This window comes from Pinus tabuliformis, chromosome 5_2 (genome assembly GCF_031772625.1).
Source record: "Pinus tabuliformis cultivar Carrire ecotype Pingquan chromosome 5_2, CPIR1, whole genome shotgun sequence".
NCBI classification, from domain to species: Eukaryota; Viridiplantae; Streptophyta; class Pinopsida; order Pinales; family Pinaceae; genus Pinus; species Pinus tabuliformis.
In genome coordinates, this window is record NC_142306.1 from 670,922,900 (window position 1) to 670,994,988 (window position 72,089).

Here is a 72,089-nt window from a genome sequence, read left to right on the forward strand (position 1 = left end):
ATTAGTATTTCAGGCATAAATTTCTCATATGATAATCTAAATGGAGTGATTCAAATTTCTTTTAAAATATATTCATAAGATAATATACCCTAAAAATAGGTTTTAAAACTATATCTATTTAGGCATCCAAAAATTGATTGTCCCAACAATTCCATAGTTTACTGTTTCACAATAAATGAGTGTTTTAACCATAAATTTTTCATTTGATATCTAAATTTAAAGAATAAAATTGGAATATAAACTATATTCCAAGAGTTATTTCAAGTATAGGGAAAAATTTTAGGGTGGAAATTCACCTTAAAGTTTAGAAACCTTGGTGAATCTTATTAATCCCTAATATGCAAATTGAAAATGTTTGGTGATATTTTTGTAAGAGTATTGAATTTTCTAATGATTATATAAAATATTGGTGATTTTAAGGTAAAATAATTTTATACTATAAAATTTGGGTGAGTCATTTTTAGAAAAAATGGAATTTTGCTAAATTTTTTTTAAACATGGAAACCTAGCCCACCTGCGAACATTAGCCCATAAATTTTTCCATGTTCAAGTATTGACATACTTTAAGAATATTCCCATGTGGCCTCTCAAAATAGGATTTTCCCAACCTTGTTTTGGTAAGTTTGTCAAGCCAACATGCTAGAAAAGTTATTCTTTTTTTTTGTTCAAAAATATGGTATGGTATTAATGAGAAGGTAGAGTTGAGATGGTAACAATGGGATCCTAACATAATCATTGTGGGAGTCCAAAATTCCCCATTACTTGGGATATGATGTTGTTGAACTTTGTTTTTACAGAATTTGAAAAAAAAAAACAATGTTATAGAAAAGAATTGGCTTAACTTTTCATGTAAGTGCATAATTTGTTTTGGAATGATGATTCCATTACAATTTACTTGTAATATTGCAATTTATCATTTACTTGTAATATTGCAATTTGAAGAAATATACTAGGTGGGGTCCAAGTGTACCTTTGGTTCAAGCTCTAGAATAAGTTGATTGGGAACCAATTGTACTCCAGGGCCAAACATCAACCACGATTGAACTAAAGGTCACCCTATGAGCACATTCCCATTTACCGGGACACCTAGGTACTCAATGATGATGCTTACCAGTTCTTAGGAGAATGGTATGGATATAAGATGTATCAATGTTAATCTTACATTCTTCATAAAGTACTAGCCATTAACCAAGAAACAATTAGGAAAAATGAAACACGAAAATCTATGGAGAGAGCTTGGATTAAATCTATCAAATCATAATACTCTTATGCTCACTTGAAGGTTATGATTAAGAGTAATATACAAGCTAAGAACCAACCATTCATTAGGGAAAAAAAACTGGCATATTGATATAGGTTAATTGGTAACCTATTGTACTTTAGGGCCAAACATCAACCTTGAGACAACTAGGTACCCAACCATGGTGCTCGCTAGTTCTATAGGAGAATGGTCTAGATATGGGAGGTACCATTATTAATCCTACAATAATATTTTATCAAGAAAATGGAGGAGATGATAAATGTAACCACTATTTACCAAGTAGCCTAAAGTACTCTTTCCAACCTCTAATTTATTAACCATTCCTTCATTAATTTAGCATACATTTTCCCAAATACAAAGAGGACAATTCTATTGGAAAAGAGAATCATAGGTTAGTGGATGGAAAAGGAACAATGGAGGAAGGAGAGAGAGAAAAAAACATAATATTTTTTCAACGTCAAAGTTGCATGTGCAAAGCTGCAAAATCCATGAAATCGAGAATACATTACATACCTTGATAATTGATGCAGGAGAATCACTGTAGGGAATTTATTTTGTTTCAAACCAAAAAAAAGGTGGTCATGTAAAATTGTAAGAAGGGAATTTTAATTTCCTCATTTTAGTTTGTATACATTATAAAATGGAGGAATTTGGATGTAGTGCCATATGCATTGATTCTAGAAATTATGTAGAATATTAGGTTGTTAGGATATTATGATGAGATTATGTTTTGGCCAAATGGGCCTTTGTAAATATTGACAAGTGTTTAGCTTAGGTGTTAGGTATTTTTGGATAGGTGTTCAATTTCTTTGTTTTGGAGAGGTATTTTACCCCACCAATACAAATTGTATATATGTAGATGTACAATTAGATAAGGGGAATATTTTGGTAGATGAGAGGCTTAGAGAAGGATAAATATTGAGGAGTTAGGAGGGAAAGGGAGAGTGATACTGCCGAAAAAATAGGAGCTTGTGAGAATATTCAAGTGGAGAGCTCGATTGTAGAAGCTCTGTAAATATTTCCTTTAAAGTTAATGGTATTTATGCTTTCTCAGTGTTTTTTTGGTCCATTGTTAGAAGTTGTGTTAAGCCCTATCATAACAACATATGTCTTTGGTTCGAGTCAAATGAATTATATGTGGGAGGAGTATGTGTGAGAGTTTGGAGATTTTCAATCACTGTAAGATCAATGATCTTAATCTATCATTGGTAAGGTTGATTGAGAGGACATTGTTGTGTCCAGCCACAAGGAGTTGTGATCGATCGTACATAATTGTGTTGGGCTATAAAGAGTTGCATTGGCACAAAACCACAAAAATATTGTGGAGATACAAAACACTCGTGGTAAAGTGCAACAAGAGGTGATTAGATCTCAAAGGATCGACACATGATAAGAGGGCCTAGAGTTATAGATAGGTTGGAGAAATTTTGTGCCTGGTCTTCATGTGTCCCTGAGAATAACAAAGGTGGTAATTGACTTAGAAGCCAAATTCTTTCGAGAAGAAGCGCACAACTTGAAAGTCTCCAATGCAAGAAACATTAGAAGCCACTGTTAGTTGTCCCTATAGTACTCGGAAAGTGGACCCCATAGTCATTTTGGAAAAATAAAGAGGTGTGTCGCCGACTCCTGATCAAGCGTGAGACCATCCACAATGAAGTCAAATTCGACGTAGTCAAATCCGATCTCCGTTGGTTGGTTGGGTATAAAGTCTAGAATGTCTAATCAGTTTGAAAAATAAGTCAGGCATGTGGGGAAAATGCAAGGGGAAGCAGACTACAAACCTGATTTGAAGTCAAGATGATTCCCCCTCGACCTTTTTTGGTGGGAACCCATGGTTATGTGTGTGTTCTATCATGTTTTATGAAAGAACATTTATATCGGGTTATGGTTTATAAAATAGATCTAATGGTTAAAGAGTAAATATGTGAGCGCATGTGCCATTTCACGAAAAAGAACAAAAATGAGACGAGGATCTTGCCTAAATGGAAATTGCTCCACCCTAAAGGAAAAAAAATTAGTGGCTTGGAAATATCAAGGGTGCATGAGGAGATTTAAAGTTACATTAGAGTCATGGGTTTGGCAGGAATCTGCCACTCCTGTTGCGTGAAGTGGTATCAGAGCCCGTAGTAGTGGTTCTCTTAGAATCGAGAAGGTGCAAAAGTGAGGAAAGACATGCATAGCCAGTGAACGTGAAAGGAAATCAAGGGGAAAAAAATAATGCAGAGGCACAAAATGATTGGAGATAAAGGACAAGTTAAGGAGAAGAAGAAGATTCCCATGAAGGAATATGACTTAAAACAAAGTACAAAGGAACAAACATTCTAGCAAGGAGCTGAGATAGTGAGAATCCATAATTCAAGAAACTAATAGCAAACTAGTCTTGAATTATATTTTAAATTTGTCAAGTTAGCTAAAGAATGCAGAGGCAACAACAACAGAAGATGTGGACTACAATAGTAGAGGTTGCAACAAAGAACTGGTAGTGTTCTCAAAGCACTTGGAAAAGTCTTGAGAAATTAATGCTTATAGTAATTATGGGTTTGATTTATCTTTCTTGATAATTACTTGTGAGTTATGTAAATAATTTGTTTTACATGATACAAAAGCCCAAGGAGGGTCTAATAAAAGTGACAATTATTCTATTGACTCAATACACAACCTAGAAGCCTTCAATGGAGGATTTGACTGAGAAACCAATAACCCAAGCATGTCCCCCATTCTGTAATAAGCCATTTTATTTAATAATAAAATTTCTTTCGACAAATGCAATATGAAGACCAACACTAGTTACATTATTCAACACTTCCTCTTAGCCAGGGAGGTATTCATAATCAAATACACATAAAAGTACATGGAAGATCTCAAAATGATATGAACTATGAAGAGTTCTAGCAAATGTAGTGCTACAAATTAGATATCTGACTAGGGTACTCAAATTAGGTGGGACTAAGGTGAAATCAAGCTTTAGCCTCTCTAGGTACCATTAGGCTTTTAAGCTCTATCACCATCCCAAGGATTTGGGTGTGTATCCAAGGTCATAGCTCCATGACCAAGGCCACCCTCCCTACTTCGAGATATAGACATCAACACATAGCCCGTCTAGATGTCATCCCAAGCATCTTGTTGCCACAAGATGCTTCATCTCTCCCTATAAACTAAATATGTAACATCAACCAATCCAGGCATGCTTTTGAAATATTTATACTTTTTATTCAGAAGAGATTTCGTTAACACATCAGCTACCTGTTCATTTGTTGGAATATACTGTAGCTTCATGACCCCATCTTGTACCAAACTTCTAATATAGTGGTACTTGTTATTGATATGCTTCGTCTTGGTATGGAATACAATGTCTTTAAACATCTTGATGTTGCTTTGATTATCACAATTTATCATGTATGATCTAGAGGCTTTTCAAACAAATTTGTCAAGGGTTTCCTTAACGAAACAACTTGTTTTCCTACTTCACATGCAACAACATATTCCGCTTCAACACTACTTAACACAATAGCATCTTGTTTTCTCCTCATCCATGAAATCATTGTAGATCCAAAACTGAAATAACCACCGGTAGTGCTCATTTCATTAGTCTCAGTACCACCCCAATCAGAATCAGTGAAACTTGTTAACTTAACTTCTTCTCCATAATTTACTTTAGGTAGTGATGGATTGTTCCCAGTAGGTTCCTCAAGATATGCTTGGCATCTATCTAATGGTCATGAAAAGGCTCCAACTGAAATTGACTAAGAATATTTACAACAAAGCTTATATTAGGTCTCGTATTCACGAAGTACATCAAAGAGCACCAAATTACAATAGTTTGTAGGATCAATGAGCCTAGAGTCGAAGCTTCTCAATTTCTTGAGATTAATGATCATGGGATTTGTCATAGGCTTGGAATCCATCATATCAAACTTTTGTAACATATTGATTATGTACTTCCCTTGACAAAGATATATCTCACTGGGTTTATTCCAAAATTCCAAGCCCAAGTAATAATTCACGAGTCCCAAATCTTTCATTTCAAATTATGATAGATGCATTTTCTTGCATTCTAGTATTTTGTGCTCCACACCCGTAGAAACAAATTATCCACATATAGTAGTATAATAACTGGTTCATCCTTCACTATATTGATGTAAATGTTTTCATCAATAGAACTTTTGACAAACCCAATCCGTAAGAGATATGCATCCATCCTTGTATACTAATCCCTAGGAGCTTGTTTCAAGCCATAAATAGCTTTCTTGTGTATGTAAAAATGTGTATCCCTGCTATTTATCTCAAATTCTTATGGTTGTTAAATATGTACTTCTTCATTAATAGTTCCATTTAGAAATGTTGTTTTGACATCCATTTGATGGATATTCCATCCCATAATAACAGCCAACGAAACCAAAGATCTAATAGTAGTATACCTGGAAGTAGGGGCAAAGGTTTCTTCATAATCTATTCCTTCCTTTTATGAGAAACCCCTTGCAACAAATTTGGCTTTATATTTGTCTATTGTTCCATCAACAACATGTTTTATTTTGTAAATCCATTTGGAAGTTACAACCGATTTGTCACTAGGTCTAGGAACAATCTCCCAAACCCCATTATTCATGATTGATTGATATTCTTCTTGCGTCATTTTCTTCCATTCTTCTTGATGATCATCTTCTTCAAAGGTAGTTGGTTCTACTTCGAACAACTTCATCATGTATGTTGCATATCTTGAGTATCTCTTTGGTCTATTGCTTTCTCTGAAATTTCCTTTGGTTGCTCTATGTCCTTCGACATCTTCAAGTATTTCTTTTAACCAATTTAGCCTCTTCTTTGTTTCGAGAATGACTATAGGTTGAATAGGCTCACTTGGTCCTTCTTCTTATTCTTCTTGGTTTGTAGGTGCCTTATCATGTTTCTCTTCTTCTTCAAATAGCATGAAATCTTCTTCATCAGATTCGATTGGTATATCTTTGGATCTTTTGTAGGGATGGTTTTAATCAAATATAACATCCCTTCTATCTTCAATTTATCTTCCTTCCTTGATGTAGATTCTATACACCTTTAAAGAAAGGTCATAACCAACGAAGATAACTTTTGATACTTGTAGATTCTAACTTCTTTTCCTTGTCTTTTGGAACATGGATGCATGAAGGACACCCAAATATTCATAGATGGTCGACACATGGCTTCTTCCTTGTGCATGCTTCTTCCGGTGTCATATTATCTAGGATTCTATGAGGACTTCCATTTTGTATGTATACTACTATCTTGGTTGCTTCTCCCCATATAAATTTTGGTAGATCTTGATCAAATATCATAGTCCTTATGAATTCTTCAATGGTTCTATTTTTCCTTTATGCTACTGCATTCTACTCGGGATTGTAGGGAAGAATGAGCTCCCTCTTAATAACTGTTTCTTTACAATATGCAATAATCTCTTTTGAAGTGTATTCTCATCCATTGTCGGATAGCAGAGTATTTATCTTTCTTTCAGTTAAGGTCTCAACATCAGATCTAAATTCCTTGAACTTTTCAAATACTTCCTCCTTTGTCTTGAGAAGCTAGATCCATGTCTTTCTAGAGTAATCATCAATGAAGGTCACATAGTAAAGATGGCCTCCAAGATATTTGTTAGACATTGGCCCACACACATTGGAATGAATGAGGTCTAATATCTCCTTAGACCTTGTATCACTGCTTGTAAATGGTTTCCTTTTATTCTTTCCCAAAGCACATCCCTTGCATACTCCTTCATGATCTTCCTTGATGTTGGGGATGCCTTTTACAATTTGACTAAGAGAGAGTATTATATTATAATGAATATGCCCATATATTCTATGCCAAAGTTTGATAAGGTTGATCTCCAACTGAAATAGGGCATGAGGAGATGGTGTTATAACTCTATATAGTATTCCTTCTCTAACTCCAATAGCAGTTTCCTTTTCAATACTTGAATCCTTTCCCAAAACCAAAAAATTTCCATCTACAAAAGCAACCCTGTCATCTCTATCTTCTAAAAAAGAAATGGAAAGTAAATTCTTTTTAAAATCTAGGACATAAAGGATGTTGTTGAGGTGTATCTTTGCTCCACTTTCCATCTTTGATGATGTATATCCAAGGCCCTTGACTACATAGTTGTTGTTGTCTCCTAGCTCCACTACATATGATGATGATTCCCTTGATAGAGTATGAATTTGTCCACTTTCTACCAACATATTCCTAGATGCTCAACTATCAATGATCCATGTGTTGTCATCATCAAGTGTACCTATAAGTGCAACCAAGAATCCTTCACTCTCGACTCTCCTAGATAGATTGTAGATGATTCTTCCATTCTAGCTTCCTGCAATTCTCACAATATTGAGTCCCATCTTCAAGTAATTTGCCATAGAGGGAGTAACATTTTCTTCCAATACTGATTTTCCCTTCTTTAAATGATATACAACAAAGTGATATTCAACCTTCTTCCACCTTAGCTACGATACCATGTTGCGAAATCAATGCTTATAATAATTAGGGTTTTATTCCTCTTTCTTGATAATTAGTTGTAAGTTATGTTGGATTCTTTTACTTCTTTATTACATTATCTTCCATCAAGAAATTACCAAATTAAATGTACATGAAAATCACAAGAACAAGAAACACAAGCTCCTGCAAGGGGAAACTCAATCCAATTGTTCCACTAGTAGATTCAAATCAAGATAAGAGAATCACGGACTCTTTAGACCTAGACAAAGAACTCCTCTAATCACAATTTTAACCCTTCCTCCTTGTAGATAACTTCTGCCAAGGTTTTCCAAGTTTCAACTTCCATTGACCACAATGATGAACAGTGCATTGCAAAAGGGTGGTATTGTTTTTGAGGAAGTATAACAAGGGGATATAGTAAATCATATTTTCTATGTCACTAATAAACTCCAACCACATGTAACACAAAAACCAATATGATGTCGATGAGAATCGAAAACTTCCTTTCACCCTTCCATGTTGTTTGCTTGCGCAGAACATCATTTGATTTGATCATCACTGCAACGATCCAAAATGTAACAAAGAAACCTTGCAAATGTTGTTGAACGAACACTACCAAAAACAATAAGGAGAAAGGAAAAATTTGCTCAATCCATCTCGCAAGCTGTTGAAAGTTATGTCGTCGAGAACCAAAGAATGCCATTGCTGGCTCGTGCACCCAAGTTTTGCCATATTTTTGGCATTGAACCACTCAACCAACACACTCGTGATTTTGACAATCACACACTAGATTATGATCAAACATCATTCACGCCCACATGACCATCTATGATCAAACATCATTCACGCCCACATGACCATCTCATTAGTGCTACATGAATGAAAAAAACATTATCATAATACGACATGCAAGTATTGTTACATCGGGTTGAGCACATGACGTTTTATGAACTAAAAATATTTTCAATGACATCCTTCAGTTATTGTATTTGAGATTTCAACTGGCTCCCGGTTTTCCTCCACCCACACCTGCTTTCGCGTATCTTTTACCTATCTGTAGGCCAACTGAAATTGTCTAAAAGCCATTCCATCGCTCTCACAAGTACGAATAAAATATTCTCCTTAAACGCATGTTGGCTTCATTTGTAAAATTGTTAATCGCTCCCGAGAATTCTAAAGAGCGTCCCTAAGGAAATGAATGGCTTGATTTATAGTTCCAGTCATACATGCAAAGACATAACAATACTTCATGCATATCGAATATATACGCACATTCATTACAGTTTCTGAGACCATAACCATAAGCTTTCATTGAGCATTAATCACTCTTCATATTAACTCTTCTTCCAAAATGTTGTTGAACCACAACAAAATTACTAGTGGCATGTTGAACTGTAGCCATGAATTCTCTAAAAAGTGGTTTCACCTATTGCTGCAACAGTCTCTTCCCGTATTTTTTTTTCATGCTTGGATAGGAGAAAGCTTCGTCGCTTCACAAGGCCGAAGTGCACCACTTTTATCCTCAGTTTTATACATATCCCGATCTTACTTCAGATTATGCGCAATTTTTCAACTTATATCAGAGATACGCATAACATATTTACTATTCCTCCCAGCCTTTGATACAATGGATCAAATCGCTCACCAATCCCACAACTCGCTCTTCACTGCCTCATTAAGACTTGATCCAATTATTAATTGCTTGACCAGATCAACTCATTATTTATTCAAATCATTCAATTTCCACTTATCCACTTGCACCATAATGCATTCAAATACCACCATGACAATCCTCGCTTCTGCAAAATGACCAAATCAACTCGATTCACATTCTCTAGTGCATGTCCCCTCAAGGATATATATATGAATGAAAAGGAAGCACATTATATCCATTTTATTTGTTTTCATTTTGTTTTCAATATAATGGTCAAATATTTCCCATTTTAAATTGCATGCATCTATTTTGAGAGTGAAAGATTTGTTTTGCAGAATAATAGAAGAGCTACATTGTTGATCTCAACTCATGAAATCAGAATTAATTCCAATTAAAATACACAAAGATAATTTAAAAATTTACACCGGTTGTTGATGGGATATTTATTGGAGGAGCTCCCACTGAATTTCTACATTCCTACTTCAAGCTCCCCTTGAGGCCGAGATGGCCTCAATTTTCTTTTTTCTCTCTCTTTCTCCAAACCTTGATGTACTGCTTCCTACTTAAAAATACTTTGGCTCATTTTTCCTCCTCATTTGTTAATTAGATCGCTCAAGGGCTATAGGTAACAAGCCGTATTTCGCTCTATGGCCAATATTATTGTAGATAAAACATGTAATGTGTCCAAGAAATGGCAGAAATGACAACTTTTTACAATGAATATTTTTATGCCCAAATTCATTGCATAAAAAACAGTTCCCATAAAAAGCATTTTTATATTTGGAGAACGATGGGGTTACATTCCCTTGACTAACTGCTCAATAGATCTCCACATTCGACTGCTTCTTTGGCTAGGAAAGCTTTGTCATTTTGCTTCTACAATTTGCAGCAATGTGTCCGAACTTCTGACAACAAAAACACCTTACATTTCTCATGTTTTTCTTTGGCATATGCTTCGGCTTTTGATTTTGATGCTAGTTTCCTTTATTTCTACTGCTTGAACATTCTACTTTGGGTTGTTTAGCAACTACCTCATTTTCTTTCTTTAGACTAGATTTGATTTCTTCTAATTCTGCTTCTAGTTTCTCACAATGTATGACTTGATCTTTTAGCTAATTTCCGGTCTTCGCTTTAGTTAACCTTGCCTTCTCTAACCTCCTTTTTTTTTTCTTTCTTCATATATGAACTTTCTTCCTTGAAATCACATTCTTTTTCCTCAAGAACCTGTCGTAATTTCTTCAGATCTTTATTCTCTAAAGTTAGCTTCTCAATTAGCCTTTCTTGAGTTTTGTTTTCAGCCTCAAGGGTTACTAATATTTTAAATTCACCATCCTCAAATTCCTGCAATTGAAACACACCTTCCTCACTTCTTGAGGAATCAACTTCAAAACTTTGATCATTAACTTCTTCAAAAACCCCAAAATCATCATCACTAGAATGGAAAGGAAAATGTCAATGACTTAAAATGCTGTTGGCCATACCTTTTACCAGTGGAATAGATTCTCCAGGTTTTTCAACATTCTTGGATTGTTTGCAGCTATTTTTTTTTAGTTTTCTTCTTCGTGTTCTTATCCACAATCCCACAATATTCTCCCAAGCGATCAAGCTTCACTGAGCGAACACCACTCTCATACCAATGGTTAGAAACGAGCTCACTACTTGGGGGAGGAGTGAATCAGTGGTGTGAGGGTTAATTAACTTTTTAAATCTTTTTACCAAGAACCAGTAGCCATCCCCTAACATATAAATAATTAGAAAATAAACATGTAAATACACCATGAACAATATGAGAAGCAAGCATAACAATGGACACAAGTTTTTCTGGTGGAAAACCCTCTCTAGAGAAAAACCACTCACTGCTCTTCTTCTCAAATTATCTATTATTCTGAATAAATTTGTTTACATAGAGGAGCTACCACCCAACAGCTAGAAGAATTGACTATTAAGACAGTCTTCTAGCAACATCAGACAAAAGTACTCTTGTCACATGAGTCTACGAATGCACATTCTCTAGAAGCCACCACGACCAACGAGCCTCACCCATCACTACTGGACTCTAGAGAAATATGCTTCTTGTTCTGATTTATATGCTAGAAGGAACCCACCTTATCTACACCTTGTCTACTATGAGTCTCAATGCCATCAAAACCTCCATGTGAACCACGTTTCATGCATTTTCAAACTGGCCTCTCAAACCTGATCAACATGAACAACCCAACAACCTATCTCTGATATGAATCTAAAAATAATAAATTGATGTACACATACAACTCAACACCACTACAAATTTATAATTATCTAGGAAAATGTATTGTATCACTCACTCACTCCATCCATACACTCGCATGTCCAATCCACACCATCACATAAAATACTTACAAGAATATATGTCAAAATATCCTTAATAATCTCAAATCAATACCTTGGGAAAATACCATGGTTATCCCAATACCATGGACACATGTACCATAGTAAACTCCAAGTCAATACCACATGTCAATGCCATGGTTATGTCAATACCAAGGGCACATGTACCATGGTAATCTCCAAGTCAATACCACGGGTCAGTACCATGGGTCAGTACCATGGTTATGCCAATACCATGGACCCCTGTACCATGGTAGTCTCCAAGCTAATACCATAGGAAGATACTATGGTAATACTAATACATATCATGCCAATACCAAGTATTGACCTGGACCACATACAAAAATAATACCATAATAATACCAATACCTATAATACCAATACCAAGTTTAACACCCTTCAACTAACAAGCCAAATAGCCAAGTAACATAACCACAAGAAATACATGAACAGGTTGACATCAATGCAACCATCAATCACTACAACCAGCAATTGCACCAACAACTGCATCATTAATGCCAACAAAAGCATCATCATCGTAGAGAGGGCGTAAAGAAACTATGTCTAAATAATGACACATTGATATCATATCAAATGTAGTGTCTATTTGTGAGGCCATGAAAGTAGCGGGATAGAGGTAGTGTGTATGGTAGCTTAAATTTCTTTGATAGAGAGAAATAAATCTATGTTATATTCAATGAAGAATGCTCATAAATAAATAAGTCTATGCTATATTCATTTAATAATGATAAAAGAAGGTTGTGTAACTCATGGAAAAATGACTAGCCACATGAGGTTATGAAGAAGACTCTAGAAGTTTTCAAGAACTGATTTTTTGCGATGAGGAGCTCTGCTACTGCACCCAAACCCTAACCAGCCGCCGCCCTGTTTTTTTCGCCCTGCTACAGCCGCCGACTCCTTGCTGGTCGATAGCAATGGATATGGCGGGAGGAGGGGAGAGCTCTGCTCCCCCTCCAAAACATTCTGCAAGCTCTGACGCTACCAGGCACTCTCAGAATACGCCCCCTTCTGACGCCGACCCAGAGACAGGACAAGGCGCAAATCAGAAAGAGGAAGCAAGGATCCATACGGCCCCTACAGAAGAAGTAGAAGACGACAAAGAGACGCCTGCTAAAGCCAAAACGAATCAGCATAAAGTTACATCGGCCACCTGCATCCCAAAAGCGGCTGAACCCATCAAAGTGGACCTGCCCAGCCAGCGCATCAATGGTGAAATCCAGTACATGCAAGACCATGCACTCATCGGAAAATTTTTAGGCTTCTGGCCAACGGAAAGGGCCTTACAAGGCTGGATAGCCTCAAAGTGGAAACCCAAAGGTCAAATAACTCTGCAACTAGGACCAAAGGGCTTCTTTACTGCTATATTTCACTGTGTGGAGGATAGAGTGAGAATATTCGAAGGAGGGCCGTACTTCTTCAATTCTTCAGGCCTCTATCTCACTGAATGGAAGCCCAGATTCAATCCTGACAAGGAGGACTTCAGCTGGGCGCCAGTCTGGATCAGGATGTACTCCCTCCCTGCAGAATACTGGAAAGAAGAAACACTTGCAGACATAGGCAACAAACTGGGCACCTTCATCAGAGTGGCAGCTGAGACAAAGACTCGCAAGTACACCTCTTATGCCAGGATCTGCGTCCTGATGCACCTTACCAACGCTCTCGCGGATACGGTAAAGCTCTATCATGATGATTATGAATGGACTCAATCTTTAGATTATGAACACATTCCCTTTCGCTGTCGTAAGTGTCATGAGCACGGTCACCTCTTCCGTGACTGCCCCTTAAATGTTCAGTCCAAAGCAGCTGCTGCTGGCTCTGAAATGGACTCAGAAGGTTTCATCAAAATACCCAACCGCCGCAGGCATGCCAAAAAGAGCCAGCCAGTCATTGAAAACACTCCCAAAGTGGACCACCAGAATAAATTCTCCGTTCTTGCAACGCAAGAAAATATTGGCCAACCCAGTTCTGAACCCCCTCACATTCCCTCCCCGCCCTCTCCACCTCACTCTCGCCCAGATCCCATGCAAGTCTCTGTCCCTGATCCATTGAAACCCACACCCAGTCCCACTATGGAGAAAGGCAAATCCATATCAAATTTCAGTCCCTCCTCATTCTCCAAAGAACACTCCCCAGAGGCTAGCCAGCAGCAGGACACCGATATGGAAACCGATGTTTCTCTTGCTCTCAGGCTTCAGCACGAAGAGGATGAGGAAGCTCTAGATGACAACATTGTTATGGTAGAAGATCAAGCGGATGTCACTATTGATGGATTAGATATCTTCACACTTGAAACAACATGCAAACAAAAAGAATATAACTCCATTCAACCCTGGCAGATCGACAAGCTGGAAGGAGTCCTAGCCAAGGCGCAGCATAACAAAAGCCTGGGTATCCAGGGAGGTAGCCCATGGGATGGAAAAAAGCTCCTCAAGGACCTCAAGAAAAGAGGACGAAAGACAGAACTCCAGCGCACAATAGCATTGGGTGAAATACTTATGGAATCGGGGCGATTCCCTAAGTTGACAAAATTCTACAAACCCAAACAATAGTTTACATGAAGCTAATATCATGGAATGTGAGAGGATTCAACAGTCCCTCAAAACACAGAATGATCAAACACCTGATTCAGCAAGAAAAACCAACCATAGTTTTTATGCAAGAAACCAAAAGCACCATGGATGCTATTGAACGAATCCGAAGCAAAGTTTGGGCAGGAAGCAGAGCCATCTCTGTTGATGCCTCTGGAGCCTCAGGAGGCTTAGCCATCTTTTGGAACCCTCAGATAGTCACATTATACGACTTTCACGCCACACTCCATTTCATTCAAGCCTCATTCCATCTCGTTGGCACTGGCATACATGGCCACCTTACGAATGTCTATTTCCCTCAATTAGTTCAGCAAAAGATAGAACTTCTGGAAACGCTTGCTCAACTCAATGAAAGCAGACAATTCCCACTATGGATTGGGGGTGGCGACTTCAACATAATAACTTCAATGACGGAGAAACAGGGAGGCCGAATCGGGCTCGACAGTGACAGCGAAAGCCTCAAAGAATTCATTCGAACCAACCATCTCATGGACATCCCCACCTCTAATGGAATTTTCACTTGGACAAACAAGCGACGAGGCATACAACACATAGCCTCCCGCCTTGATAGATTCTTCCTCTCTGACAATGCAATCCATCTTGGAGGGGATTTTCATGCTTCCATCCTCCCTCAAGGAGGGTCGGATCACTGGCCAATTTTGCTACAATGGACCAGACCAGGCAATCAATGCAACAGACCCTTCAGATTCGAGGCATTCTGGTTCACAAACGCCACTTTCAAAAAGGTTGTCCACGATGCATGGGCAGCCTACATTCCGCCGCAGGGAGCCAAAATGTATCAATTTCAGCAAAAGTTAAAGAATCTGAAACATGTCCTCAAAATCTGGAATCGCACAAGTTTTGGCAACATTCAGGAGAAGCGCTTACAACTAGAACAGCAAATGAGTAAACTCCAACAAACCCTCATCCTCCAAGGCAGAACAGAAGAACAAGCACAACAAGAACAGGAACTATGGAACCAAATCGAGGAGCGCAGGAAGCAAGAAGAAATACTCTGGCGGCAAAAATCAAGAATCAACTGGCTCAAAGAAGGGGAGAAGAACACAAAATTCTTCCATAAAACCACCATTCAACGACGAATGCATAATAACATAGCATTCATCAACAACCAACAAGGTGAAAGAATTGAAAAGCATGAGGATATGGAAAAGGAATTCACAGGGTATTTTAAGGAAATATTAACGGAGCCTATTGAAAACAGAGAAGCAGCCATCCGCGCCATCACACAGCACATTCCAAGCATAATTACTGAGGATCATAACAGCAGATTACTTCAGCCCACTACCATGCAAGAAGTCGACGAAGCCATGGCTCAACTCAAGGATGGAAAAGCGCCAGGTCCTGACGGTTTCACGGCTAACTTTTTCCATGAATTCTGGGACCTCATCAAGCAGGAAGTCTGGAATCTGGTTGAAGAATCCAGAAGCATGCATTGGATACTTCCGTCCCTCAATACAACTTTTCTAGCCCTGGTTCCTAAAGGCGAAGAACCCAACAGGCCGGAGAACTTCAGACCTATCGCACTCTGCAATGTTATATACAAGCTCATCTCAAAGGTCATTGCAAATAGGCTCAAGCCTCTCCTCCCCCTACTTATATCTCCGGAGCAGACAGGCTATGTGGAAGGACGGCAGATTATGGATGGAATCATACTTTCCAACGAGGTCATACATTCTTTAAAGATCCTCAAGAAACCAGGTATGATTCTAAAACTCGACCTCTCCAAAGCTTTTGATAAGCTTAGTTGGAATTTTATCCAAAAAATGCTTCTAGCCTTTGGATTTAATGCTACATGGACCAGGTGGATCATGAACCTTATCACCTCCCCTAGCTTCTCAGTCCTTCTGAATGGATCCCCCTCTCCTCCTTTTCGGCCCTCTCGTGGCATAAGACAAGGGGATCCTCTCTCCCCTTTTCTTTTTGTCTTAATGGCTGAGGGGCTCAGCAGACTACTCAAAGCAGCCACAGCCTCTCACAAGCTTAAGGGTATCTCCATTCATGGCCTCAATCCGCAGACCCATCAACAATTCGTGGATGACACCATGTTATTTGGCCACCCATCCTCAAAAGAAGCTTCCATGTTTAAATCGCTCCTCTCCCTCTACTCTGAAGCATCCGGTACCTCCATTAACGCCTCCAAATCGCAGCTCTTCTTTTTCAATACCCCCCCCTCCACTCAAAGGAACATAGCAAGAATCTTGGGATTCACCATCTCCCATCTGCCATCCAAATATCTTGGAGCGCCTCTCTCGGCCTCTGCTATTAAAAATGCCTCATGGCAATCCCTCCTTGATAAGCTGGAATCAAAACTCTCTTCGTGGACCTTTCGTGCTCTCAATATGGCTGGCAGATTGGTCCTGATCAAGTCTGTCCTTCAAGCTATGCCGCTGTATCTCTTCTCCACTCTGGCAGCTCCAAAATGGGTCCTTAAAGCTATTCGCAACCTTCAACGAAACTTCCTCTGGGGCTCCTCGGGCAGAAACCGCAAATGGGCCCTCGTGAATTGGAAAGATGTATGTAAACCCAAAACAGAGGGAGGCCTCGGGCTTCGAGATCCTCTTCAAAGCAACAATACTATGGGAGCCCGCATGTGGTGGAACTGGCTCTCCAAGCCTTACACACCTTGGGCTCGCTTATGGCAAGCAAAATACGCTATGGGAAGTCAATGGCAAGAACTAATCAGAATCAACCCCAGTGCCAAAGGCTCTCCAATCTGGAATGCGGCGAAGATACACAGTAGCTTCATACAGGACCATAGCTTTTGGGAAATACACTCAGGTACGTCAGCCAGGTTCTGGGAGGATTCGTGGCAGCAACTCCCCAAGCTGACTAATCTATTCCAGATGCCACTCTGGCAATCGTATATGCAACAAGAAAACCTCATTCACGTGCATCAATTCTGGCAGCAAATGCACCATCAAGAATACCAAACATGGAGATCTGCAAACAGCTGGCAAAGAGACTGGGCAGGTGAAACATTCTCAGACTTGGACCAGGAACTTGTGCAACGGAAAATACGCTACTCTAACCAGCAGGACAAGCTCAGATGGGGTCACAGGCACAAGGGCACATTTACCACGAAAGAAGCACATCAGCTGCGCTACTCAAACAGCCAAGAGAATCAAGACCAAATCTGGGCACGAGTCTGGCTTCCTGGGCTCTGGCCCAAAATCTCAACATTCCTATGGTTGCTCAGTAAGAGGCGTATACTCACTTGGGATAACTTGCTAAAGCGAGGATTCATCGGGCCCTCTAGATGCCCGAACTGTAACCTCCACACTGAAACAATCAGCCATTTAATGGAGTCCTGTCCACTAGCAAAGCAACTATGGGAGAAGGTGGAGCACTGCAACAAAAGAGCAGCTCCAAGGAGCGAAGATGTGACGGACAATATAAGGAACTGGGCCAAGAATCCGTTTCGATGCCAAATACTCAACTCCTTATGGGATCTCACTCCAGGTTTCATGTACTGGCTGCTCTGGAAAGAGCGTAACTCACGCATCTTCAACAACTCCTCCAGATCAATAGACGCCCTGTGGCTCATCTATAAAAGAAATGTCCAGGAAACCTTAGCTATCAGAACCTGGTATGACACTGATATGCCAGAAACGCAACAAGAAAAGGAAATCTTTAAAGCATGGAATCTTGACCTTTCAGCCTTTGCAAAGGTCACCACGCGCCCCCCCCGTGGCCCCACCTCTCCATCCTCTTGGTCCCCTCCAGCTCTCAACTCTTTCAAGCTCAACTTTGATGGAGCGGCAAAGGGTAATCCTGGTCCGGCAGGCTATGGAGGAATCATCAGAAGTCACACAGGCAAACCCATGCACATATATTATGGCTCTCTCGGCAAAGATACCAATAATGTAGCGGAAATGGAAGGACTTTGGCAGGGGATCTGCTTCGCAGAGCAACTTCACTTCCTCCCTCTGGAGGTTGAAGGCGATTCTCTCATCCTAATCAATGCAGCCAAGAAAATTCAAGCAGGAACAGCAGCGGACAAGGTAGCGACCAGCTGGAGACTCTTGAGCAGGTTGGAAGCCTTGGAAGCAAAGCTTACAAATCCACATAGCTTCACCTTTCAGCATGTGCGAAGAACAGCAAATAAGGTAGCCGATAGACTGGCTAACCAAGGAGTTTCCCAGACATCAACTCACTTCTCAGGACCCCTGGACATAGTTGAAGATGAACAACTCAAAAAAGACTGCATCACCCTGGTGCAACAAGATCTCTCTCCCCCGGATGCGGGTGGTCGCTAGACACATGGCGCATAAGGCTCGTCCAAAGGGCAGGTGTCCGCCCGGACGAGCCACGCATGACAGGAGGACACACCATAAATTCATCAACCCGCTGCATTTAAGGAAGGGAGTTAAGGGAGTTGACAGAGGCGTCCTGTCGACATTCATGGCGAGTCTTGAGAAGTGTAACATGGCGCTTCATAACCGCATTCACTCGGACATTCTCCCGCAATTCCTATCTGCAACTGTTTTGATCTTGCCGGAGGTGACGGAGGTTCAGCCCTTCGACTCTCAGTCTGGCCCTGAATGTGATTGTGAGTGTTTAGCTGCTGCAGAGTGGGGCAATTGGCAGGCTCACAAGCAAGCCAGTTGCGACTCTGAGAATTTGGCAGTGCTTACTTACCCGCGTCTCTCGTTGGCTCTTGTTCTGGTTTCGATAGAAGTTGTGGAGGTTCAGAGTCTCGGCTCTCATTCAAGCTTTGAGAGCGAGGGTCAAGGCTCTGCGGCCACAGCTTTGGGCAATTGGGAGGCAAGGATCCGGTCTGGCAATAAACCTGTGCCAACAGTGGTGTTGCGTTGCGGAATTGAGCGCTCTGTTCAGAGGACCAGAATGCAGCGCAATCGTGGAAGGGGCAACAGTGGTAGGGGAGGTCACAGTGGTAGAGCCCCCTCGACTTCCTCCTCAATTGAGGAAACCTCTGAGTGCAGAAGGCTGAGGGGAAGGCCCCCGGGCAGAGGTAGAATGGGGGAACCTCCAGCGCGTATGGACTGTGGGCATACGGAACACCCAATGGTGAGATACCGCATCCCCTGCACCTTAGCCAATTCTACTTTCTTCGTGACTGTCTCTGTGGAGCACTGCAGCAATCCCTGGGAAGATGAGGATGGTAATCCCCGGGCCAACCCTCCGCGTGTTCCTGGGATTGTTCCTACGGTGGAAATGGAATTCCCTGCTGTTGAGATGATGCGGCCCATACATGACCCGGGAGCAAGCCTGAGAGAACCTGTTTGTGACTATGGCGCTGGCCCAAGTGACCGTGGAACGCGCAACTCTGGTAAAGCCATCCTCCAGCCTCCCTGCTGCAAGGCGGAAGATGAACCGCAGACTACTGATGAAGATTAACATGCCCAGCTCGCGCTCCAGGTTCTACAGCAAGAATTTTTCTCTGTCAGCTCCCTATGCGGTTATATATGAGTCTGTCACTCTGTCTCTATGTAATTGTGTCAGTTTTATGTTATCTCTGTTCTGTGTCGATGTTCTTCAAGTGTTTTTGTCCATGTTTCAGCTACATGAGTGTGGCTCTAAGTCTTTGTCCATGTGTCCTATGTAATACTGGCATGAATACTCAGGTGTCTACTGTCTGTCCTCGGACAAATCTTACAGGGCCGCGGCCCCGTTGTAATTTTGATAATGTAACTTTGCTCTTGCTGTAATATAATAGTTTAGCTTTACTTAGAAAAAAAAATAATGATAAAAAAAGTGAATAAGTTATGTTATATTCAAATAAGAGTGATAAGAAGTTGAAACACTATATATTAATTACATTGATAGGTTTGTTTATTTTGGAATACGGTTTTCATAATTTTAATTTTACTAGCGCAATTATATATATGTAACCATTGGTAAAAATTAATAGGCATAAATCCATAATAAGCATCAAAACTCTTATTTCATGATACTTTTATCATCACTAAAATTAAAAAAACATAAAAATAATTAAATTATAACTTTATTTTAAATTATTTAAATTATTATTATTAATTGATTATACAATATTTTTATCCATGGAGATTTATCCCAATCTAAAATTATTAGGTGGATGGTAAGGATTTAACCCTCCATGTAATATTCTAAAATATTCTTAATATTTTTCACAAATCAAAAGTTGAAAATGATCTCAAAAGCAGACGTTCTTTTTGCCTTCTTAATTAAATTTATTAATAAAAAAAAATGTCATATGAACACGAGTTATGGTTTTGTGGACATGTGGTAGTTGTGAATTATCTTAATTAAATTAATTAATTAAAAAAAATGTCATATGAACATGAGTTATGCTTTTTTGGATATGTGGTAGTTGTGAATTATGATATAGTAACAAAGCCTATTTATAGGTTAAGAATCTCCATGATTAAAAATCTTATTACATTTTTTTTGGAGGTATCAATTATTTTATAATAATAATAATAATAATAATAATAATAAAGTTATAATTTAGTTAAAATTTTAAAATCATTCCGAAAATGTGAGATATGTCATGAGGCATGCTTTTTGATGCCTATCAATGTGTACCATCCATTTTATTAGAAAATAGAAAGCGAAATAGAGAACAAAGTTATGTTTATATGCCGAAGAAGTTGAGAAAGAAAAAGATGTTTTGAGAAAGAGTATGATGAGAATGGAAATATATATATATATATATATATATATATATATATATATATATATATATATATATATATATATATATATATATTATTTCCTTAAGTCATTCTTGGTTTACATGTTGGATGGAAGAATAATCTATATATTAAGTCACTAGGATTGTGCAAGTATCAATGATGTCGAGATTCCCCTTGGGATACTGTAATCTTCAATATTCACTCCCACCCTCAACCTCTCCCATTAAAATTTAATATTCAAATATCATAAGGATAAACCCTACACAAATAAACTTATCTTTGTCTCATAAATAAAATAGAAAAGAAAGAAACATCATCCAATAATAATAGACAAAATAACACTTACCTCATGGATATAGGAGAAAAAGGTATTGTCACAATATTCAATCTATTTTTTCCGATTCAAGAAACATAGAAGTCCATTCATATTACATCCAACCAATAATAAAAATGGGTAGAGTGGGTGAGTAATTCTATGTCGTATAGAAAATGAACTACATATGGTTATGTTGATTTTAATCATATAATTTGTGAAGGAAGTTGAGTAAGAGATGGGAAGAGAAAGAAAAGTGATATGTTGAGAAATAATAATCTAAGTAGAAAGAATTGGCAATAGTTATAAGTCATAAGCATTGGGAAATATCGAAGAATAAAATAGGTAATAATAAAAATGAAGAAAGAAAAATTGTGTGTCTTTAGACCATATTCGTTTTTGTAAGCTAGAATATTGTAAGTCAGAATGTATTATATTATTGGAAATTTACGGTGTTTACAAGCATGTATGTACTTATGCAAACCTTGTTCACTATAAACATGTTCAAAAAATAAATCTTGGAAAAATTGAAACTCACAGAGAGTCATGCCAAGGGAGGACAATCTCCCCATGAATGTGAAACCAGATGATCTCCCTGAATGTCTTGTAGGAAAATTTTAATGTCTAAAATAGAGAAAAAAATGAAAAAATACCAAAGGAAGATGGGGGTTTTCTTTCCTGGTTCTTATGGGCGCTCTTGAGTAGCTAGAAGCTAATAGAGGTGTTTTGGATTAAACTTCCAGTAGTCAGGGAGATATTTCCCATTCAACTATCATTCCTCCAAATCTAGTTGCGTAACAATAGCCTGTTGTGGAGTCTCTTCCCTTGTCTTGTCAGTGACAGCTTCCTCGCTGGTAGTGGCACACTCCTTTCCTTCATTATGCAACTGTTCCTATTTCTCTAAGTTTCTCTTCACCCATTTTGTTAGCTCTGGAATACCCTGACTAGGAAGTTGAGTGCCATCAAGAATCGAGTTCGAGGGACTCAAAGAATGAGAGCCAAGCTATTGGGAGAATTGGAAGTCACGGGAGACAAGGGAGGAGGGGGATCTAGATTCCTAGCACTCCAGATAAGACACACATGAAAAACATTAGTTGCACAGGTAGGAATTATAAGTCAGTTATACAAAGCTCCAGGACCTTCATAACACCTTCTTAATCTCTCAATTGCCTTCCCAATAGATTGCGTGTGACAACCCCAAGTTAAAAGTTCATGTAATAAAGTTAATAAAAGAAAAATAATACCAAGGTCATGGGGCATATTCCAAGCTAAATGTTGGGAAAAACATCCTAGTGGGTGTTGATTTGGTTTATTATGACTAAGGAGAAATTGGTAAAGGCAATGGAAAAGGTAAGAGGTGTTAATTGGAATTTTATTTATGAAAATTAACGAAATTAGGAGAAAATCAAGGTGAAAGGTCATGGGTTGCATGTGAGGAGGAAAATGAAGGAAAATAATGGAAATTTAAGAAAACAGAGGCCTCATTAATAAAAAGGTTCCTGAGGATCAGTTCACAACCTTTTGTCAGTTTTAACTTGGAGCTTTCTTTCTATTCTCTTTCTCACACTCTCATACACTTAGAGAATTCTTGGAGGACTCTAGCATTGGTAAAGGAAGGAAAAGGAAGGACGAGAAAGAAAAGGGAAGAAAAAGGTTGGTTGCTTGGAATGAATAAGTTCTTCAAATTGCACGACTATTCAAGAGAACAAGAAAGCCAAAATAGTTACATTTAGACTTAAAGGTAAAGAAGATGTTTTGTGGGAAGACGTGAAGAATGTTAGAGGCATTTGGGAAGAAGAATTGACTTGGAGGGAGTTCTATGAGTTGAAGATGGGATTTATGATAGATGAGGAGTATACTAGTAGATTTTTGGAGCTATGGAGGTATGTGCCTTATTTGAAGGAGGAGAATGCAAAGATTTAGAGATTCATTAGTGGGTTGCTAGTAGCATTCAAAGACAAGATTGAGTTTGATAAGCCTAGATCGTTGAAGTAAGCCATCATAAAGTTGAAGCATTGTTATGAGCAATCAAAGCGTAAGACAAAATCTTAGCAAGGTTGGAAAGGGGAAGACAAAGCTAAAGGAAAGTGGCCACCGAAGCAAACAAGATCTCAAGATGTATGTGAGAAAGAAAATGTGGTTCCTTACAAGAATTTTAATGTAGTAGGAAAGGGACATGGGTCATATCCTAGAGGAAAATATAGTAAAGGTGATGGTAAGGGACAATTGTATTGTTGGATATGTGGCAAGGAGCACTGCAAGAAATATTGTTTTTTGTATCAGGGTGATAGGCCTCAGATATACAATGCACATGAAGAACATGAAGTTGGGGATGTTGGACAAAGCATTCCTCGAATCTATGCAACATTGGGTAACAGGGAGGCAGACCATCATGAATCTGTTATCGAGATCGACAATAAGATTTGTGATCAAGTATATCTATTTTGATTGATCCTAGATCTAATTATAGTTATGTTAATCCTGACCTAGTGGATAAGTATTGTTTGAATAAAGAGGTACATACAGAATCTTGGTTAGTGTAGTTGATTATAGGTACAAAGAAAAGAGTTCATCATCAAGTAAGAGATTGTGCATTTGAGTTGAATGATATGCCTACATCAATGCATCTAAATGTACTCATGTTGGGTTAGTACAATATGCTATTAGGTATGGATTGATTATATCTTCATAGGACTAAGGTGGATTTTTATGACAAGGTTATTGAGTCCTTAGATGACAATGTGGAACAAAGGATCTTGCAAGGTAAGAATGCAACATAAGTTAGATTTGTTACAACTATGAAGGCGAAGCGTAGTCACATGAAAGGATGTGTATTGTTTGCAGTGCATATTTCTATTGGTCAAAGTAAGGATGTTGAGGATGCAAAAGTTTTGAAGAGGTACCCAATCTTATAGTAGTTTCAAGATGTGTTCCTAGTAGCGATTTTAGAGTTACCGCCTCACTAGTAAGTGGAATTTTCTATTGAGTTCGTACCAGGGGAACCACCAATATCAAAGGAACCACTCATGATGAGAACACCAAAGTTAGTGGAATTGAAATTATAGTTGATGGAAATACTTGACAAAGGATACATTAGGCCAAGTGTATCATTTTGGGGTGCACCGATATTGTTTGTGAAGAAGAAGAATGGTACTTGTAGGTTGTGCATTGATTATAGGCAGTTGAGAAAGGTAACCATTAAGAATAGGTATCCGTTGATGAGGATTGATGACTTGTTTGACCAACTGAAGGGAGAAACAATGTTCTTGAAGATTGATTTGAGATCAGGATACCATCAAGTACACATTAAAGAAGTGGAAATTTACAAGACTGCTTTCCAGACCATGTATGGGCATTATGAGCATGTTATAGTTCCTTTCAGTTTGATTAATGCTCCAACTAATTTTATGTGCTTAATGAATAGTGTGTTGCATCCTTATCTGGACAAGTTTGTTATTGTCTTCATTGATGATATCTTGATATATTTTGAGAATGAGGAAGAACATGCTGAACATTTAGCAGCTGTGTTGAGATTACTAAGAGAGCATCAGTTGCATTCTAAGCTTAGTAAATGCAACTTCTTTCACACATAGGTACATTACTTGGGGCATGTTGTTTTGAAGGAAGGCATAATAGTGGATCTGGGAAAGATCAAAGCTATTATGGAATGGGAAACTCCTAGGAATGTGGATGAGGTCAGATCATTCATGGGGTTGGCAAGTTACTATACGAGATTCATCAGGAACTTCTCAAAAATTTCTTATCGTATTACATCATTGGAGAGAAAAGGGAAGAAATTTTAATGGATAGAAGAATGTGCAGCAAGTTGTGAGTAATTGAAACAATTGTTGACAAATGTTGCAGTTATAAAGATTGCAGATCCAGATAAAGAGTTTGTAGTGTGTAAAGATGCTTGCAAGAGAGGAATCAGTGGAGTCTTGATGCAAGAGGGATAGGTGGTATGTTATGAATCAAGGAAATTGAATGAGCATGAGAAAAACTATGTTATACATGATCTTGAGTTGGCAACAATCGTACATGCATTGAAGATGTGGAGACACTACCTTTTTGGTAGGAGGGTTTTACTGATGAACGACCATAGTGGATTGAGATACTTGTTTGACCATCTGGATCTAAATGCCAAACAAGCTAGATGGTTAGAAACAATCAGTGAGTTTGACTTCGAGATCAGGTAAATTAAGGGAAAAGAAAACATGGTCGTAGATGCTCTTAGAAGAAGAGTGCATGTATATCACATAGTAGCTATGAGTTCGTACGGGACAAATTTACAGGATCAAATCTTACAGGAAGGATAAGAGGATGAGAGGTATAGGGAGATTAGGCACATGTTATAACAGTAGGGTACAAGTGCTTAGGATGGGGACTATCATCTTACATCGGATGGTTTGATCAGATTTAGGGACATGATATATGTGTTGGACAACAGTGAGTTCAAGAAGCTTACCCTGAGAGAATTTAATGCTAAGTTGTATCCAGGTCAATCAGGATATCAGAAGACATTGAAAGAAGTGAAGAAGTTATATTATTGGTCGAATTTGAAGAAGGAAGTGGGAAATTTTGTGGCTATATGTTCAGATTGTCAATAGGTAAAAGTAGAGTTCAAGCATCCAGATGGTCTACTACAACCGATTTCGATCCAGAGTGGAAATGGGAGGTCATTTCCATCGACTTCAATATAGGTTTGCTGAGGAAATCCAAACATCATGATTTTTCATGGTGTTTCGAAGAAGATTGTGTCAGAAAGGGATGCTAAGTTTACTTCCAGGCTCTGGAAGGAGTTATTTGTAGGTTTGCGTACAAATTTAGCTTTCAAAACAACTTATCATTTGCAGACATATAGATGACCAGAGAGGGTCAACAATATTTTGGAGGACATGTTGAGAATGTATGTTATGCATCAATATTGAAAGTGGGAAGAGTACCTTCCACTGGTTGAGTTTTATTACAAAAATGGGTATTATCAACAGTCCCTAAGGATAAGTCTGTTTGAGGCACTCTATGGGCAGAGTTGTAATACTCCCATCAGTTGGAGTGATCTAGTCAACAGGGTGTTGATTAGACTGGATATGTTGGCAGAGATGGAACACGAAATACAGGTAATAGAAAAAAACATAAAGGCAACACATGACATGAAGAAGAGTTATGCAGATCAACACAGGGCATTTAAGGATTTTCAGGTTGGGGAGAATATGTACTTGTGCATTAATCCCAAGAAGATATCCTTGAGGATTTGGTCATGTGTGAAGCTGACACCTCATTATTGCGAGCCTTTCAAGATCCTTGAGAGGATTGGACCAGTGGCCTATAAACTTGCACTACATTTGACAATGAAAGTCCATGATTTTTTCGATGTTTCATTGTTTAAAAGACATGTAAAGGATGTTGATCGTGTTATTGACTGGTCTGTATTGCATTTGGAGCCATATGGAGACTCTAGCTAGAACCTCAGTGCACTTTGCAGAGAAATATGCTCATGCTCTGGAACCAAGAAATTGAGTACGTTAAAGTGTAGTGGAAGCACTTTGGGCCCGATGAATCTACATGGGAGATGGATGATCAGATGTGGGATATGTATCCTTAATTATTTTCCAGTTGAGGAAAAGAAGTTTTGGTATATGTATATATGTATATATATGTAAATATCACAATGAGTTGTGTTATAAAACTCCAATAAGCGATATGGTTGTTATGTTTGTCATGTTGGTTTGATTTTCAATAGGTTGATCATTGTAAATACTGCATCGAGCTAAGTTATAAAGCTCCATGGGTAGTTTGTTTTTCTTTTTAGCAGTTTTGTTGGTTGTAGATGTCATATAACACCGAGGATGGTGTTCGCCTAAGGGGGAGGGGTTTGTAACAACCTCGGGTTAAAATTTCATGTAATAAAGTTAACAAAGGAAAAATAAGACCATTGTCATGGGACACATATTCTAAGTTGAATGTTGGGCAAAACATTTAGTGGGTGTTCATTTGGTTTATTATGGTTAAGGGGAAATTGGCAAAGGCAATAACAAAGGCTTTGAAAATGCAAGAGGCGTTTATTGACATTTTATTTATGAAAATTATGGAAATTAGGAGAAAAAGAAGGTGAAAGGTCACATATTGCATGTGAGGAGGAAAATGAAGGAAAATAATGGAAATTGAAGGAAATAAAGGACTCATTAATAAAAAGGCTTCTGAGGATTAGTTCACAACCTTTTGTCATATTTAACTTGGAGCTCTCTCTCTATTCTCTCTCTCACACTCTCATACACTTAGAGCATTCTTGGAGCATTGTAGCATTGGAAGAGGAAGACAAAGGAAGGACAAGAAAGAAAAGGAAACTAAATTCAAGCAAGGAAAAGTTGGATCAAGCAGCTACAATGGGATTACTTCCAGGTATTGAGTTGTATGTGTGATTTCCTTGCTAGTTTTGACATGAATGGTATATGCATGTGTGTATTTGGTTCTCTTGTTGTCATTGGCATGGGCTTTTCCAGGTGTGACAGTGGTTTTCAACCTTGCCTTACCATTTCCGGATAGCCATTGTGTGATGGGATTCTTTGACTTGGTTGAGATGGATTTCCATATGGTTTCAAAACTGAGTGGGGTGGTCTTAGGAAAATTCCTAAAGGCCTAGGAATCCCTTGACTAGAAAATGGCGGGGTACACGGTAAATCTTGTGGGTGGAGATGGGAAAATTCCTCATGGTTTAGGTGAAGAGATCCGAAGGTATCCATGATTGTTTATGGCCTAGTGATCCCTTGACCGGTATAAGGCAGGATTGAGGTAAATCTCGTAGTGTATGTTCTTTATTTGGGCCTAGGAATCCCTTGACTAGTATTGGCAGGATACACAGTAAAATATGGTGGTATAGATGAGGGTTTTAGGCCTAGGAATCCCTTAACCAATAATTGCAGGATACATGGTAAAGCTTGAGAAGCCCTGGTTGGTTTTTTTGTGAGTCCCACATTCATGCTTGGAATATGGCACAGGGGTGATTAGCTGAAAGAAAGCTTGGGTTAAGCCCAATCTATGGTCGGGTGGTACGTGGAAGTCTCTGATTTGGTTGCCTTTTTCATATGTTAATAAAAACTATTTTCCTATGGTATTTCATGAGTAAATGTGCTTGTTATCATGTGGCTTAAAGGTTTTTCTATCATTGTTATTATGTTGGTTATATGCTAGCTATAAGCATGGTTTTATGACATACTTTGGTTATGGCTCTCATCATGTTTTATTTAGTGAATCAAATGTTAATGAATGTATGACCTAATAGATGATAATTCAGCTATTGTGAGAGGGCATCATACCTTCTTGAAGAACCTCAAATAAGTATGAGGCCCCTATGCTCATATGTGTTTTTATGACCTCTACATTACATGCTCATGATGTGTTTGACGAAATGTTTGTCATGGTTGGGATGGGTCATGATAGGTCCTTGTTGAAGTTTTTCATTAGAGGCCTTGTTTCCTTGTTATTTATCACTTCTAAGTGTTTCATGAAGTTATGGGCAGAGGTATGGATCCTTGCCCTGAAAAGGTGGCTCAGATTTCGTTGATGTTAGCACAAAACTCACTGGAAAAGACTGCAGTCACTAGGAAGCATGCCTGTAGGAGTGATTTGATGGTTTCAGTCACATGGAGGGCTTGTCATGGGAGTGATTGAGGGTTTAGTTTGGTTTAAAAGAAAGTTAACTCAGAGGTTGGGTGCCTAAAGTGGTTGGTTGGCCTTTAGGGGTCCTGTAACTCTTTAGGAAGATCAATTTGGTTTTCATTTCTTGATTCCACTTCCTTAACTGTACTTGGGGAGTTGAATCATATGATAATAAATCTTCGTCACATGTTTACCTCAGCAGGCTGGTTAGCTTGGTTAAATGTGAGAGGATGGTGTTACAATACGCAGTGCCTATTGACCATCTCCTATATTTCCAATTTTGTTTGCTTCCATCTCAGAAACCGTTTGTTTGATACAAAGCTAGAGGTCCTCCTCAAATATATCCACACCTCGACCATGCCAAGACGTCTATGGGAGACGACTTCTTCCTCTACCTCCTCGCTTGGGCTGACCCCTTTCATGAACCATTACAATAAAGCGATTGTTTCCTTCTTTGTTGTTGCTCAACCTCATAGCTTTCTCAGTGCTACAACGGGGAAAATGAAGTTCCTCCTATGAAATTAACCATTGAATCATATTCCAATCCAACATTGAATGTAGGTGCGCTAGCCTCTAGATGCCCCACTATGGGAAGGGAAGGTAGCGAGCGAAGATGGAAAGTGGGCTACACCACCATCCTCCCACCATTAATGCCCTAGAATGATTTGGCAGGAGAATGTTAATTACCTGCGATCTCGATCAATACACCCGAATCTGGGATGTCCTTAGTCCACATTTGATGTAAAGTATATTGTGGAAAAGAATAGGCATATTTCACTCGAAACTAAAGAGAGAAACAAGAGATCGTAAAAGAGAAAGCTTTTGAGCAATGTTTAGTTCATTTGCGAGATGGATGTCTACAAGAAGTGGCTTGAATACTTGTGACAAAGGTTTGTAAAGGTCGAATGTGATATGTTTTTACTTCATCACTCCTAGTACGACGCTCATGTCTTCTTTTATGGGGGGGAGCATGTAGAGAAAGCGTTCATGTCTAATTGTAATTGTGCACAATCCAAATAGATTTTACTTCTAGGTTTGGATAATCAATTTGATTTCAATGGCTATTGATCTAGCGTGGCTAACCTTTAGTAAAATACAAATATTACACTGATTAGGTCATCTCTAGCAAGGAATTGTCAAAAAAATTTACAAACACTACACCAAATACTGTTGGAAATAGTAATTACTCTCATGTGTATGCAATGCATGAAGAGATGAGTTGAATTAAGTTGAGTCCAATTTTAGAAGTCAAGTGTGATTTCACATGGAGCACTTAGCTAGAGAGAAGTCAAGCCTAATTAGAGTTTTTCTGCTTCCATATTTAGTAAGTGTGGTGCTTATATACCCATGGTTGGGTCATTGTAATGTGTGAAATCCAAGAGGCAACAAGAGAGACGAGCTGAAACTTGGTAGATGTAATGTGAGAAAGTTTATTGAATAGAAGATTGTTTGTATAGCAACATTTTGTGTTTGTATGTTTATCTATGTCCCTGACCATCAAATTAGTATCAAAGCTGAGGGAGCGCCAAAATAAAGAAATAAGATCGATGGATGTGTATGTGAATCAAGTTTGTGGTTAGTAGAGTAACTGAGCAAAAACTCTCATTTTGTGTATAATTTTGTGCTTTCCTCCTGTGTCTTTCCATCAAACAACAATTTAGGCAGTGTCAGGCATGAAAATGTATAATTTATTCAATGTTTAAGGAAAAATTTGGAAAAATTGAGAGATTAATTATGGGGATGGTTAATAATAGGTTATAAGCTATTTTGTATTTGTGGGAATTGAACTAGGAAGATAATAATAATTTCTTCTAATATCTCAAACTAAATTTAATTGACAAATTTAATAATATTACTTAAAAAAAACAATTAATAAGTTTAACAAAATTATTATATTAAAAATATTTATTAGTTTTATATAAAATATTTTCTTATAATATTGCATTTTTTAAAATTGTTATTATAGATGTTTATAAAATTTGTAATTATAAAATATATGTCTTAATTCCATAGAAACAATTGGTTAATTTTCCATATTTTTTCTAAAAATTTTATTTTTTTTCTAATAAATTGGTTCACCCATATTTTATAAAATAAAATTATTTTACAAAATAAAATTATTTTACCTTGAAATTCTCAATATTTTATAAAAACTAAATAAAATCATTAGAAATTTGATTTTTTTACAAAATTATAGTCAAATATTTTACGATTTGCATATTAAAACAGTAAAATTCCCAAAAATTGATAGACTTTAAATATATTTTGATTCTTAATTATTTTGTAAATATTAATTAATTTAAAACGAGTAAAAACAAAAATAAAAATTATGTAAACATTGAAGCGCTAAAATAAAATCCTTAATGTTAAATCGATGCCCTTTCTATTAAGCTTGAGAAAATGGGCGGCGAGGCGAGTATATGAAAAGATGGAAGAAATCTGACATGCAAATTCATCTCATCAAGTTTTAAAGAAATCCATGGACATGGAGTTTAGATTTCTGTTTCTCATTAGCATTGTTATGCACATAATCAAATCACCAATCATCTCTCTTATTTATTTATTTATATAACTAACAATAACATTTTGGAAAAACACCTCTATGTTCATGCAATTCTGTGGCCAATAACCGTCTTTGATAATGACCCTTATGCATACACATTGGAGCCATTAACATTTCTGATTCAAAAGATAATTTTTGTTTTTTGTTTTTAATATTTAATTAATTTAATATATATATATATATATATTTAAAATTAAAATTAAAATTATTTAGTTTACATAATTTGAATGCTTCATGGTTTTAGGGAGCTGAATTTATTTAAACATTCAGAAATATATTTAAACAACAAAACATCATTAATAAAATATTATTATTATTATTATTAATAAAAATTTTTGTCTTATATTTATTCTGAAAAAGATAGGCTAAAAACCTTGGTACTTTTGTCTTGAGGATGAACTACATTAGATGGTTCCAAACTTAGATATCTTAATTATGTGATTAATTCGAAAGACATTTTTATTATTAAATTAATTAAAAAAATATCATATATAATTAAATGACATATAAAAAGACTTATTTATAAACAAATTAAAGATTGAAGATTATCTCTAACTTAATTATATTTATTTAACTATTTTAATTAATTAAAAAATATATCTAGATAACTAAATGACATATAAAATGAATTGTAATTTTTTTTGAAAATTAAAATTGATAAACTTACCCCTAATATTATTACATAGAAAGTACCTAATATTATTACATAAAAAATACCAATAAATTCCTATATAGAAAATAGCAATAGATTCCTATATTTAAGAAATCTGGTTATATATATATATATTATTGTTCCTTAAAAAAATATTATTTTATTATTTTTTCAATTTTACGGATATGTGAAAAAATTCTTTGTTCATTTTCTTTATATTTTATTTTATATAATTAATACCATTATGAACTTAAAACAACATTTAAATATTTTTAAGCATATTGGAAACCCTAACCAACAACATTAATATTTATAAACAGATTGGAAAACCTGGGTCCTGCGTATCATTCTTAAAATCTGACGTTCCAGTCTAGGTGACGTAGCCCACTTTAAGGAGGAGATACAAAATAATAAACTAGATGCAGGCGAGTCCACGCCAAAACCAAAACTAGCATATGTCGAGATTGTTGAATTTTGAAGCAATACAGAAATGTTTTAACCCGCGGATAATTTCAAGAAAAATTGCAATAAACGGGACAACTCTTCGAGGGAATATATTAAAGGTTACAGTAGGATTAACAGAGAAGAACCCGGCCTACAGACACATCACCAATAACAACAATCAATTGATCAGATGGAGTATAATTCAAGAATCACATAACAATAGTAGATAACAGGGAGATAGTGTCGACAGTCGGTGTCACCGCATCATCCCAATTAATTGATTGATTGATCTATGGGTATACAGATTACCCTGGCTATCTTTAGAGTTGGCTTCCTTCGAATGTCTGGCCGAATTGCCAGTTTGAAGGAGCGGCATGATATGAAACAACTGTCCGGCCATCGCTGGTTGTGACCTGGAACGAAAAGCTCTGTCCGTTTAGGTAGGAATTGCTTTGCCAGTTCTGTCCCCATCGCGTGACATGGCCTGCCAACCAGTCCTTGACCCTTTTATGGAAACGGCGTGGACATCTCCAGCTCCTCTAACATTGGTGATGAGCACGAGGTTGAAGTATGAGTGGCCATTCACGGTGAAACGAATTCCTCTCTTCCTCAAGCAGTCGACCCTGCATTGTCAGCCTCTATGAAATTAATAGAGATCAGAAAGAAAGACTCAGAAAATTATCAGTTTCGCACGCGAAATTTAATTCAATTACTTGAGGAAATGTTGGACAAATGAATTACCTTCTGTACAGGATGGGCACTATCCCACTCCTGTACTTAGCGATCTTCAGATAAGCGGGCTCCGCCATGTCTAAGTGCTGTACCGGTGGACTGCACCATCCACCGTTGTCGTTGGGGAGGGCGTTCTTTGGCGGGCAGAAGTTGCTGGCCGTGACGGTTACCGTGCCTGGCAAACACCACTGGGGCTGGTCGTCGCATTATTTGGAATGCTTTAAGAAAGCATTTCAACATATACTTAAGTTAAAAGATTAAAAATTTGATGATATGGGAAATATTTTAAAATTTAAATTTAATTGAATATATTATCTAAGATATATATATTTTTTTTCAAGTTTCTTTGTTTTAGAGTGCACTATGATGATGGGGTTTACTTATAAGGAACTCATACACTCTTACATTTTTTTCTAAGGAAAGAGATACCCCACTCCCATCACCCCTCGATTATGTTTTGAAGCACTATCAAAGCAATGAATATGAAGTGTTGGGCTTTAATACAAATATAAAATTGTTTCTTAGGGAAATACATCTATCAAGCTCCCTTATGAGCATGAATGGTCACAAAGAAAGCTTCAGAGCAAGGAATTTGAGGAAAATATTTCCTTATTGCTTGAGGAAAATATTTCCTTATCCTCGCCTTTTCAATTTCATCCTTCATGTGAGAATAATACTTAATATGGGATTTCTCAAACCATAATTTAGAAAATAATGAGAGAACATTTGAAGCTACATAGGGAAGGGGGAGTTTATGTTCATGGAAAATAAATTTGTTGCGAGCTAACAAATTTTAGAGCAAATAAATTTTGGAAAATCTACCATTTTTTAATCAGAATGAGAATTTCTAGAGAATTAGTAACTTTGATCAGATAGACTACCATTATTACACTATATACAACTATTTCATAAATGCCAAAATGGGCCAGTTAACACATGTCTCTAAAGACTTTATCCCATGCAGTTAGGGAAACAAGCAGTTCAACAAACCACTCAAGCTAAGATCCATTGACACTCAACACAAAAGAGGCATTCAATGCAATGGGGACCATTGCTTCCTAAGGGGGAAGCACTGGTCCAGGTGGATATTTCTAGCCACCCGCCTATTCCACTTGGACCCCCACCATTGTTTCTTTGAATTTCCTTAATTGTAGCACAATTTACTATTTTTGGAAATTTTTAGGGTCTTGAACTTCCGAAGTCATTTTGAGACTTTAAACGATGTTTTTTATTTTGAAAATCATCGAATATATATGTCTAACGAGGTATCATACGCATCAAACAAAGATCGTATGCCAAAGTTACGACCTTGGGAAGTTGATGTACCAATTTACCCCAATGTGGGTCATACCTTTTTTGACGCTTCATCTCCTAGGGTTAGGTCTTTGGATGTTTACAGTTTTCCATTGTTTCTCAATAATAAATAGGCCTTTGAGCCTCACTGTAACATAGTTCAGAAGGTATTTAGTTGCCACATCTCTTCTCCAAGATAAGCTACCATTGCTTGAGCTAATTTATTTCTTTCTTGGTGCATGACACATCTTTAAGCAACAAAGCCTTCTCACCTTGTCCCTTCAGCTTCCCCCTACTTTGGACCAAGGAGATCTCCTCTTCATAGTGCATGACACAATAAAAATGAATAGTGGAAGCCTTCCTATGCAAGTGATGAGTTTGACTCCAGCCTCTTAATCAAGCCTCCTTCTTTCAACTCTCTCAGAGGCCTATCATGAGCAGATCATTCGAGGGGCTAGGTAGCGATAACACAATGCTTTTAACACTAGTTTCTCTTTTTCATGAATGATTTTCATAGGCATGAGTGCCTTCTTAGCATGACAAGGTAATGCACAAAGCATATAGTAAGGAGAAATTATAAAGAAACACCTATAGAGAAGAAGAACAAAAGAGAGCTATGATGGACACATGAAGTAGATCATGGATGAAGATTGAAAGAAGACATTGCACGATGACTCAGAGGATTCCAAATCTCATCCAGGACCCTTTGGAGGGTGAAGATAGAAACCATGCAGATCTTCCATGAAGATGAAGCAAATATTAGATCTACTACCAAGAATGCAAGATGAAGCAACGAGGAAGACAACTTGGCATTGCCATGTCATCACGAAGTCCATGTCATCATTGTCAAGTTGTAACTTGCATAAGTGTCATCATAATGGTTAATGTGTGTCCCTGTGTCATGCCACTTCATGTGGAATGCAATGATGTAATTATTAAAGGGAAAAGGACAAAATGTAAGGTGTGGAATTCCAAAGGTCACATGTGGAATATGAAGAGTCACATAGTCATATATGGAAAAAACAGTTGTATAGAAGTCCAAAAGTCATATAGAGAATTCCAAAAATCATTCACAAGTTCAAGATTTGCATAGAATTCCAAATGTCATAATAGAAGTCTAAGAGTCATGAGGGTAACTCAAGAGTCATGGGGATATGAAAGGTCATTCCCCTTGTTATAAAAGAAACCTCATAAATCAAGCAAGGGCATTTTGGGGGCTTAATATTTGGAAAGCTATTCTTGTCTTCTCTACTTGGCATAAGAGAAAAAATCTATTCTTTGGAGAAGCAAGAAGTGACTTAATGTTCCACTACTAGAATTAGTGTCTCATCATTTTAATTGTGTACTTGGATTTTTCACCTAATTGAAATTTAATGAGCCAACAAATTTTATGCATTTATCACAAATGTTTTAGGACTATTCTTCGGATGCTTATGATATATGTTGTGGTCATATGTACTGGAGAAATTGAACTATTTTGGTGGCTTTAACACTCATCTTGTTGAATGTATGTTTCTTCCGCTTTAACAATCCTTATGTGAACTATTTTTCTAGCGAATATTTTAACGCTCTCGTGTGTCTCTCTTGTGTTAGTACTATTACTTCCTTCCAAAGAATCACTATCATCTCCCACTCGTGAAGGTCTCCTTTTACACGCTACAATCAATGTTTCATAATGTCAACTTACTTGCTTATTCAAGGTCTATGTATATGATCTCTTATGTTATTCGTTGAAACCAAGGTGAACCTTTGTGTTATGGTGGTCATGCCAATACTCTAGATGGGGCTCCTTCTCCAATAAATGTGAGGTCTAATTAGGACTTCACATCGGTGAGACCCTGTATATGTTGGTAGTATCCAACACCATCAACATTCTGGAGCTAGAAGAAGGGCTAAATGGAAAGTTGTGCCCATTGAGTCTATTTGAATCTCTTATCTTCAATGGCTCTTTCCCAAATTCATAATCCCATATTGTTTTTCTAACCTATCTCCTGGTAAACTTTCCATCTCCATGGAAACTGTTCATGTCTTTTCTCAATTCAAGTTTAATGTCAAGTGTGGTACATTTTTATTCAAGCAAATAAATGATTTTATTGGGTTTTGTAAATCTCATGAAATTAATGATGAAGATGTTGTTTATTATTTTCATCCTCACTCTTGAAGGTGGTGTTAATCAATGGTTTCATAACTTTCCATATGCCTCTATTCATTCTTTTCATCAATTTCTCAAGGAGCTTCATCGCTCTTTTGATATGTATGATTACCTAGATGTTTATAAAAGAATCAATGATGAAACTTGATGAATCAGTTGAGGATTTTGTTAACAAATTCCTTCACTAATGTTGTGAGTTTCCTGAAGAGGATATGGATTGGGATTTCTTTAAGCAAAAGTTTGAACATCTAGTTTGGATTTCTTTGAATGAGTGTGAATCTAAACCCCAAGATGTTTTTGTGTCCCCAAATTTTGTAAACTATGAGACGCCTGCAATTTCAGAGGAGGAACCTACCATTCATTTTTTTCCTTTTCCTCCTCCTTTTCAAGTACCAATTTGGGTTCTTCCATATGATAATGTTGAAGTTGGGAAATCTACAAATCAGATCATTGATCTGCCTCTTCAACCTTCATCTATTTCTATTGATCTAAGTCTAACGGAGAAAACTTTGGAATGGTTCATATAGCTTAAGATGAAGGCTAATCCTATGATGTTTCAAGATGATATCAACACACATAACCCCAATATTGAATCTGACTTTGATTCTTATCCTTCTCTACCACCTCGTTCTCATAACCCCTTACTCCTTGATTTGTCTGATTTTCAATTTTTCAAACTAAACAGTGATCAGGAGCAAGATAGTCACATTTCATAGGTAGAGGAGAAGGAAATTTAGGATTCTTTTTATCTTTCTTCTCCTTTTCAAAATCCTACATGTTAAGATAATGTTCTCCCATTCTTGGCTAACTTTGAATCTAGCAATCTTAGTTATGAATCAAATGAAATTGTTTTAACTAACCAATCAAAAGTCTTGGACAACCTTCATTATTTCGATCCTAACTCCATTATTTTATGTAAATATGATGGTTCCCAAGTGCACCTTTTTATCTTTCAGTCTCTTAAGATTTTTTTTTTCAGAGATCTACATCTTGAATATAATTTGGTAAAAAGAAGATGTTCTTATTGGAACTTCATGTTCACCTTACTATCCCTTATGTTCCTCCTTTTGTAAGGCATTAATTTGTGATGGAGATACTCCATCTATTGAGTTAGGTTTTGAGTTGACATAGCGTAGTGAGATCATCCGTGATCAAGTAGAAGGTAATGAAGTCATTGAGTATCCATTTTATTCCCTATCATTTCTAGTCTTGCATGAAGAAAATTTGTTTATCCAGGTTACTCATGATATTTATCCAATCTATTCATCCTTAGTTGTGCAATTAGAAGAAGTTTATAACTTGGGTAATCTATTTGTTGAAGATGTAAGTTCTGATCAAATACGTGATGCATATGGTTTCTGTTTGGATAGTAGTGATCCAGCTGTAATTTTGATGGTAGATGTACACACACCATGCATGATCTGATCCAATCTTCAAAATGTAATTTTGCAATTCTTGAAAATTTTGGGACTCACCAAAAAGTCGAGGATCTTCACCCTTGATTGATGGCTATGTCAGGTCCTCGCATATATGGTAAGCCCCCCAGATGAAATTAGATTTGGATTTTCTCACAAAATTCTTTCCTTTGCATTGTTTTACTTGATGTAAATTCCTCCTTGAAATTTGTGTGGTATTTCGGGTATAACTTGGCAAGATTTCAAGATTTTTCTTCCTGTCAGATTTAGAATTATGTTTCAATGGATAATTCCTTATGAAATCTCTTATATCAAACTTACGTTTGAAATGCATACTTCTGATAGATATACAAAGTTGTGAAGTTGATCATTCTGAAGATTATAATTAGCCGAAGGACTCATACCTATCACATTCTTTTAAAAGTAACAAACTCCTAGTATTTCTTATGAATATTTGAATGCTAATCATTTTCTTCATGGAACTAGATATCCTCTTCAGTATTAATGAATGTTTGTTTTATTTGTTGAATTAAGTTCCTCTTTTTCATCCACTACATCTCGACTAGTTTAATATGTTTTCCATATTGGCATTCCTTCTTAATGATTATGATATCAGTCTAGTTTGTAGCTAGTTACAAGTAGATGGTTTGTCATATTAAACATATGAGGAATATTATTATTTCATTCAAATCATTTGTAGGTTTCTTCAAACCGATCTATCTTTGATGTCTCCTAACCAAGAATCTTATGCCTCAATCAGTCCATTTGATCATGGTTCTTGTTCTAACAACTATCATTCAACTCATCATTTTACCACTAGTGTACCTATTGATGGTTGTTTTACATCAACTGATATTTATGGTTTATCATCTCAATATTTAGGCACTTGTCAAGTAGTTGAGGCATTTCATCCTCTACTAATGGTTATATCAGGCCCTCGCTATCATGACAAGATTTCTCAATATGATCAAATTTGTTTTCCCTCACAAGATTATCATCCTAATTCCACATCATTAATTCAAAATTCTTTCTCCCAAGGATTACATGATCTTCAAGGGGATTTGTTTGAATTTCATGATCCAATCTATCATCAGTTAGAATCATCTTACTTAGCAAGACCATTCGTTAGAAGCAAGTTCTGATCTCTCTTGATCATGTTTTCTAATCAAGATAATAAAAGTGCAGGGAAATTCATAGGGATCCACCAAGGTTTGTATGATTATGGTTTTCATCCAGAGGGTAAGGTGGCAGGTTGGGTAGAGACAAGTGATATGAAATATCTTTCTTCCTTTAGCAAAGACCTTTTATCTTTTGTGCAAGATATTAAGGTTCTTATCTTTCCTTTCGCACATTATTTTATAGCGGCTTTAATCTATCATATCATTATGATTACAAGTCATGGGGGCTTCACTCAATGAACCTCTGGCATAACACGTGCGTTCGTGTAATACTAAAAAATACCCTTAATTTGACTACATATTGGAGAATATCTCTGACAATCACATTATTTATCCTTCTGACAATAAGAACCTAGTATATCTTCCTAATTTAAAAAACCCCTACTTTCACTAGATATTGTAGGTATCTATTTTTTCATTAAATTTTTTTATACCCCTTTATATTTTTTCATTAACTTTGAGCTCCATTTTTTATACCTGCAATTATAAAAACCCCTTACCCCCTATGATATGCTCAATATATTATGTCATTTTTTCCCCAATATATATCCCCCAATATGAATGCATGTGGTATGGTATTGCTAACCGAGTGAAGCCCCCATGTTACAAGTCATGAACAACAATGGCTTCATTGGAAATCTCATTACACTTAGCCTTGACCTTCTAGCTAGTTAGGTTAAGAGTAGGCTTAGTTGCATTTAATATCCCTTGCATTGCATCCAACCTTATCCTACTCTCCATCGAGTCTCTACATTTTCCTGTTTTCTATTGTATATTTTACACATTTTTTACGTCTCGCCTCCATTTTCTTTGTTCTTTTGGTTTTGTTTCATTGCTTTATCATGTATTTTATATTTTCATATTGTTCAATAAGACTTTGCATGAAATATGCTCTTGTTTGTCTCAAAAGAGAATGTGGCAAACTTGAAAAGGGAAATTGTGATGGTGAACAATGTTTTTCTAATCTGTTACCTCTTATTTATCTAGCTCTACATATCTTTAAAGTAAACGATGTCTGAATGGAAAATGTGATGCACTCGAATAGAAAGCCTTTGGTCAAGCTATAAATCCATATCTATTCTCAGATCATCATTCCTAGACTTGACATTTTAAGTAAATAATGTTTCTCTTGCTAATCCAATTGAGTAGAGAAACATAAGGGGAAAATCAATTAGTGAGAAAAGCAACATCAGAAGTCTATATACCTATCTCTGAAGGAGCAACCTCTCCTACTCTCAATAAGTTGATATCCCTCTTCCGCCTATGAAACAAATATGGACCTAAGCATAGTTCTATAAATAAAATAAATAGAGGGTGAAAGAAGAGAAATGCTTCTTGCACAGAGAGGTGAAATAAGTAACTTCATCGGGCTGCTGTTTAGGTTCATTGACAATGAAGCGATGCTTGTGTTCATGTAGTGACTCCATGGGGGTACTATTTAGGCTAACTGACAATGGAACAACACCAGAGATGGAAAAGTCATACTTTGATTATCTTAAAATCATAGTTATATATTACCCTTTCCTAGATTGAAATAATTGTGATTTGGAAAGCCTTAATATCTGTTCAATAGAGTAAGGTAATAAAGGGGAATATATCTCTAACCAGTTAAGTAGAGAAGCCAAGGTAATCTTCAAGATGAATCAATACTTCTTGAAAGACTGAGACCTTGCACTTAGAGAATTAAACATAAACAATGAAGCTAGAGTTTTACGAGTGTGTCACCAAGTGTTGACGCTATGATCAACACCCTCCAAAATTTTTCCTACACTTAAATTTTGGAGGATACTCTAGATATTACAATCTGTTGTTCCATAATCCCCTCATAGTTGATTTATTTTTTGTGATATGTTCAAGTCTTCTTCATAGGTTTTACTTGTCAAAGTCACCTGCTCACACATGCATAGTCCTAGTTGAACTCATGAGTGCACTTTCTTTATGTAATCTTAAACAAGAATATCATTGTCCATCAAGTAAATGCTTCTGAAATGTTCAACTCATGTCAATAGTAAGTGAACATGTCTTTTGACAATATCCCTCACCTTGCTTCTGTTTGTACTTTTATTTTGGTGAGTTTTCTCAACTGCCGTCTTTTACAAACTTTCGTTTCCATAAGTGTCAATTTAACATTTGTTGCTGTTGTTTTGAATTTTTTTCACATTAATAACTGATGTTTTCATGTTATCTTCACTCTGGCATGTGTTAGTTTCACAGTCATTTGCATTTTGAAAGTTTCGTCGTCATGCTTTCCTCTTGATCAATGCAAGTTGTAAAGGTATTAACCCTTTTACTAGGTGATGATCATTCGTGACCCTCATTGACATATTGTTTCCTCCCATACTTGTGCACTAAGTCATTTCTATGGTGTCCTCCCTCTCTTAGTGCATTAGTATGTCCTAGGATAAGTGACCTATCCTTTTTCTACCTCCCTCAGTAAATAGAGCATTCTAGATGAACGAGCAACCATTGTTGGAGAGAATTTCACCCTTTCAAGCCTAAGCGCACTTGAAACACTCAGTGAAAAAGTGCACTTCAAAATACCAAGGACCGTTTGAGCACACTTCGGAAGAACAAGGACCTTCTCTCCCTTCAAAAGCGCACTTCAGAACAATGAAGTTCACTTCGAAATAACAAGGTGCACTTCGAAACAACGAAGCACACTTCGGAACAATTAAGCACACTTCAAAACAACAAAGAACACTTCGAAACAACAAGGTGCACTTCGTAACAACAAATAGCACTTCAGAAGAATGAATCATACTCTGGAAAAGAAAGGATCCTCTATCTCTTAAAAAGTAGACGGCGAAGTCTTGAATCACAAAGCCTTCATCCTTCCATCTTTCCTTAGGATGCATGGAACATACTTGAAGCATGAAGCCTTCATCCTTCCCTATTCTATTAGGTAACATGACACAATATTGAATTACGATGCCCTCATCATTACCTCTTCCGTTACAATGGATGGTGTAGTCTTCAAGCACAAAGCCTTCAACCTTCTCTCTTCCCCTATGCACTATCCGCTTAAGCCTTTCTTAGACCCTTCTTCTTCGGCACATGGCATAGTAGAAAATGTTGAAGGAGGCCTCCTCTCAGCCCTTGACAAGTCAAACTACACTTTTCAAGTCTTCCTTAAGCAGCAAAGCCTTCCCACCTTGTCCCTTAAGCTTCCCCACTGTTGGGTGCAGGAATTGCACTTAAGCAACTCCTCAACACTTAATTGTCAACCTGGGGGATCTGTAAACTTATAGACGAAGCACATGCAATGCCAGAGATGGTATGAACCTTTCTAATGTAAATTCCTACCTTCTTAAGTGGAAACTTGCATAATCGAATTGGAAAGAGTAAAAGGCAACTGAATCATCAAAGTAATCTAGTGTTGGAACAAGAAAGAATGCATTTGCAAAGGGATCAAAATAAGAAGACAATCACTCCAACTGATCAATGTTTAATCATTGAGTATATTCTTATATTTCTCTTTAGTAGAGCACTTTAGCAGTCTCATAAAGTGGGCCCTTAAACCTGCTTTCTTAAATATTTCCTTCTTGCACTAGTCAGTCCTGCACTTATCACAATCTGCTTGCACTAGTGCAGGCACAAAGATTTATGCGAGAGGTATAAGTTGTGTCTTACCAAAGATTCTTGACTTCATGCAAGGGCTTGAACCTCAAGGGTTTTGAGCACTCGGATCCTGTGACAAGAAACTATTTCTTGCACCTTAGCAGAGTTCCTTGCACTTTGTTATCATTTCTCAAAATAAGTGTTGACTATTGCAAATGAAACTTAATTGCAAAAATAATTTACACATGTAGATGTTTCCAATCTTAACTATATGTAAAATAAAAGTAAATAGCCATACTTAGAAACAACCACTAAAGAATCAAACTACCATCTGCATATATATATTACTTAGGAGAATGGAAAAGAAACGTTGCATGAGAGAGACTAGAAATACTTGCTGCAACACACCAACGTGCACTGGTGCAGGTTCATTTCTATTGCTTGGACCAGGCGAGGAAAACCAACTGAAATAAATTGCATGAAAGGAAATTGCAGGAAAGGATTAATCACACCAATGTGCACTAGTGCAGGTTCATTTCTCCTTCTTGGACCAGGTGGGGAAAATCAATTGAAATAAATTGCATGAAAGGAAATTGCAGGAAAGGATTAATCACACCAACGTGCACTGGTGCAGGTTCATTTCTCCTGCTTGGACAAGGTGGGGAAAATCAACTTAAACAAATTGCATGGAAGAAAATTGTAGGAAAGTAAATCTAACTAATTCACACGACGGATCTGCTCACGCTTTGGCAAGAATATATGTGCATGGAAATAGAATTCAATTAAATTAGACTTTGACATTAAGAACACATAAATAAATACAAAACCAAAAATAGGATAAATGAGTTGGGTTGGCTGGGCCCTAGCCAACCAGATTGTTTCCCATCTAAGAAATGACGCTACTCAGTAATTCAGATCAGACTCATTGGCTTAAACGAACAGATAAGATTTGAAAAGCATGAGGCGAAGCTCCTTCTTTCTATTAATTCACAAAGGCAAAGTACATCATGGAATACAGAGTCCCAAATTTGGGTGATAACAAAAATATACAATACACTTGGAACACAGTGCGGTTATCTCCTCTATCTGCCAATCCCCTAATTCTATTTACATTCTATTATTTATAGATCATCGGCCTAAGGCCGTAACTACTAAAATTAGTACAGGCCATTCGGTCAACTGTTTACATAACAAAATGTAGATTTTAGCCTCTCGACTTTTAAATATAGATGATTGAACTTGCTAGCCGTGGGCCAAATCTTTAGCTTTTGTTCAAGCAATCTATAACTTTAGTCTTGTCTTTGGCTACCATTGGCTGATCTGGTCTTCGTGGCCTATGATGCAAAAAACATGGTGGTGGTTAGGGAAGTGTGTATCTGTTGTGTGGATTCACTGCGCTAGAAATAGTGCGAGATCCGATCCTGCACTTAAATCAGCAGTCACGTTAAGTGGCTTTATTTACCAAGTATTTATCAGAGATAAGGATAAGTTACAAAAGTGCATTAAAAGTAAGAAATATGAATTAAATAATTAATTAAATGCTAAATTGAAATAAAATATGAAAAATAAAGTACATGTGAAATATATCACCATGCTTGGACTAGTGTAAGATGAGGGTATGTGAAAAGGGTAAAACATAGGTAAATAGTTGTGGTTTATAAAGGGAAAAAGGACAAGAATGGGGACAATTTAGGGGACTAACATCCTCCCATCCCTAAGTTGTTGTGTGTCCTCACACAAATTTTTACCTGCTTCAAAAAACCTCAAAAATTTGGGTGCTTCACTTCAATCCTGTACTGTAATATTGATGTCGACCTGCACTATCTTGGACTTCTTCTCTTTGATCTTCAATTTCTTTGTCACCTTCTTGAGACGCTTAAAACACTGTGAAGCTCGATACTTCCACACCCTAACTTCTCTTTTCTACCTCTTGACCTCTGCGGTCAATTCTTCCTTACTATGTTGCTTATCATCCTACTCTTTAACCATAAGCTCTTCTAAATCCCGAACTTGGCGTTCCAGCTCAGCTATATGACTACTAAGATGAGAGACTTGTGTCTTCGACTCATTGGGTGGAGGCATTTTAGTACCCTGTGCCTCCTTCTCTTTAACTGCTGTGGCAAGGGATTCAGTACCCAGTGCTTCCTTCTCTTTAACAATTGTGGCAGGGGATTCAATACCTTGTTGAAATGGGGACTACACCATATCAGCATCCGACCCTTCAACCAAATCCTTGCTTGCACTTTATTCTTCTTTCTTCTTCCGAGTTTTCCAGATAAAATTAGCCAGCAAGGAATCATCTTCAATTTCTTCAAATTCTATTTCTTTGGAGTGGACCGCCACATCCACAAGGACCGACAAATTATTCCCTTCAAAGGCACTTGCATGCACTGGAGAGATAGTCTAAGGGGAGGGGTTCTTCTCAATAGAGGTGTTGGTTGCCTTCTCTGTCGGAGATGGGGCGTCCTCTTCCACTGTCTCTATGGGTCTATTTCCTATTGTACCAGTGCAATAATAACCTCCCACATTGTTTTTAATCGGACCCCTGCTTGTACTTGGACTAGCAGGGTCCTTTGTCCTTTTCCCGGTGGGTGTCTCTTTGTGTAACTGCTCTAATAATGCTGCCCAGGTCATGCCTTTAGCTTCCAACTCCTTCTTGACCAAGATCTTGATTAACCCGTGATGGTAATTTTGGTCACCCTAGTCTTCTTGTATAGTTTGCATGCCCTTGGCCATCCTCTCTAAACTCCTGAGCAAGAAGTGGGGGAAATTGATTTTCCACTGGAGGTGTCGGCCCACTTCGAAATGTAGCAATATTCTGAAATGGTAAACAAATGTGAAGGAATAGCATCCCTCGCAAGTCAAAAAATTCTGCAAAATATAAAGGAGATCTCACCATTGATCCAGTAGGGCGTTGCGGGGGATGTCATTCTTCCAATTCACCTATATTTTCTTGTCAACGACGAATTGGCACCACTGCTTATTCTCTAACTTATGATTCTTGAACCATTGGTTGCCAATGTTCTCTAATCCTGTTGCCTCTGTGATGAATTATTCTGTGACCTTGAACCTCAAGGGGCCAATTTTGACTCGGTCGTCCTTAAAATCTTGACAAATTGCAGGGCCACCTCCCTGTCGTGCTCATCAAACCTCTGTAAAAACTGAAGAAACCCTGATTCCTGCAATAGTGAAAGACTATTGCAATATTCAACGGTTTTCTCTACTTTCCTGAGGGATGACGACTCACTTCTAACGGGCGACATCGTCGCTTAAGATCTATGAAAAATCCACTCTCTTCTGCATGAAACAATGAGGTAGATGGATTCTTATAGATAGGGGCCCAACCATCCACTGCCCTTTTCCAATTCACTAGCCAATCATTTAAGTTATCACTTAATACATCCCTTAAATCGCCATGGACGTGTAGCATCCTTTGAAAAGTGTGCTGGATGGATTAGAGGTACTTTGTGGTGGTGATTTAATGGCTGGGTAAGGTAATGATTTCAAATGGAGGGCATAATGGATCATTTCGCAAGGGGTGTAATCATAGCCAAACAATGGTTACATACTCCACATCATCTTCATAATTCATTAAAAAAAAATACCTTTAGCATTCATTAAAATGATCACGATTTCTAACCATAAACACTTTGTACTTAAATAATTTTCTCCTTAATTAATACATGATAACATAAAGTACTTAACGATTGAATGAAAAGACTTCTTTTAAATTTTCATAATAACCACTTCTTTATGACGCATTCTATATTGCATGGAAAGAATAAAATGCATTATAAATCTGACAGGGTGCATGCTTGCATCGCCTATACTGCGCTGCTCTGCTTGCACTACTGTATATTGTAACGTACTTGCACTAGTTCAAGGAGAAAATCTGCTGAAGAAAAAATAGGAAATTTTGGTAGAACATAGGCTGGACTTTAACATGATTTTCCCAATCATATGAAAGGTTTTCTTCACCATTTCTTTGATGTTTCTGAGCACATCCTTTTGCTATTTCTACACTGGATCCTACAATAAGCTCATGGGGGAACAAAGAAGTGGGGAAAAGGGAAAAAAAATATTCAGAATGGGAAGGAAGTTTATGACATGGATTCTAGGAACAATACCATTAAGAGGGTGTAAATGGAAGTGGGATAGGGAAAAAAATTCAAGGGATAAAAGTGGGATTTACGAAATGGATAGGGTGAATTTGGAAGAATATGGGAAGGTAATCATTCTGGGGTTGAAGAAGAAAATTGATGGGGAATTACGAAAATGGGATATGAAGAAAGGAAGAAAATTTTCTGGAAAGTCTGCCTGCACTGGTGAAAGAAAAAAAAATACTGCAACGAGAATTAAATGTTACTTGAATGGAAATATCCATGCTAGTTACCCCGAACTTGTGTAAGGGCTAGTTTTGCTGAACCTACTTCTTCTTTGTGGCAGCTAGCACATATAAAGATTAAGCAACATTCTCCTTTTATTAGAAAATTTTGATCTTCCAACCAGCAAGTTGGTTTTCAGGTTGATCCTTCTGCAATCATGTCAACAAACTGATTTTCATAATTACAGGAAAATATATATATATATATATATATATATATATATATATATATATATATATATATATATATATTATTTTATTTTTCATTTTTTTTTAGAAGAAGAAGAGTTCATGTTTTCAACAGGTTGGTATTACCATCCATCACTACCATCCCAAATTGTTGTTGGACTTGCTGTGTAAAATCCTTCTTGGCAAGTGGCTAAAAATATTTCTTTAATCTATGTCCATTCACCAAGAACACTAAGCTCTGTCCATCAATAGTTTTAATCTCTACTACTCCATTCTCAAATACTCGGACCACCTCATAAGGTCCCATCCAGTGTGTATGTAATTTCCCTTTGAAATATTTAAATCTAGAATCATAAAGAAGTACCCAATCACCTGGGTGAAACTTCTTTTTCTGAATAGACTTGTCATGCCACCTTTTGCGTTGTTGCTGAATCAATATGTTCTGCTGAACAACATCCCTTCGAAATTCATCCAGCTCACTCAATTGAAGGAGATGTTGTTTTTGTGCTTCGCAGAGATCTTGCCCCAAATGAACTGCAGTTCTGAAGGTTTTGATCTGGAATTTGATTGGCAACATGATTTGTTTGCCATATACCAGCTCATATGGTGTATGTCATGTGCTATTTCTCGAAGTAGTTTGGTACGCCCACAAAGCTTCCGGTAATCTTTCAACCCAATCCTTCCAATAGATATTGACTATTTTTGTGATGATGGATTCAATGAATTTGTTTGTGGATTCCACCTAGCCATTTTCTTGTGGGTGATATGGTGTAGATTTCCTATGTTGGATCTTATATTGCTCCATCACACCCTGTACTAGATTAGAAATAAAATACAGATCATTGTCAGAAACAATCTCTCTAGGCACAACATATCTAGTAAAAATTTCAGTAAAAAGGAAATCAACAACAACCCTTTTTGTAGCAAAGGAAACAACTTTAGCTTCTACCCATTTTGTAACAAAATCTGTACAAACCAAAATATGCTTTTTACTTAATGAAGTTGGATTTATTGGCCCTATAAAATAAATAGCCCATTTTTCAAAAGGCTCAATCATAACTTGGGGGCATAAAGGCATCTCATTGGTTTGATTAGTCTAGCCCATTCACTGAAAACTATCACACCAGCTAACATACTGTTTGGCATCCTTAAACAAGGAAGGCCAAAAGTAGCTAGCGCACAATACCTTATATGGAGTCCGCTTATCAACAAAGTGGCCTCCACAAGGTTCATCATGGGTAGATTTTAAAATTTCAAACGCTTCTTCCTCTCTTACACATCTACGGATAATCAAATTTGGACCAGTGTAAAAGATATCTCCTTGAATCCAGGAGTATGTAGCACTTTTCTGAATAATATTCCACTTTTTGCGAGTGGACAAGTGGGGTGGTGTCTTTCCAGTGACTAAATAGTTAGCAATGTTAGCAAACCATGGGGAGTCTGTTGACATAGCAAAAAGATGTTCGTTAGGAAAATCATCATTAATAGGAGTTACTTCACCAGGATTATTCAATCTTGAAAGAAAATCTGCTACCACATTAGATTTTCCTGGTCTATCAACAATAGTAATATTAAATTCCTGCAACAATAACAACCACCTAGTCACTCTACAGCTAGTCAATGGTTTATTCATCAAATATTTAATTGCAGAATGGCTAGTATGTACAAAGACTTCATACCCTTTAATATAGTGCTTGAACTTGTTAATTGCAAAAATCACAACTAAAAACTCTTTATCTGTAACTGTATAATTTAATTCAGCGGGAGACAAATTATTCTAATAAAATAGATGGCATAGGATTTCTTGTTTTCCTTCTATCCTAAAGCTGTGCCAATAACCAAATCTGAAGCATCAAAGGAAATGTGAAAAGGTAGGGACCAGTTTGGACCTCTCAAAACTGGTGCTTGTACTAACTTTTCCTTCAATGTTTCAAAGGACTGTTGGCAAGTGTTGGACCAAGAAAACTCACTATCCTTAGCTAGAAGTCAGAAAAGAGTGGTAGCTATTCTAGAATTTTTTTCAATGAATCTACTATAGTAACCAGCATGTCCTAAAAAACCTCTTACTTCCCTTTGAGTCTTGGGTGCAGAAAGACGCAGAATGATCTCAATCTTAGCTGGCTCAACCTGGATACCTTTATCAGAAATAAGATGGCCAAGCACCACTCCTGCCTTGCACATTAACCTGCATTTCTTGTCACTCAAGGCAAGATGGGCTTCTTGGCAGCGAAGAAGTACTTTTTCCAGATTTTTGAGAGCCTCCTGAAAAGAGTCACCAAACATAGAAAAGTCATCCATATAAATTTCTACACATTCTAGATCAGCAAAAATAGCCAAGACTACCCTTTGAAAGGTAGCCAGGGCATTACATAAACCAAAGGGGAGAACTATATAAGAAAATGTTCCCCAAGGACATGTAAAAGTAGTTTCGTTGTGATCTTTAAGTGCAATTTGTATCTGGTTGTAACCATTGAAGCCATCAAACAAGGAAAAGTATTTCTTTCCTGCAAGGGTATCAAGCACCTGGTCAATAAAAGGAAGAGGAAAGTAATATTTGAGAGTGGCTTTGTTTAATTCTTGATAGTCAATACAAATACGCCATCTCCCATCTTTCTTAGGAACCAACACTAATGGAGAGACCCATTGACTGTTAGAAATAGGATAGATGAAACCAACATCTAAAAGTTTTTGTAATTCTTCCTTCACAACATATTTCAGAGTTGGATTCATATGCCTTTGGGGCTGTCGGACGGGTCGAGATCCTTCCTGAATGTAAATACGATGTGTACAGGCTTTAGGAGGAATTCCTTTCATATCCTCATAACCCCATGCAAAGGCACCAAGATGGTTCTGCAACAAGTTTACAAGCTACTGTTGATGATATGAGTCTAGATTTAAACTAATATGCAAGGGTTTATCAAGGCTAATCTCAACAAGAGTATTATCAAGCTCAAGAACACTCAAGGGGGTGGTCAAAGGAAGCGGTACAGAAGAATGAGAATCATGATTCTCTTGAAAATTGAGGCTGAAAATTTGGCTTGATGGCTCAAAATTAGGCATAATGTCTAGATTATTTAGGAAATCTTGAATCTCATCTTCTTGTGAAGACCCAGTATAATGATGTATAAGAGAAATGCACTGAGTCTCCTCATCACTGTTTTGATCCAACCAAAAGGTATCTCAGATGTCCTGAATGGATCTGGCAGGAGGATACAAAGTAACTTTCTTCCTAGAACATGCATGAAAAATATACATGTCACCAGAATAACATCCAATATATGCATCAGCTGTAGCAAGCCATGGTCGACCCAGGATCAAGGGATGTCCTCCTACTGGGTTCTTTGGCTGAAGCACAATGAAATTAGTGGGATATTTCCAAGAATCTAATGTAACGATCACATCATCCAATACTCCTTCTCGCTTGATTTTAGATCTATCTTCCAATTCAAGCACAGTGGGAGTAGGACAAAGATGAGATAACCGAAGTTGATCCATGGTTTTTTTATTCATGACATTAATGGCTACCCCCAGGTCTATAAGAACATTAGAGACAAGGACATCACCAATCTAAACTGAGACAATAGGGTTTCTGGGATCAATATATTTCTCCATAGACACACATCCTGTCATCAACTCTACTGCCCTACAAACGAATTGAATGGTTTGGGGTTCTAATCTCTTCCTCCTTGGTTTCTTGAGACAAAGTTCCTTAATGATCTTAGTACAAATGGGGATCTCTTTAATGGCCTAAAACAAAGGTACCTTAATAAAAAGGTTCCTGAGTTCAGAAACCAAGCTAGTCTCAGAAATAGGCTCACTTCTTTCCACAACTAGCCTTTCTGGAAAGGGAGGCTGGTTGGAAGAGGATGGTAAGGATTCAGAAGGTAAGGGAATGGGCTACTTGGTGACAACTTCCATAGAATGGTTAGGAGTCTCCTCCTCTCCTTTCTCTTCAATAATCACCATAGGGTGCTTCTGGTTTTCCGAAGTTACAGTCCTCCCCGATCTCAATTGGATATCATGAACCCCAACTAGAATAGACTGGTACTCAAATGGTAAAGGTAGGTTTGTTACATAAATCATTTGCACCACTTTATTATTATTAGGATTGGGTACAGGTTGAGCAGGCAACTGAGGAGGTCAAAACGGTGGGGGTAAAGGAAAAAGTGGAGTAGACTGACTCTGAGGTAAATATGGCTGAGGCATTGGATAGGGTGTATATGTAGGTGGATATGACTGCATAGGTGGCTGGTAGGAATACTGAAGATGATTTGGCCCTCTCCAACCTTGTTTCCATGGTGGAGAAGGCTGGCCGTGCTGAAATTGATTCCCATATTGCCACTGCTGAGAATGATTATTGTTAGGATAAGAATATGCATGTACATTATAACTAAAATAGTGTGGAGAGAATTCAGGAGCCATACCTGCACTTACCTGAGGCCAATTCCTTTCAGCTCCCATGGCATATAAGTATTCAGCTTCGGGCTGTTCCCCTTTTATTATAGCTTTAAGTCTTGGTATAGAGGGACACTTTTCTGTGGTATGGTCTTCTGCATAAATAGCACACTTGTTAGTTTCCTTCAAATTAAGAGGAAACTCTTTAGGAGGATGCTTATCGAGCTACATTTAGGACATAAAATACATAATGACTCTTGCTCCTTTATAAGTTTTTGCTGAAATTTCAAAGAGTCTAACGGTTTTCTAACAATATTCATTATTTCAATCTTCATATTTTCCATTTTATTTTCTAGTCCAATAATCATAGCATCAATAGATTCAGTTTTTCTGTTTCTACTCCGAATTCCTCTACCGGATCTATACTGATTCCTTGAAAATTTCCTGCACAAATCACAGATCTGATCAAAAGTTTTATGAGAAATATCACCTTGTCCTAACAGGTTCAAATTATTTCTAGCACCATCAATAAGTCCACACAAGAACAAAGTTCTAATAGTACCAGAATCAAACTTAAGCTTCGACCTTTGTAAAATATATAGAAATCTTTCTAAGTAATCCTCAAGAGTTTCATCATCATTCTGCACAATTGTAAATATTTCATCTTGCATGTCTCGAGTTTTGCAATATTCTTGATATTTTGACAAAAACACTCTCTTCATCTGATCCCAAGAAGTTATGGTGTTCCCTCCTAGCCCCATAAACTAGCACAAAGCTGAGTCTTTGAGAGTAGCAGGAAACAATCTCAACTTCTGAGCTTCAGTTGAATAGTCATAACTTCTACACAAAATATCAAAGTTGAATAAAAAAGAGTCAGGATCTTCATGAAATTTACCATGGAAATGAGGAAGAGCTAATGATGGAATATTCTTCATCTGTGAAATAGTATCGGGATCCACAATTGGAAACTCAAAAGTGGATTGTTCCTCATTTACCCAGTTTTTGCCAGTTCCTTTCGCATGATCTTCACGATCTGCCATTGTTTCCCCTTCACGTGAACCACTCTCAATAGGCTGAGAAGATTGACTACTAGTAGTCTCCTCCTTCCCCTCTTTGGGCTAAACCACACCTAAGCTACTGTCACCAGTGTCTAGGTGGATTGTTCCTGCGTGATGGGTTTGAATTTTGGACCTCCTACTTGCAGGAGAAGACCCAATATGTTTTTTTTTTTTTTTTAAAGCACACTGCAGAAAAAGATGAAAGAAAACTTACCCCTATTACATCAAACAGAAAATTCTCACCAAATCAAATTGCCTCTCTGGCAATGGCACCAAAATCTTGGGTGCAGGAATTGCACTTAAGAAACTCCTCAACACTTAATTGTCAACCCGGGGGATCCATAAACTTAGAGACGAAGCACAGGAAATGCCAAAGATGGTATGAACCTTTATGATGTAAATTCCTACCTTCTTAAATGGAAACTTCTAGAAACAAATTGTAAACAGTAAAAGGCAACTGAATCATCAAAGTAATCTAGTGCTAGAACAAGAAAGAATGCATTTGCAAAGGAATCAAAATAAGAAGACAATCACTCCAACTGATCAATGTTTAATCACTGAGTATATGCTTATATTTCTCTTTAGTAGAAACACTTTATAAGTCTCGTAAAGTGGGCCCTTAAACCTGCTTTCTTAAAGATTTCCTTCTTGCACTAGTTAGTCCTGCACTTATCGCAATCTGCTTGCACTAGTGCAGGCGCAAAGATTTATGTGAGAGGTATAAGTTGTGTCTTACCAAAGATTCTTGACTTCATGCAAGGGCTCAAACCTCAAGGGTTTTGAGCACTCGGATCCTGTGACAAGAAACCAGTTCTTGCACCTGAGCAGAGTTCCTTGCACTTTGTTATCATTTCTCAAAATAAGCGTTGACTATTGCAAATGAAACTTAATTCCAGAAATAATTTACACATTTAGATGTTTCCAATCTTAACTATATGTAAAATAAAAGTAAATAGCCATACCTGGAAACAACCACTAAAGAATCAAATTTCCATCTGCATATATATATTACTTAGGAGAATGGAAAAGAAACGTTGCATGAGAGAGACTAGAAATACTTTCTGCAACACACCAAAGTGCACTGGTGCAGGTTCATTTCTCTTGCTTGGACCAGGCGAGGAAAACCAACTAAAATAAATTGCATGAAAGGAAATTGCAGCAAAGGATTAATCACACCAACATGCACTGGTGCTGGTTCATTTCTCCTGCTTGGACTAGGCGGGGAAAATCAACTAAAATAAATTGCATGAAAGGAAATTACAGGAAAGGATTAATCACACCAACGTGCACTAGTGCAGGTTCATTTCTCCTGCTTGGACAAGGTGGGGAAAATCAACTGAAATAAATTGCATGGAAGAAAATTGCAGGAAAGTAAATCTAACTAATTCACATGATGGATCTGCTCATGCTTTGGAAGGAATATGTGCATGGAATAGAATTCAATTAAATCACACTTTGACAATAACAACACATAAATAAATATGAAACCGAAAATAGGGTAAACGAGCTGGGTTGGCTGGGCCCTAGCCAACGAGCTCATTTCTCGTCTAAGAAATGATGCTACTTAGTAATTCAGATTAGACTCATTGGCTTAAAAGAACAAATAAGATTTTAAAAGCATGAGGCAAAGCTCCTTCTTTCTATTAATTTGCAAAGGCAAAGTACATTGTGGAATACAGAGTCCAAGCCAGATTTGGGCGATAACAAAAATATTCAATATGCTTGGAACACAGTGTGTTTATCTCCTCTATTTGCAAATACCCTGATTCTATTTACATTCTGTGATTTATAGACCGTCGGCCCAAGGCCGTAACTACTAAACTTAGTACAGGCCATTCGGTCAACCATTTACATAACAAAATGTAGATTTTAGCCTCTCGGCTTTTAAATATAGACAATTGAACTTGCTGGCTGTGGGCAAAATCTTCAGCTTTCGTTCAAGCAATCTACAACTTTAGTCTTGTCTTTGGCTGATCTGGTCTTCATGGCCAATGATGCACAAAACGTGGTAGTGGTTAGAGAAGTCGAGATATGCTTTGCGGATTCGCTGTGCTAGCAATAGTGTGAGATCTGATCTTGGACTTAAATCAGCAGTCACGTTAAGTGGCTTTATTTACCAAGTATTCATCGGAGATAAGGATAAGTTACAAAAGTGCATTAAAATTAAGAAAGCTGAATTAAATAATTAATTAAATGCTAAATTGAAATAAAATACGAAAAATAAAGTACATGTGAAATATATCACCATGCTTGGACTAGTGCAGGATGAGGGTATGTGAAAAGGGTAAAACATAGGTAAATAGTTGTGGTTTATAAAGGGAAAAAGGACAAGAATGGGGACAATTTAGGTGACTAACACCCACTGTGTTGGACCAAGAATATCTCCTCTTCATACTGCATGGCAGAGTAAAAATGAATAGTGGAATCCTTCCTAGGCCATTGATGAGTTTGACTGTGCCCTCTTAATCAAGCTTCCTTCTTTCAACCCTCTCACAGGCCTATAATGATATTGTCATTCCAGGAGATAGGTAGTGATGGAATATATGTTTTTAACATTGATTTTGATTTGTCATGAATGATTTTCATTGGTAGGAGTATCTTCCTAGAATGAAAAGGTAATGCTCAAATAATATATCAAGGAGAAATCATAAAGAAACACCTGTGGAGATGAAGAACAAAAGAGAGCTATCATGGAGACATGAAGAAAATCATGGACCAAGACAGTAAGAAGAAAATACATGATGATTCATATGATTCTAAAGCTCATGCAAGACACTTTGGAGGGTGAAGATAAGCAAAAAAGTAGATCTTCCATGAAGATGAAGCGTATTACATATCTACTATGAAGAATACAATATGAAGTAGCGAGGAAGATATCTTGGCATTTCCACCTCACCATGAAGTCCATGTCATCATTATCAAGTTGTAACTTGTACAAGTGTCATCATAATGGTCAATTTGTGTCCATCTATCATACCACATCATGTGAAATGTAATGATGTAATTATTAAAGGGAAAAAGACAAAATGTAAGGTGTGGCAGTTCAAAGGTCACATGTGGAATATGTAGAGTCACATAGTCATATATGGACAAAAGAATTGTATATAAGTCCAAAAGTCACATAAAGAAGTCCAAAATTCATGTAGAGAAGTTAAAAAATCATTCAAAAGTTCGAGAGTTGCATAGAAGTCCAAAGGTCATAATAGAAGTCCAATATTCATGAGGGTAACTCAATAGTCATGGGGATATGAAAGGTGATTCTTGTTGTTATAAAATAAACGTCATAACTCAAGCAAGGGGATTTTGGAGACTTAAGATTTGGAGAGCTAGTATTGGCTTCTCTACTTGAAAGAGGAAAGAAAAATTATTCTTTGGAGAAGCAAGAAGTGACTTAATGTTCCACTACTGGAACTAGTGCCTCATCATTGTAACTGTGTACTTGAATCTTTCATCTAATTGAAATTCAATGAGCTAACACATTTTGATGCATGTATGGAAAAAAAATTTAGGACTAATCTTGGGATGTTTATGGTATATGTTGTGGTCATATGTATTAGAGAAATGGAACTATTTCAGTGGCTTTGGAACTCATGTTGTTAAATGTCTTTTTTATTCACTTTAACAATCATTATGTGAACTATTTTTCTAACGAATCTTTTCACTCTCTTGTGTGTATCTCTTAAGTTAGTACTATTACTTCCTTCTAGAGACTCACTCTTGTCTCCCACTCATGAAGGTCTCCTTTTACACATTGCTGTCGGTGTTTCACAATCTCAACTTACTTGCATGTTCAAGGTCTACGTATATAATCTCTTACGTTATCCATTGAAACCAAGGCTAACCTTTGTGTTATGGTAACCAGGTCGATACTCCGGATGGGGCTCCTAATCCAATTGATTTGAGTTATAATTAGGAATTCACATTAGGGAGAACCCCTATATATTGGTGATATCCAACACCGTCAACATTCTCCTTATGTTGCGCATATGAAATTTTGAACTTTAGCATATCCTTGAATATCTTAAAGTTTTGGTAAAAGTCCCAAATGGATTCACTTGAGTCATGGTTGATCTCCTTCAACTCAGTAATACATTGACATTGAGTGTTTGGATTTTTAAACTCTTTGATCAAAGCTTTCTTAATCTTATTCAAGGTTTTATTCTACCTAGTTGAGGTCCTGCTCTTAAATTTCATCTATTACGTCAACACACGGTCTCTGAAGGTGGCTTCCAACTGTGCAATCTCCATCACCTCATCCTTGAATTTCTTGGATGTCTAGATAGCCTCATATTTGAGCAAATATGGTTTTGGGTATTCATTCCCAACACCATGGAACATAGGAATTCTTAAATATATGCCCACCATTAAATTTTTGCAGTACTTCCTACCGAATTATTCCCACTTACACTCACTGAAAAATTAGAAATTGTGCACTTGTTTACAAATAAAATTGAACTTGAGTACCTTGCAACACTTTTCAGATCGTTTGAAAAAATCCACTACTACTAGTACCTCCATATCCTTAACTATAGTTTCCATTTACACTATTCATGAAGGTATGTTGACTACTTCCCTCTTCATCGATAGAAGTGCACAGATTTATGGGTTCAACATCAGAAATGGTTTGATTCTGCTATCAAGGATTCAGGGATTGTGCTACGTGGAATCAATTTCTCCTCTCCTTAGACTTTAGTACACAAGGTATTGAACTGCGCCCTTCATAGATATGATCAGTTGCATCACTCCTTACTGTCCATGGCCTTTTCTTTCCCCTCTCCCTGGGCTTCTCCTGTCGAAAGGCATCAATAGTAACTGGACTCCTCCCACTTCACCCCATCGAAACCTTTGTCCACTTCTTAAGGTGCCACCCTCAAAACTCTTTATCTTCATATTGTCTCCTCACATTCACTTGCGTAGTCCTATATTCATTTTTAGCCTCCATAATAATATTTCCACCTTTTCTCCTTTCTCTCCTCTCTGACCATCTTATGGATCTCCCCTATTCCACTTAGGGAACAAGTAGTTTAGTTTCTCATGTTTTTTAACTCCAAATGAAGAGCTCCATGGTCACATAGTGGGATCTTAAGAGATAATGATAATGACCATATGAATCTTCTTCGTGGTCCCTTCAGGAACTTCCTTTGAGATGCACAATAAGAAACTATCGCTTTTGTTGTAAATTTGACAACATAACCATCCAACACACTTTCAAACAAAAAATATACGATCCGAGAAACTTTAATACTTAGCGGTTGCAATTGTCGTATCTCCTCCGGAGTGCACTTCCTTGGTCCATTGTGTTAGTTGGTCAAATTATTTTCCTTTAGATGTTGCACCCACTCTATCAAAATATTGGGAAATTCTCTAAAGAAAGGTTCTTAAAGTTCAATAAAGATGCACTTTTGCAACCATTTCTCTATGTTCGGTCTTTTATCCCCAATCTCCTTTTTATTAAGTTCATGCACCTTCCATTGAAATCACTGAGTGATCTCTTCCTTGGTGGGGTTCCATGGCTTCCACATTACTACCACATAGCAATTCCATCATACAACACTCCCTAGTCCTAACAATAGAAACATTTGTTGGAATGCAGGATTCTATTAGATTTGAGATTAGCTGCATAGTTGGCCAACAAACCTGCTCAGTGTCAACCCTTTTGGCATCACCCACAAAGTTGATGAAGTCTTAACCGAGATGATAATGGGGGGCTGTTGGAACCTTTAAACACTCAAACTTCAACATATGGTGCAAGAGTCAGACCTCCACCATATGGACACCTAACAGTCATTTTGGGACTACATGTCGGATGTAACTCCACTTACTGTCACACACACTAGTTAGTGTGCATGACATAATTTACCATATGACTAAGGTTGAGATATAACACTCTTCCCAAAAACTTTTTAGACCTTATCATGTGGATTACAGTGCACCACAACAATGTTTTATCATATGAAACCATTACCCACTATTATTCCATTTAGCTACTTGGAACATTAAGAGACATTCAACTCAATTCGAGATTATTCAGAAAATGATAAACAAACATACAACATTGATAGAACCACACATATTTATACACCAAGATAAAGGAGGAAACCCATCATTACTTCTATTACTTCATCAAAAAACACAAAAGGGTGCAAGGTGCTATAACACAAATCTTGCACGACTCATCTCACTAGCGTTCATTGATTGTTTAGAATACAATAGGACAACCAATACCATACCAACACACAATTACCCCATACTTTAATACTTCTATTACATTCATGTTTCATAGTACCTACAGATGATGACACTAACTCTTGAGGCTACTATAACTAAAAATACACAATAACAATAATCCTTTTGCCCTCGACATCCATAGTGTGATTGTCGAATCGCCCAACCATCCAACCATCAGTTCGTCCAACCAACGATATATATTGATCATGTCCCTATATTGGATCCTAATAGATTCTCGATCTTCTTTGGATGACTTCTCCACACCTCCAATAGTTCTCCTAATTGGATAACTATTAGGATATTTTCTAACATCATTTCTTTAGGTTGTCCCATGCCTTCTAACCTTCTGTTGAAAATATCTCCTGCCCACTCATCCCACTTTACCAACCTTCTTCTTCCTATGAATATCTTCAATGATTCCTGCCATGATATCCTTCTCTTCCTTCGCCACCAACTATAAAATCCCAACTACCTAATCTTATTTGCATGCATCCCTACTTTTTGAATGCTTCCACTTTCTTTGTGTGTGGTGTCTTCATGCGACGTGTCTCTTCCTCCTACACCAAATCTCACTATTACGCATTGATCTCTTCTCTCTCGTGCTCCTCTATCCTTCTGCATGGTCACCATCCTAACACTTGACAAAAAAAAAACTGGCCTCCAACACCACTCCCATGGAGGAAGGACCCAAAGACGTAGTCCACTGTAGAAAAACTTCATTATCACATGGTTTCTATTTCTTGTTTCTCTTCTCTACTCCATATTCTACATTTCTTTAATTGTAGCTTCATTTAAAGTTCTTCATTTTTTATTTAATTGTTAATTGTTAGTTTTAAGTTTAATCATTCACACTTGAATTTTTTTATAAACCAAGTCACTTTAAAAGATCCACATGAGAAGATGCCACCAATTAGAAGATATCAACCACATTAGTAAATGTCGTTGTTCTAGTTGATAGCTGTTGTCTATAGGGTGGATTCATTGACCATGATTGACAAGGGTTGGTGAGGTTAGTCATAGTTGACAAGGTTGACCAACGTTGAAGATGGTTGATCAAGATTCACCATGATAAACATTAATTTATTATTGTTACACCAATCTAATAATGTTACATTAATGTTAACATTATTACATTATTACATGAATATTTACATTGTTTGACTTTTGTCAGCCATGGTTGACATTAGTTCATGTTACATTGATATTAATGTTAATGTAATATTAATTTTATAAAATTGTTGCATTAATGGTTGAATTAGGGATGGGGTTGGGCATGGTTCACAAGGTTGACCTTGGTTGAATAGGGTCAATCATTGTTGGTTAAGGTGGACCATGGTTAACCTCAGTTGACCATGATTGATAATAATTATCATGGTTAACTAGGGATTAAGATGATAGATTATGGTTGACCTTGTTTTACCATTGTTGTCTATGGTTGACCATTACTACATGGTTAGAGTATTGTGACATTAAAGTTGACTAGAACTAACCATGGTCAACAATGCAATTTTACAGTAATGTTATTGCTAATGTTATACTAATGCTACAAAAGTGGTTACACTAATGGTTGAAGTGGGTTAATGAGCTCACTATGGTTGATGAGGATCCCCATGGTTAAAGAGGGTTGACCATTGTTGGTCAAGGGACCCTATGGTTGACTTGAGTCAAACATGATTGACCTCATTAATTAATGACTATTAATGATCACCATGGTTAGCCTTAATTGACCATGATTGACAATATATAATATTTAATATAAATATTAATTAAAATGTTTCATGAATGAATTATTATTATATTTTCAATACTTTTTAATATTATGATATACATATTTATTTTGTTGCATTATATATATATATATATATATATATATATATCTGAATAACGAATCTATATAATTTATATAGATGTTATTTAAAATATTTTATATATAGTAATTAAAATATTTTTTAAAATTAAAAAATACATTTTATCTATTTTTTATTAAAAATAAAAATAGATCTCATATAGATTAACATAAATACACCGTTTATAATAAATTAAGGATTTTTTTGGAAATAGTAAGGAATATGCTATGTAATGCTAGTTTGTAGCAAGATTTATGAGTGGAAGTAGTTAGTACTACTTTTTATCTGGCGAATCAAACACCATCTATTGCAATAAACAACAAAAATCCAAAGGAAGTATTGATAGGTCATCCATGTCATTATTCAAATTTAAAGATATCTTTTGTGATGCCTATGATCTTTTTCCTAAGAATCAATGTTCTAAAGCAGTCCTTAAAGTGAAGAAATACATATTTGTTGGTTATGATTATGTTGCTAAGAGATATAGGTTGTGAGATGCTACTTCCCAAAAAATTGTCATCAACAGAGATGTGATATTTGATGAGTCTTCTCTTACTAAATCATATCATGCAAGAAGATGTTGTGAAGTAGGAACATGCACCAAATCAATAAGTTCAATTTGAGACATCTACAAACACATGGAAGCAAGAAGAAGATTATGTAGATAGAGAAGTTGTAGATGTTGAAGACACTCAAGGGAGTGTTGGAGTTACAAAACCTAAACTAAGAAGGTCTACATGAGAGAGAAAAGCTCTGAAATGGTATGCGAATTTTTTTCATCTACTTCTTTGGTTACTAATGTTGAAGAACCTTATTGTTTTTTGGAAGTAGTAAATGGTATCGACAATGAAAATTGGAAACCAATGATGAAAGGGGAATCGATGCCTTGGAGAAAACAATACGTGGGACCTAGTACAACTCTCGAAACATTAGAAGGTTGTCATATGAAAATGGGTCTTCAAATTGAAAAGATGCATTGATGGTAATATTGAAAGGTATAAGGCCAAACTAGTTGCAAAATGGTACTCTTAGATGGAAGTTATAAATTTCCATGAAATATTTTACCTAGTTGTTAAAATTGTTTCTATTCGATTTTGTATTAGTGTTAGTTGCATTGCTTCATTTGGAGTTAGAGAAATTAGATGTTAAAACAACATTATTGCATGGGGATTTCAATGAGGATATTTATATGGAACAACGAGAAGGTTTTGTGTAACATCACAATGGAAGATTAGTTTGCGACAATAAATTATTGAATAAGCCGAAGCAACTACTTAGACAATGGTATGAGAAGTTTGATGCCTTCATGATGAGCCAAAATTATACTAGAAGTTAGTATGACCATTGTGTGTACTTTAAAATTTTGAATGGGATATTCATTATCTTAGTGGTGTATGTTGAAGATATGCTCACCACAAGTAAAACCATGGAAGAGATGAATAGGTTAAAGACTTCGATGGTTAGGAAGTTTGATATGAAGTATCTAGGAGATGCAAAACAAATCTTAGGCATTAAAATACACAGAGATAGGAAAATTGGTAAGCTCATGTTTTAACAACAGAGCTATGTAGAGAAAATACTGAAAAACTTTAGGATGAACAATGTCAAAATAGTTAATATCCCTTTCACTTCCCATTTTAAAATTTCTTATGACTTATGTCCCAATAATCAAGAAGAAAATGTGTATATGTCTCATTGTTATGAAACCAGCTCACAAAAAGATAGAAAAGAAAGATCAATGCCTTAGAAATCAGCCTCTTCGAGGGGGAAACCTCCTTTACATTACACAAATGAACAATTCTTGGATAATACAAATGAACAAAACCTCCTTTCTATATATAGGAGTCTAAGGGGTCACAATATAATCAAAGTCGACATAACAATAATAATATAAGGGCACAACAATAACAATAGTGGGCTTCTATGGGGCACAATAATAACAATATGGGGACAATAGGGCACAAAAATAACAATAAGGGCTACAATGACAATAGTAATGGGGGAATCACTAGTATTATAGGGACCTAACATGCCCCTCCCCTTCAAAAAAGTGTTGTCCTCAATGCTTGAGTAGTTATGGATGTTTCTGTATAAAATTCTCATCCTTGCATGTGGAATCTTCAGTGGATAAGTTCTTCCACTTGACAAGATACTCTGAAATTGATTGATTTCGCAACTATCAAGTTCATGTTTCTGTGACTGCTTTAGGTTTCAATATGATTTTTCCTTGCTCATCAAGTTCTGGCAATTTTTTTTGAACTGGGAGCTTGTCAGCAATAACCTTCTTTAAGCATGAAACCTGGAAAACTGGGTGCACTCGGGAAGCTGCAGGAAGCTCCAATTTGTATGCCATAGTACCAATCTTTTGCAACACCTTGTACAAACCATAATACTTTGGTTATAATTTATTATCCCTCTTAGCTTGCTTGAGGGACATTTGTTTATATGGTTGTAGCCGTATAAATACCAAGTCACCTATATCAAAACTTGTTTCGCTGTGATGTTGATTTGTCTGTTGTTTCATTGTATTATGTGCCAAATGTAGGTTATCCTTTAAGAGTTTGAGAACTTGTTGTTGATGCTTGATGTGATCTTCCACTGCTTGAACCTTGGAATTTTCTCTTAAATATGATGCGATGGATGGTGGGTGATATCCATAAAGTGACATAAATGGGGTCATTTTTTCTGCAGTATGGAAGGAAGTGTTATACCACCATTCATCCAAAGGGAACCATTTGACCCATTGTGTCTATTTATCATATACAAAGTGAAGAAGATATCCTTCCAAACATTTTTTTACTATCTCAGTTTGCTCATAAGATTGAGGATGATAAGATGAGCTACGAGCTAACTGAGTACCAAGACAAGAAAATAATTCCTTCCAAACATTTCCAGTGAAAATGGGATCTCTGTCGCTTACAATAATATTTGGGTTTCCATGTAGCTTTTGAATTGTTTCCATAAATGTAGTAGAAATTGAACTGGCTTTAAATGGATGAGATAATGCAAAAAAGTGTGCATACTTGGTAAGTCTATCAATTACCACCATGATGACACTCTTTCCTTTGGACTTGGGTAAACCTGTGAGAAAATCAATTGAAAACTCATCCCAACGTTGACTTGGAATGGATAAAGGTTGTAATAGATTCGGGGTCTTAATTGTTTCAACTTTATTTTGTTGGCAAATCAAACATTACACCACAAACTTTTGAATATAAAATTTAAGGCCATCCAAAAAAAATCCTTCTTAACCTTGTGGTAAGTTCTTAAAAATCCTGAGTGCCCTGCTAAGGGAGAAGCCTGCAATTCCATAACAATATTTTGTTTGAGTTGGGAATTCTAACATAGGTATAAGCAATCTTTGTACCATAGCGAATCATTTTTCCAGCTAAATGTATCATATGTACTGGGATCTTGTTGTAACTTTTGAATGAGGGTCCACACTTCTTCGCCATTCTTCCATTCTGCTTCATTTATCCAATCTGGTTGGATAATAGAAATGGAACAAAGCAATGCATCCACATCCTCATCCTTTCTTGAGAGTGCATCTGCCACAACATTTTGCTTCCCTTTTTTGTATATGATTTCAAAGTCATAACCCAACATCTTTGTGAGAGAAAAATTTGTTTCACTTGGTCTTGTAATTTTGATATATCATGTTACATTTCTTCCTCTTCTTCATAAGTCATGCTAGAGATTTCAGGTTGCTTATTAGGTGTTTACATTTTCTTTCTTCGGGGCATCAATTAATGATAATTCTCCTTCACTATTCCCTTTGAACTTCCAACTAATTTTTCAACCCAAACTTATGCAAAATTTTAAAAAGACTACACACCTTTTTTCGCTTTGTCGAAGCTTGATGTTTAATCTGTTGTACTTCTGTAATTGCGAATCTCTGAGGCTTGACATTTATTCTTGCAGTAGCCCTTTGAATCCTCTTTCCAATGCCACCAACCTGATCAAAATTAGATTTTCCAAGAAAGAGTTATGCCCAATCTCCTAAGATGACCTGATTATATAATTTTCCAGTAGAGAGAACTTGTACGACATGCCACGTATCACTGTTTCGAACTTCAGATCTAGAAAATATACATAGAAAACTACAGTCTGTCCTCTTTCTATAACTTCTTACTAAATTTCAATCTGATGCTTAGAGAGAAAGTTATGAAGATTTTACCAAGGTCACTTATTTGGAATGTTTTTCGGGAGTTTGCAAAAACCCTAACTTCCTCAGATCATATCTTTGAAAATATAGCGAGACAATATATGAAATTCAAAACCAAGGTTTAGAATGATTTTGGCTCAAATGGATATTTTTTTTGTAGCTTCGGAAACTTCGCAGAAAAAATGTTATAGTGAAAATGCCACGATGACCTGTTTGGAGCAGCAAAACCCTAGAATCCAAAGCTCTGATACCAAATGTTATGAAACCAGCTCACAAAAAGATAGAAAAGAAAGATAAACACCTTAGAAATTAGTCTCTTCGAGGAGGAAACCTCCTTTACATTACACAAATGAAGAATTATTGGATGATACAAATGACCAAAACCTCCTTTCTATATATAGGAGTCTAAGGGGTCACAATATAATCATAATAATAATAATATAAGGGAACAACAATAACAATAGTGGGCTTCTATGGGGCACAATAATAACAATATGGGGACAAAAGGGCACAACAATAACAATAAGAGCTACAATGACAATAGTAATGGGGGAATCACTAGTATTATAGGGACCTAACACTCATGTACCATATGCTCATGTAGTAGGAAGTACGATGTAAGCGATGATTTGTACCAGACCTAATATTTCAAATGCAATATGTGTTTTCAACAAGTTCATTGAAAATCCAAGAAAAAAGCATTGATTTTTAGTGAAATGGGTCCTTTGGTATCTTAGAGGTACCAATAATTATTGTATCACCTTTAATGGTTGTAAAGACTATGTCTGCGAATATGTTTAGTTATATTTTGCAGGCAATTTGGATATGAGGAGGTTCACTTCAAGATATGGATTTACTCTTGTAGGGGGATCCATTAGCTGGATGTCGAAGCTTCAAGAAGAAATTTCTTTACCCACCATAGACACATAATACATTGATATCTCACATGCTTACAAAGAGATAATTTGGATGAAGGGGCTTCTAGGTGAACATGGGAGAGAGAAGAATATCATAACTGTGTTATGTAATATTCAAGTGTGTTATATTTGGCTACAAATATAGTTTACCATGCCAAGACCAAACATATTGATAGAAAGTATCACTTTGTAAGACATGTTATTGATGGAGGTAGAGTAGATCTCATAAAGTTCCACAGTCGAGAAAATTGTGAAAACATATTTATAAAATTGGTGCTAATAAAGAAGATGTAGTGGTGTCTCTCTTCTCTTGGATTGTAGGAAAGGTGATATGACTTTGGCAAGGCATTAAGAATTTTTTTTTTTCAAGGTGGATATTGTTAAGATATGAAAATAGTATGTAAATGTAAATTTAAGTTTACTGAAGTAAAAATTGTTGCAGTTATTTAGTTTTACAAAGAAAAAATATAGTTACCAAAGCTATTGTAACATAGCCTAGATCACATATGTTTCTGATAAATGAGGAGGATGTACAAGTGGTGTAATATTGAATGTAATAATTCTCTCGAAGAGTAATATCTTAATTACCTTGCCCATGGAGCTTTCCTTGAATTTTTTTTTAGAGTTTTACCACGTCACTTCTATGTACCCATGCATATTTTGTTTTCAAATATTCTTTTATATAATTTCAAAAATAGACTCTAAGTAACACATACTTAGAAGAGGAAAACTAGACTAAATTATGATAAAAGTAGTAACATTAAAACACTTAAAATGTTGAATAACTAAATGAATGATATTGATAAAAAAATTATATTTATAAGGCGATGATGTATAGGTCGTAGGTTAGATGGAAGATAATTCAAGTGTGATGTTCATAGGTATTGTGTATAAGAAAATTTAGAGATTTAAAATGATAGGAAGATTCAAGTTGCTAAAGCGTAGGTTCTTGGAGTAACAAAGTCAAGATTTGAAGAAGAGTCATCGAAGTGCACTAAGTGAAATAAATTCAAGTAAAAAATGTCATACATAAAATTTTACAAAGAGAAATGCTATTCCTAAATAAGAAGGTTGAGAAGGATTTTCAATATCTAAGTAGTATTTTTAAAATTAAATGTAATAATTGAGTAAATGTAACATGAAATCAATGCCTACATGGCATAGAGAAAATAGTGATAGGGTGTTTTGTTAAGACAACCATGGTGTAAAGGTCACTACCTTGAAAGTCTATGGGAAAAAATCCAACAATGTTGAGGGCTAGTGTGGCCGAGATACGATGTTATCCCTAGAAGATTTTGATGGATTAGATGCCCTTGGGTCGCGACTACTCAAACTACAAGTTAGTCTTGCCAATAAACTCAAGACTCATATAAGTTGACAAAAAAATGACATGAAAACAATATAGAAATTCTTAGAATGTATCATGATTGCAGAGGAGGGGCATAAATAATCAATTTCTTATAACTTTGTTTTTATATGTGTTTTACATGTGAACCTCTATCGTACACATCAACTGAAAATGCTTGGAACGTATCATGATTTTAGGAGGGGCATAAAAAGTGAAATGCTTATAACTTTGTTTTCTATTTGTTGTTTACATGTGGACCTCTAACGTATGCATCACGTAAAAATCCTTAGAATGTTTAATGATTTTGGGAGGGGCATAAAGAATCAAATGCTCATAATTATGATCATTACGAGAAGGGTAGAAAGATACTCTGTCTAAATATAAAGAGTCTGATATCATATCAAAGAATTAAACTATTTTGTGAGGCCACGAGAGTAGCACGGCAGAGGTAATGTTTATGGTAGCTTATATTTGATAGAAAGGAAATAAATGTATGTTACATTTAATGAAAGATGATAGGAAAGTGAATAAGTCTAATGAAAGTGAATAATATGATAAGAAAGTGAATCACTTAAGAAATTATATTGATATTTTATTTTATTTTGAATGCAGACATATAAAATTAAATGGTTGTTAAATACCAATATACATTAATCCATAATAAGCATCAAAACACTTACATCATGATATATCTCCTCTTACTAAAATTAAAAAACTAAAAGAGATAATTAAATTATGAATTTATTTTAAATTACTATTAACTATAAAAATAATTAATATATAAGTTAAATATATATACATTTCAAAAACAAAACATAGAACAAGATTCTTAACCATGCAACCCCATTTAATAATTAATAGGTGGATTGCAAGGATTTAACCTTTATGGAATATTCTGAAATATTCTTAATAATATTCACAAATCAAAGGTTGAAAGGTATTTCAAAATTAGTTATGCTCTTTTTGCCCCTTCATTAAATTAATTAATTAATAAAAATGTCATATGAAAATGAGTTATGGTTTTTTGGGCATGTTGTAATAGTAGGCCATGGTATTGTAACAAAATTTTGCTACATGTTTTTTTAAATGAATTAATTCCTTTTATAATTAATGTTATAATAATAATAGAATTATAATTATAATTATAATTTAGTTAAAAAAATTTATTCATTTTGGCAATGTTAAATATACCATTAAATAAGTTTTTTTGATGTCTATGATCCTTTACTAGGTAGGGAAGTTGAGAAATAAAAAGATGTGTTGAGAAAGATTATGACAAGGATGAAAAATGTATTTTTTTTTTCTTTCCTTATGCCTATTCTAAATGTTGTATGGAATAACAAAATGAAATAATTAATATATTGAATAAGAAATACACTAATCATATCATTCAAATGTGATATGAAGAAAATATTGAAAAACACATAATTGTTTAGTATTTAACTTTAATCTGTCTTCTTCTGCTTTTCTCTTAGAAACACCGACATATTTTGCCATCTTTTAATATCGATTGTATGGAAAAGAAGGATGAAATCAAAGACCATCCAAAGATTTAACTTGAGATATTGCAGTAAAAGTGAGACCTTGTCGCTCTGTCCTTCCAATATTAATAATTGTCTTTTCTAGTACCAATCCCTGAGACTCATAAATTTTTATTCCCAGGAATGTCTCAATGGAATTTTTCTATTATAACATCTTTCAAATAGGTATAATAGGAATAGTATGAAGAAATAGTTCATCCCAGGAAACTCCTCAATAATTATCAAATTTTACTAAAACATGTGTTAGAGAATTAGGAAGTTATTAACTATTCTATCACACTAATATATATATATATTAGAAATCTAATTAATGTATTGAAGACATATTGTTATATTCTCTATTTATTATTATATTCCTGTTCTCATTCTTATTATTTTTATTCTACTATTCTATTATTGTTTTGGTTTATTATTGTTCTAGTTTATTATTTGTTATTAACTATTCTATCTTTCTAATCATTATTATGTTATTCTCCATTATTAAATATGATCTTGTTCTCTTTCTATTTCACTTTTTAGTTTTTTCATCATTTTCATTTTCTATTTCTATTAATTAATATAGATCTCGGAAATGGTACATCGAGAAAACATAAATGACAAATGAGAAGCAAAAATATAAACCTATCCGTCAAAATGAAAATAAGTAAGGCATTTGTGATTATGTAAAAATATTCGAGCTTAATTTCAATTCAGGATAGGCTCGATGGAGAAAAGTTCTCGTTTATTTTAGTGTGATGTCAATTGTACAACTGCTGAATTAGTTTTGTAAATTGAAAAAACATGTAGAGGGTCTTGATACTTACCATAAAGAGGAGAAAGAACGGGTCAAATGACTAAGAATAAGAAAAAACATAGTAGAATGAAAACGAATCTAGCTAGTGCTAATGATCAAATCAAAGCAGAGCTCCATTGTTGTTTTAATTGATTTTTTCTAGTTTATATTGTTATTTAAATTTTTGTTTAAGTATATTAGTGAAAATTAATTTCATTATTTTTAATTTTATTGCTAAAGTTGATATTAGAAGAAAAAAATTATTAGTTTTTGAGGACAATATATACTTGCACATCATAGTCATATTGGGTTGGCTCATCCGAATCTACACTTGAAGTTCCTATTGAGTTACACTCTCTTAAATTGACACATGAAGTTCCTCTTGAGTCACACTCTCTTAAATTAGCATAAACATTGAGGAGGTATTTTTCATTCCCTTGATATATACATCGATACGTGGAGGACATAAATTGATTGATGGAGCATATTGAATAAGATTGCAACATCCCAGTTGATTGGGAGCACATAGCGACACAAAAAAGGACCATCCAGATAGTTGTCATGGATTATGGCCCTTATACCTAGTTAACTCATGTCTATACTTTAATGTTATTGTGCTCCTATTGATTTTCTACCTAACCAATTAAATACCATCTAGATGGTTGTCATGGATTGTGGCCCTTCTACCTAGTTAAATCATGCTATACTCTAATGTTATTGTGCTCCTATTGATTTTCTACCTAACGAATTAGACTAGGCTCTTAGTTTTTATATGGTAAATTTTATTTCTCTAAGAACATAGTTACCTCTCCCCTCTCTCCATAGACTCTAACTTTTGAATTTAGTCTGGTCCCCTCATTTTTTATTTTTTATTATAATATCTAGTTTTCAATGAAATACAATTTAAATAAAAAAGGCAATAAAAAAACCCAACATGAAAAGAAGTATTCTAATACTTATTAGTAGTCGATGGGTATTAAAATTTACCAACCATTTGAATTAAAAAAAAAATCAATCATTTTATTTATACTTTACTTTATATATTTAATACAAGTAATATTAAAATATGAATTAAAAAACATTAAAATAGTTTAAAGCAGATTGGAACCCTGTGGATCATTGTTAAAAACCAACGTTAAAATATTTTTGAATAGACAGGAAACCCTGCATATAACTCTTAAAACACATTTGGGACGAAGTAGCGTAGCCCATCTTCAGGAGGAGATACAAAATAATAGAATAGATGAAGGCCAGCCCACACCAAAACCAACAATATGTGCATATGTCGACATTGTCTAATTTCAAAGTAATACATAAATATATTAGCTGGTAGATAATGTAAAGAAAAAATGCAATAAACGAGACAATTCTTCAAAGGAATATGTTACTAAAGTCAAGTTACTACGGGATTAAACCAGAAGAACTTGGAACCCTTCCTATAGAGACATCACCAATAAGAACAATTGATTAATTAGATGTAGTATAATTCAAGAAGAGCATAACAATAGTAGATAACAATAATAATAGTAGACAAAAGGGAGATGGTGTAAACTGTCTGTGTCACCCATCATCCAAATAAATTGATTGATTAATTAATGGGTATACTGATTTTGGCTATCTTTAGAGTTGGCTTCCTTCGAATGTCTGGCCAAATTGCCAGTTTGAACGAGCAACGTTATATGAAACAACTTTCCTATCGTCATTGGTGACCACGAACGAAAGGCTCTGTCCATTCAGGTAAGAGTTTCTTTGCCAGTTATGTCCCCAATTGTGTGACATGGGCTGCCAAGTAGTCCTTGACCCTTTTATGGAAACGTCTTGGACATCTCCAGCGCCTTCAACATTTGTGATGAGCACGAGGTTGAAGTATGAGTGGCCATTCATGGTGAAACAAATTCCTCCCTTCCTTATGTAGGGGACCCTGCATTTTCAGCCTCGAAGAAATTACTACAGAGAGAAAGACTCAGAAAGTGATCTCACTAGTACAAAATGGCTAATTAGTTACTACAACAACGATTAAAATTTGCATATAAATGACTATTTTTTAGTCGGTGACCAGTAGTAGCTAATTTATGGTATCTTATAACACGACCAACTTTTAGTCGTTTTTAGCTTAGTCATTAATTGATTGTCTTAATTTTATCATCTAGAAGTGTATTTACTCATAAATTTTGTCATTAATTTAGCTATTTATTTAGTCATTAATTGCCACAATTAATGACCAAATATACAAAAAAATATATTACTATATGATCATTTGAGAAAAACAATTAATGACCAAAGAAA

The 72,089-nt window shown here is 36.3% G+C and overlaps 1 protein-coding gene and 1 pseudogene across 1 annotated transcript; one reads left to right on the forward strand and one right to left on the reverse strand.

The window, feature by feature from the left end:
* Nucleotides 1-14,433: 14,433 nt before the first annotated feature.
* On the forward strand, nt 14,434-16,180 carry LOC149160876 (uncharacterized). The gene is made up of 3 exons (XM_089434728.1): nt 14,434-15,253; nt 15,530-16,066; nt 16,170-16,180. Exons 1-3 carry the CDS (start codon nt 14,434-14,436, stop codon nt 16,178-16,180), a joined length of 1,368 nt encoding a protein of 455 aa, XP_089290854.1.
* A 16,771-nt stretch (nt 16,181-32,951) lies between these two features.
* LOC149160877 (expansin-A10-like) lies at nt 32,952-52,967 on the reverse strand (annotated as a pseudogene).
* Nucleotides 52,968-72,089: the final 19,122 nt, after the last annotated feature.

Excerpts from the sequence above, each read along its gene's own strand:
- LOC149160876 (XM_089434728.1), top strand. The coding sequence starts at position 14,434 with ATGGATGCTATTGAACGAATCCGAAGCAAAGTTTGGGCAGGAAGCAGA. Across the intron at positions 15,254-15,529 it reads ACAACTAGAACAGCAAATGA|GGTATTTTAAGGAAATATTA; the intron begins GTAAACTCCAAC and ends AGGAATTCACAG.